The sequence below is a fragment of the Tenrec ecaudatus genome, chromosome 10 (genome assembly GCF_050624435.1).
Source record: "Tenrec ecaudatus isolate mTenEca1 chromosome 10, mTenEca1.hap1, whole genome shotgun sequence".
Lineage (NCBI taxonomy): Eukaryota > Metazoa > Chordata > Mammalia > Afrosoricida > Tenrecidae > Tenrec > Tenrec ecaudatus.
The window spans coordinates 60,677,299-60,749,387 of record NC_134539.1 but is presented as its reverse complement, the minus strand read 5'-3'; the positions used below and the strand labels follow the sequence as shown (position 1 = coordinate 60,749,387).

The 72,089-nt window shown below is 41.5% G+C and overlaps 3 protein-coding genes and 2 pseudogenes across 3 annotated transcripts; all 5 read right to left on the bottom strand.

The window, feature by feature from the left end:
- Positions 1-2,541: 2,541 nt before the first annotated feature.
- OR5C1 (olfactory receptor family 5 subfamily C member 1) lies at positions 2,542-3,504 on the bottom strand. The gene has a single exon (XM_075559054.1). It carries the CDS (start codon positions 3,502-3,504, stop codon positions 2,542-2,544), a length of 963 nt encoding a protein of 320 aa, XP_075415169.1.
- An 18,394-nt stretch (positions 3,505-21,898) lies between these two features.
- Positions 21,899-22,756, bottom strand: LOC142458539 (olfactory receptor 1G1-like; annotated as a pseudogene).
- A 12,757-nt stretch (positions 22,757-35,513) lies between these two features.
- LOC142458538 (olfactory receptor 1N1-like) lies at positions 35,514-36,356 on the bottom strand. Its single transcript, XM_075559538.1, has one exon. It carries the CDS (start codon positions 36,354-36,356, stop codon positions 35,514-35,516), a length of 843 nt encoding a protein of 280 aa, XP_075415653.1.
- An 8,589-nt stretch (positions 36,357-44,945) lies between these two features.
- Positions 44,946-46,220, bottom strand: LOC142458537 (serine incorporator 1 pseudogene; annotated as a pseudogene).
- An 8,978-nt stretch (positions 46,221-55,198) lies between these two features.
- Positions 55,199-56,134, bottom strand: LOC142458536 (olfactory receptor 1L6-like). The gene has a single exon (XM_075559537.1). The coding sequence runs from the start codon at positions 56,132-56,134 to the stop codon at positions 55,199-55,201; it is 936 nt and encodes a 311-aa protein (XP_075415652.1).
- Positions 56,135-72,089: the final 15,955 nt, after the last annotated feature.

The window sequence follows — 72,089 nt, the reverse complement described above, 5'->3', positions numbered from 1 at the left end:
TGGGTGCTGTATGTCAGAAGAGTCAAAGAACACACAAGAATAAGAAAAGACCACAGGGGACATCTTGGGGTATAAACACCATTGAATGAAAGGAGACCAACCTTACATCATAGTCATCGAATTGTCAACTTTTCTAATAATGCTTTTTGTGAGTTGCTATGGTTATAGGAACTAATAGGAGCTGGGGAGCTAGGAAAGATTCTAAAAATTTGTGATGAGAGAAGGTCGATTTCAATGTTTAAGCCTTTGTCAAGATATGCGCTGCTGGGTTGAGTTTGAGATTGCATTACCTGCTTTTTGAGATGCCAGGCCCCCAGAAAATGGGTTTTCTAATAGGATGATCAGTTGATACTGGTTTTTCTTGGAATGTTCTAGCTTTGATGCTGAAAGTACTATCTCCCAAGAATTCCTCCAGTCCTGGGAAAACCAGGAGAGTTCACCATGCTTTCAGGACAATTGTAAAGTTCCCTAAGATGTGAGGAGATGGTTGGTCTTCTTTACATTCTTCTCTCTGTGAGCCTGGTACCACCAAGCAGGTGTCATAGATACTAAGAGGGAAGGTCTGGTTCTGGTAACAAGAGGCATAACCACTCAAGAAACCAGATGACAGTCATCAGTATTGGGCCTTGCCCATGGAGGCAAAGGAAATGATGTGAACTCTGAGTGGGTTACAGCTCCAAGAGCCGTATGGCTAGGAGTCCAGTATGATCCAGGTCTCAGAGCACTGAAATCACTGTGGCCCAAGACGTCAGGACTAGGGCTCTGTTCCTCCTAAGCACAACCCTACCTCTGAATGTTGTAATTGCACTACAAACGAGACATAATATTAGCCCTAACCACCACATGCACATAACTCTAAAGTCAAGCTTAAATCCTCTGATAATTACCTACCATTAAGTTTTAAGAAACATTAATCATTACCCATAACCCTAAGTCTTAAAGTGACTTAGAATGTCAATTTGAAAATTAAAATATTCTTCATATGCCTATTTCTCATCTAGGGTGGTCCTTGCCTACGGGTATTAATGATGAGAGAGTGACTTGAACTTACTGTGACTGTCATCCACACACCAAACTTAACTTAAATCCAACAGTACTCTAATTAAAACCTAACTCTATCTCACCTCCCAAGGGGGATGAACAACAGAAACATGGGTGAAGGGAGACAGCAGCTAGTATAAGACATGAAAATAATAATAATTTATACGCTATGAAGGGGTCACGAGGCTAGGAGGGGAGGAGGGAGGGTAAAAAGACGAACTGATACCAAGGGCTCAAATAGAAAATAAATGTTTAGAAAATGATTATGGCAACACATGTACAAATATGCTTGAAACAATTGATGTATGGAGTGTTATAAGAGCTGTACGAGCCCCCAATAAAATGATTAAAAACAAGAAAAACCCTAACTCTAACTGGAATTTTCTCTTGCAATCAAAATGAAACTTGGACTCTAATATTAATGAACTCTACAGCCTAATAGAGCGCTAAAATATTTAATATTTTTATTGATTTGTTTATAAATTTTATAAAATATGTATACATTCGAATATATCCCTAAATATCTAACTATTTTTTAATAAGAGCCCAGGTTTACACAAATTTTGACTCACATTTAAATTTATTCCAAATTCACTAATTATAACCAATCCAAATCTAAACATTTATTTTATTGAAATTCAATTGTAGATTTGCCCAATTGCTGCTTAATTCTAAACCTAGCCTTGGGTCTAAATGAGCCCGACTCTCATCTCAGTCATAATCTGAGCTCTAACCCTGACTCTATCCTAAGTGAAATCCTGACCCTGTCCTCTAGCCTTTGCCAAAGGGGCTCTGCTCAGTGTGTGGGTTAGGCCTTGGGCTGCTGGCCTCAAGGTCAACATCTCAAAAGCAGTACACACTCTGGAGGAGAAAAACCACACTGCCTGCTATGCCTACGGAGAAGATGTGCAGACACCGACCCCCTTTTGGGAGCCGGTAAGAGTCAGAATCTACTGGATGGCAATGGCTATCCTAGGCCTAACCTTGACCAAGCCCTTAACCAAACTGTTGGGATTTTAGGAAGGAGTGTATCTGTTCTAGTGCTCTTCTGTCATTTCCCCGAGTGTTGGAAGGGTGGGGTGTTTGCTTCATGACAGGCAGACCCATTTTGGGGGCATGAGCAGGTTCTGAAGACTCTCTTCCTGCAGTGAGGGCAGGGAGCGCAGGAGTAGACCCGCTGACCAAGAAGAGCCATCAGAAGACCAGAGTATGGGAACCGGGGACCAATTTGCCTGCTCACGAGTACAGGTGGCCAATAAGCCTGCCATCACTTCACTGGGTAATGTTTAGGAAACATTTATATTTTGAACATTGGGGGACGGAGGCAGCTCAGTAGCACCATTATCCTCATCGCCGCTCTGGTTCTGGGTCTGCCCTTTCCTCCCCCTCGGAAGTTCTGGAAACAACGCCAGTGATAAGCGGCCCGTAGAGAGGAGCACCCATCCTTACCCACGGTGCGGGGGCCTCAAAGAGTGCGCCCCCCCTTCCTGCTCAGCCGGCTCACGAGTGGTCCTGCCCGGGGCCACAGAGTCGGGTCCAGGTCCTCCGGAAGGCCCCCGTCACCTCCTTGTTGCGGAGGCTGTAGATGAGGGGGTTCAGCGCCGGGATGACCAGGGTGTAGAACACAGAGGCCATCTTGTCCGTGTCCAGGGCGTAATGGGTGCTGGGGCGCAGGTACATGAAGATGAGGGTCCCGTAGAGCGTGGCCACCGCGGCCAGGTGGGAGCCGCAGGTCGAGGCTGCTCTTCGGCGGCCCTCGGCCGAGCGCACGCGGATCACGGCCCCGGCAATGAAGCCGTAGGACACCGCGATAGCCAGCAGCGTGGCCGTCTGGATGAGCCCACAGACGGCAAGGAGCAGGAGCTCATTGAGACTGGTGTCGTCGCAGGAGATGGCCAGCAGCGGAGGGATGTCACAGAAGAAGCTGTTGATCTCCCTGGAGCGGCAGAAGCTCAGGCGGAAGGTGAAGGCCGTGTGGACCAGGCCGCTCACCGCTCCGCCCAGGGCCGATGCGCCCAGCAGAGCGACGCACAGTCTCGGTGACATGGCTGCGGTGTAGAGAAGAGGATTCCCGATGGCCACGTAGCGGTCATAGGCCATGGCCGCCAGCAGGCAACACTCGGCATCCGCCAGCCCTGCAAAGACAAACATCTGGAAGGCACAGGCTAGGTAAGGGATGGTGGCACGGGGCAGCAGCAGGTCCACTAACATCTTGGGGCCGATGGCTGAGGAATAGCAGGCGTCCAGCAAGGAGAGGTTGGCCAGGAAGAAGTACATAGGTGTGTGGAGTCGGGCATCCAGGCTAATCAGCAGCACCATGCCCACGTTGCCTAGCAGGCTCACCAGGTAGACAGGAAGGAAGATCAGGAAGAGGGTAATGCGCAGGTCCCAACGATCCGTGATGCCCAGCAGGATGAATTCAGCAGGTACGACCTTAGCCCATGTGAAGTTCTCCGGAGTCATCTTGCTGGACAGAGACTGAAGATGGACAAAGCAGGTGCAGATGAGAGAAAGGTTTTGACTTCATGCTAGCAGTCGGGTAGCTGTGGGCTTCAGTCTTACCTGGGCCAAATAATTACTGAATGTCCTTGGACTAGCACCTGAACCTCTCAAAACCTCAGCACCTAATTTTGCAAAGTGACTAGAATTAATAGGTAAGAGGGCAGCGTCCTTTCTGTATTCTTTACGATTGCATGCTAAGTTTGGAGGACATTGCCCGGCACATAGTAGGTACTCCATAAATGGTGAGTGGGATATTTTGCAATGGCTGAGGATTAAAAACAAGATTCCATATGCTTCCTTCTCTTCAGTTTCCCAAGGAAGAAAAGAGATTCTGCGGAGTGAGCAGAAAGCCTCTTTGATACAAAAGATAACTCGCTGTAGGTCTTGAAGTGTCCTGGGAAGATGTCTTCCCACTGGGAAAGAAGAAAGCCCACACGGTCCGAGGCTTTGAGGAAGGAACAACGAGAGATCAGAGGCCTGGCATGTGTGTCTTCCTGGCTTGGATTCTTTAATTCTCTTGCGATGATTTTTCTCTTTTTCTCATTTGTCCGAGAAGAATAAAAACTGTGCAGAGTTTTTGTTGGCAAGGATGCAGTGATATACTGTGCATAAAACATTTCACACAGGTTGGGGCCCATAGCAGGCATTTAGCAAAGCTCCAATGAATCAAACGCAACGAAATGCCCTACCCCATTTTAAGGGAGCAATGAAGAGTAGAGCAGTTGGCAGGGAACTCAGTATTATGTCATCGTCCCTCAGCCTAGAACCTAGTTCTGCTTTCTGTGTTTGTTGGTGTTATCTCCAGCTTGGAGTATTTCTGACCAAAACTTTCCCTTGTTTGTGCCCTACTGTATTGCTTCATGGATTAATTATGTCATTCTATTGCAAATGTTTTTATGTCTCAGTTTCTTTTGGAAGGAATGCTGGTGGCACAGGGGCTAAAGCACTCGGCTGAGGTTGGCAGTTCAAACCCACCAGCCACTCGGTGGAAGAAAGATGAGGCAGTCTGTTTCCTAAGAGATTGATTATCGCCTTGGAAAAACCCTACTCTGCCCTGCAGGGCTGCTATGGATTGGAATTTGACTCGATACCAATGGGCTTGATTTAGGTGTCCATTTCCTTTGTGGGCTTTGAATTTCTTGATTCAAGAAACACATGTTGAGTATTACTGTGTGTTAAAAATAGTCCTGTATTCATTTTTGTGTTTTCAGGGACTGACATGTAGTCAGTGCTCAAGAAATGTTCATTGAATGTATCAATCTGTTACAAGAGTATAGACTTTAGCCCATAGCACGCCCACTTCCTAGCGTATAACTTGTAGCAAGGCCCTTCACTTGTCTTAAGTTCTGTTTTTCCTCACTGTAATGTAAGGATCCTGATATGCAAACGGGGGCCTTTTAAGAGGCTATGTAGGTGTGCGCTCCAGGGCCTGGAGCTGAGAAAGTACTCTTTCTTCCTCTGGGAGAAGTTTGGATGCTTTGCCACATACCTTTGCCAGCTAAGAATGATGAAGGTCTTCCCACAAAGCAGAGTCTGGACGAAAGAATTTGCGGATATCACAAGTTGGTGAAGTGACACCGATAGTAATGTAGATCAGGATATTTGGAGAACAATTTGGCAGTGAACTACTCAAAACTGCATATCCTGGTAACTCCAGGATACTCTTACAGATGTCCACAAGGAGATGCTCCTGGACTGTTTGTAACACAAAAACATTAGCCCAAGCAAATGTTTAGGAAGAGGCTTTTTAACAGTAACGAATTCAACCAACATGCACTAATATGGGAGAAATCTCAAAAACACTGAGAGAAAAAAAGAAACTGGCAGAAAACATGTAGGTAAATGGAAAAACACCAAACATTGATGTGCATATGTTTTTTATATGTCTGTATATAAAACATATTGCTGGTTGTTCCCATCAGGGGTGAGGGGTCCAGCTAAAGGGTCTGAACACATCTCAGAGGGTCTTCCCTCCTCTGGCTGAGGTCAGGGGCCTTGTCTAATCCATCCATGTAGTCTCAAGAAGAAAGCATTTTGGGACAATGTGTAATATTTCCTTTCCTCGGTAGGGGTCACTTCTGGAGGCCCCAGAGTCTCTGGGGCTACAGGAAGGAGTGGGACCCACTTAACTACATGCTCTCAGGGAACCAGGTCACCTGGCCAGCTGAAGGTCTGGGTCTAGAGCCTAGCTAGTGGCCGGTCTCGTGTGTAGTTTTGTCCTTCCTCGCGGAAAGCAAACACCACTCCCCTTCTCAAAGTGAGGGGCAGAATGGCTTCGATGGCTTCTCCATTTCGCCATCTGCAACATGGGAACAACGAGACTGCAGGGCTTTTAAGACGCTTTGACATTTTGTTTGCAAGGATTCTAAAACTTTAGTGGCTATTATGAACTGTGTGTGAGCAAAACACACAATTCCTTTTCCATTTGCTTCTCTCTCTTGCCTTACTATCCCCAAGGAGTAATCCAGGCACACTGGGGCTTGGGATACATAGTTCACTGCGAGGTTTGTCACCAGGACTTGGAGACCTCGAGTCTTTAGCGCAGCGGTTCTCAGCCTTCCTCACACCACGACCCTTTCACACAGCTCCTCATGTGGTGGTGCCCCAACCATGACATTATTTTCGTTGCTACTTCGTCACTGTAATTTTGCTACTGTTATGAACCATAATGTAAATATCTGACATGCAGGATATATTTTCATTGTTACAAATTGAACATAATTAAAGCATAGTTATTCATCACAAAACAATATGTAATTATATATTGAGAAATATTTATTTCTAATTACAAATACATGAAATTAGCATGGGTAACAGTCTTCACACCAGGTACTCATGTGGACATATCTGTATGTGTGCGGAACCACTTGGAAACAGATTGGGTAGCCGTGTCTCAGTTCCCAAGGCCATCAGAAATATGTTTTCCAACGGTCTTAAGCGACCCCCATGAAAGGGTTGTTTGACCCCCAAAGGGGTCACGACCCACAGGTTGAGAACCACTGCTTTAGAGGCCTAGCTGCTGAGTTCTCCTTCTTGTGCTGATACGCATTAGAAAGGAGCGGGGAGACTGCCATTTCCTGAACTTAGTTCCTGGCCCCATTTAGCGGAAAAAGGACTGTACTGTCTATTCTGATGCTTCCAACCTTCCTGTGTCTGCTTGACACCTACTTTCATCTTTCAGCCTCAGGGTTTTAAGTCTCTAACGTCTGTTTATTGTCTGTCTGTTTGCCTAGATATCATTTATCTATGTAAGAAGGGGATTTTAAAAGTTTTTGGAATATTCCATTACCTTTTATTTTTACATTTTCCCATTACCTTTTAATTTCATTTCTCTGCGAACTTTTTGAAGTTGGATTGAAGCCCCATATCTGCCATCTATCTACCAATCTTTTAATATCGAATCATCGATTCAACAGATATTTATTAACCTGTCTACTTACTGCTAGGCCCCACAGGAGCACAGAGATACAGGTGAGGCTATGACAGATCTGTCTGCTGTTGAGAGCCCGGTGGTGTAATGGTTTATGAGTTGAACTGCCAGCTGCAAGGTCAGTAGTTTGAACCTACCAGGAACTTTGTGGGATAAAGATGAGACTTCTGGCTCTAATGTTCCTGGAAACCCACAGGGCACTTCTATTCTGTCCTCTAGGGTTGGTATGAGTCACAGTCGACTCCAGGGCACCAAATTTATTTACTGTTTTGTTTGGTTCTTGTTCTTGTGGAGTTTTCAAGCTGGTGGAAGCAAAGAACTGCTCATCAAATTGTCACAGCAAAAAAATTAGAAATTGATAAATAGGTGATTTGAAACACCTTACTTCCTCCCTCCCCCAAGCACTTAACAATATATCGTGGTGATAATTTTAGAAGCGTACAAAGAGATTTTAAGGTTGGTAGTATTCCACTAGATGGATGCACCCTATTAGTCTTCTATTGATGGACATTCAAGTTGTTTTAGAGATTTTGCTATTGCAGGCAATTCTACAGAACAATGATCCACACATCATTGTGTAATAAATTGGATACATTCCTGGGAATAGAAATACTAGACCCAAGAGTACTTGTGTTTTATTTGATAGCTATTGGCAGGATATTTAACAGTGATGCTGACCCAGTTTATACTCCCGTTAGCAATGTGTAAGAGCACATTCTCCACAGTATTGCTTTCAGACACTTTGACCTTTGCAAAACTGATATATAAGTGACCTTTGGGGTTATATTTATTTTATTATGAATGGAATGAATATCTCTTATATGTTTAAGTATTATTAACATTTTGTTGTCCATGAACTCTTTGTTCATAGTTTTTTGGTTGAATTTTTAGTCATTGTTTTTATTAATTTAAAGAAGCTGATATTGTGGAAATCAGCCTTGTTGGTATAAAGTGTACATTTATTTTAATTTTGTCATCAGTCTTGACTCTTTATGGTTCTTTTACTTACACACACACACGCACACATGTATTATGTTTGATGTATTCAAATGCATAGGTTTCTTTTTTGTGGATTTTGTTTTATTCATAGGGACTCCTCCCATTTTAAGATGATAAGAGTATATTACAAAAAAGTTTCTCCCTTTTTTAATCTAATGTTTTGTGGTTTCACCTAATCTAGTTGAATATTTGTTCGACTAGAATTTGTTTCGGTTTAAGTTTTTTTTTTTAAACAATTTACTAGGGGCTCATACAACTCTTATCACAGTCCATACATATACATACATCAATTGTATAAAGCACATCTGTACATTCTTTGCCCTCATCATTTTCTTTTTTTACATTTTATTATGGGCTCATACAACTCTTATCACCATCCATACATATACATACATCAATTGTATAAAGCACATCCATACATTCCCTGCCCCAATCATTCTCAAAGTCAGTTTAAGTTTTAAAGAGGGGATCTAGCTTAAGAAAAATTCTCCCCAGAGTGGTATCGATTATTTCAACACAACATGTTGAATAATTACTTTCTAGATAGAGGGAATTTCATCAGGATTTTGTAATTTAATCAAGGTTAATTTTAGTGATGAAAAGTGGAACTGCGACCACATTCAGGTTTGATTTCCGAGCTGTTTTCTGGCTGCCAGGGATAGACAAGGGATATAACTTAGGAAAGCCCTCCCCTCCCTCCGTCTGAACGGGACTTGGGTCTTAGTGAAAGATTTGTATAGACGCACAAAAGTACATGTGTAGCAATGTCCATGACAATATTTCTGGAAGCAAAAATATGGGTACACCCCATCGACATGGGATTCATAAACGATAGCACAGTATGTCATAGGATATTGTACGATAGTTTAAATGAATAACGTAGAGCTATACATGCCAACATGGAAAGATGACTAAGACACAGTTTTAAGTGCAGCCAAGTTAGATTGTGAGGCTAGCATGATTTCATCTTTGTCAAATACGTGTGTGTGTGTGTGTGCGCATGTGTGTGTGTGCGTGTTTCTCTGTGAGAGTGGGATTGAGTGAAACTTTTATTTTCAATGTTGTATTTTCTTATCTTTGCATTTTTTGTAGCCAGCAGGTATCACTTTGATAACAACAAACAAATATGTGAAAGTAGAGGAGAGGGGGTCTTGTTTCTATTTTTTATGTGAATCCATGATTCTTTCGTAATAATAATAATATTTGTAAAACTGATTGAAATCATAATGTTTACAAGATACTTTCGAATATGTATTAGCCCATTTGATGTGCAAGATGGTCAAGTAGAGTAAACACAAATTTTAGTTTTCAAACATGAAGAAATGAAACTTCAGAAGAGGAAACAAATTTGCCCACAGTTTTCAGAAGCTGGGTCGGGTTGAACCCTGTATGTCTGAAACCATTTCCTCTTTCTGCAAACTTCATTATCAAAGATAGGAGATCACACCTCACCGATACATTGTATTCTTTTTTTTCTAACTCTAACCCCAACCTTAACCCATTTTAACAAGTGGCAGCTGCCTCTATTTTCCTCCAAGTTTATCTGGTATCCTTGGCAGGGTTAGCCCCACTGGACTTAACAGTCAACATCTTTCTGAGTACATTTTAAAGTCACAAAATTGTTCTATCAATTCTTTTCTCATAGTACTTTTATGATTTCATTTTTATGGCGGAATATTTCCTCTGTCTGAAAATTATCTTGGTGCAAATTGTGAAAGGAGGATCCCTTAAGTTTTCCTTCCTGTAAAATTAAGCACAATGCAACTCCAAGGGCAACCTCACATTAGAGCAGTGAGGGATGTGCTCTTCTGTGCTGTAACTCCATGAGGGCGGTAACTGTCGCAGTGTGGGACATACTATGTATTGAGTAGGTGCTCAATACACTCATGTAGAATGTTGAAAGCGGCCCTCTTGTTTGCCTTTTGGCTGAAGCCTCATGCATTCCATTCTGCAAGAAATGGACTTCAGGGTGTGCTAGGATTAGAGTGACCAACCATCCCAGTTTGCCTGAGACTGTCCTAATTTTAACCTTGAAAATCTGATGTCCCAGAAAGCTCCTTCACGGACTCACTCATGGACATTGAGTCAATTCAAACTCAATGACCCTATAGAACTGCCCCATTGTGTTTCTGAGACTTTGAATCTTTGGGGGAGCAAAGAGCATCATCTTTCTACCTCAGAGCAGCTGGTGGGTGGGAACTACTGACCTTGTGGTAGAAAGCTTGGTATGTAGCCCACTAGGAAATCGCTCCTTGGGTCCCGTGCAGATTGGGACAGTTGGTTCCTCTTCCTAGGCCGAGTCTACTTTGCTCTAGGGCTAACTTCTTTCTGAAGAAAGATACTGTCTTTATGCGCCTGCCCTTTGCATACAGCTGGACCCAGTCTGTATCTATACACGTTGGCTTCTCACCTTCCTGTCTCCTTCGGCTACTGCTCCTTAAGGGTTGGCGCTGGGCGATACCCACGTTTTCTGACTCCAGCTCCAGCCTCCTCAAGCCCCTTCCTTTCTCTGATATGAATGAGTAAGTACATTTTCTCGAAGCTAAGAACATTCAAGGAGAGGAAAGACTTTCTCAAAATACACAGCTAGGAAGAGTACAGTTAGGGCTTGAATTCAAATCTGACTGTGGGCACAATACCCAGTAAGCAAAGGAAGCACGGGCTTGCAATGTGCTCACCTTGCTGAGTGAGTGTTCAGCTCCTTTTAGGGACTGCAAAATGTCAAAGAGGCGTTGATTCAGTAAGAAGGTGCTGTGGGTTGGGAGAGAGAAAGATGCCAACATACCCGGAAGCAGAAACCTCAATGTGATCACAACATGTGGAATGGTTTACTGCATATTTCTAAGTAAGTACAACTAGCCCATTTAGAGCCAGTCACATCCTGACTCTAAGTCCTGTTCTTGTCTGTAAATGTCAGATCTTACTAGACGACCTAGTTAGAAATCACCATGTCTTTTCTTTAGTCCTCCCTGCTCTCTATAACATGAATAGAGTGGACCAGGTCAGAGATTCCCAAGTCTCTTCTGTGGATTCTTGACACGAGACTTATCCATGGAGCTTTGTATAAAAAAATCCCAAACAACTATAGATTGCTACGCACAGCCCTCAGAAACTCTGATTCAATTGAGCAGGGCTCAGAAATAGGTTGAAAAAAAAAATGGTCCAGGTGATTCCGATATGCCTTGTGATTTGGGCCTCAATGTTTCTGGGGGCTGTTGAGTTGGTTCTGACTCATAGCCACCCCGTGTACCACAGGACAAAATACTGCCTGGTCTGGCACCACCTTCACAATTGTTTTTATGTTTGAGCCCATTGTTGATGCCACTAGCGCTTCTTAAACATTAATGGTCACCCTGAGGATTTCCCAAGTAGAGCAAATGGTTAGCTGCTAGCCTGATAGCTGAAAGTTTGGTGCTTCAAACTCTCCCAACGGTGCCTCAGAGGTAAAGCCTGGTGACCTGCCTCTAAAAAGCCTCTCAGGGGGACGAATAACAGAAAGGTGGGGGACGGGAGACAACGGACAGTGTAAGACATGAAATAACAGCAATACGATATCATTGACCAAGGATTCATGAGGGTGGAAAGATGAGGGAAGAAGGGGAAAAAAATAAGAGGAGCTGATACTAAGGGCTCAAGTAGGAAGAAATTGTTTTGGAAAAGTCGATGGCAACATATGCACGAATGTGCTTAATACTATGGAACTATGGATTGTTACAAGATTTGTAAGCGCTTCCCCAATAAAATAATTAATTTAAAAACAAACGAACTCGCCCACACCAAAGACCCCCCGGTGAACAATTCTATCTGACACATAAGGGGCCACCAAGCCCAGAGGCAGTATCCAGTCCAAAGTAACCCACACAGTGATGTACATATGTGGGGGGTCTGGCTAAACGCAGAGTCTACTTCATTACGATCAGAGAGGGTCCTGAGAGTCTGTATTTCTAACAGATTCCCAGATGACACTCATGCTGCCGGGCTGGGCATGGCCCTTTGAGACAGGCTGTTCAGGACGGCTTTGCTAGCCAGACATCTGAGGATTCTATCTATAGCTTTCGGAAGAGTTCTCTTGGTCTCTGGCCTCTGATGTCTGCAACTCTCTTCCTGCTAGCTCGCTTCTCTGTGCTGTGCACTCTGTTTTTAACTTGCATCCTCATCCCTCTAGCCCCTACTACGCTCACCAGCACACATCAGTCTGGCCAGACTGGCTCCTAGCATTTCTCAATCTGTTGACTTGCATATTTTCAAGGAACCCCAAGTTCTTAGCTCATTTCTTCCCAACCCACAGACATTTAAGCTGCTTGGTCCAGTTAGAGAATCTGTGGCTCTCATGGTGTCTGGTTATTGGGTGGTTAGGACATACCTGGAAGGGTGAGGTGCTGGGGACTGTCCCAGTGGAGTAGCTTCAACCAGCCTTTGGAGTGAGGATGGCAAGGGGGAAGAAGCAGGGACGGGCCCCACCGGCAGGTAGGAGTGGGGGGCCTTATACTCTTCTTGATCCTGAGGGAATGGCTTCTTTCTGTTTTCCTCCTGCCGCTCTCTTCCCTGTCACCACATCCTTTAGGGACTCTCGACAGGTAGTGGCAGGGGAATGCTGGCGATGACTCATGCTCTGGTGCTCCGGGCGGTTGGGAAAGTTTGGCTCAGTGAATCCCCAGACGCTGTGTCTCTTTGGTTCACTTTCCCCACCCACTGTTTACTAACCAATATTTTTAGCATGATGGATGGTTTTGGAAGTCCTTGTACATAAACCCAAATTCTTCTGGTGGTTCTGCTAACACTTCATACTCTTCCTCATACCTGAAAGATACTGCTTCTTTCTGATCCACCTGGTCGATGTCTCCTTTCTGTTATAGAAACAGCTCACATATCATCTTCTCGGGGGAGACTTGCTTCTCTGCAAGAGAAGCACTCTTTCCCTCTGCGTGTCTTGCACATGAATGCACAAGAGCATGAATGGGAGACTGACAATGTGTCTGACTTGGCACAATAGACTGGAAGTATTCTGAGGCCCGGGCCAGGCACACTATAAGTGCTCAGGAGCTTCAATCAACTTTCAGGATTAAAAGCTACTTTGAATGTACATTCAGAATTGTGAACCGCTCTCTCAGATCAGAATGCCGCAGAGCCTGAAGTTAGGGCCAAAGGGCTCCGGCTGTGGGGTGTGGAGGGCTCTGGGTGGGAATCTAAAACCTGGGATCATCTCATTTCTATGATGTGTCAAACAGTTCACCAGTGTTTCCTGTTGGCAGAGTTCATTAGCATACAACTAATATCCGTCAAGGTCGCCTATGTTCTGGGCTGGGGTACAATGATAAAACCGAAGTCACTGTCGCCTTTCTCATGGAGCTTTCAGGAAAAAAGAGTCAGAATTAACTGAACCAAACAATGGATGAGATTATTTCAGGTGAGATTGATGACACCTACTAAGGCCTTGAGATGGACATGCAGATGGCACACTTGGGGAATGAAAAGGCCAGTGGGTTTGGAGCTCAGAGAATGATGGGGAGAGAGGTGGTACTGGGGGTAGAGGGTTCAAAGGGAGCAATGAGTGGAGCCCTGCAGGCTGTGCTGTTTGATTCTTTATCTTGAAAGTAGCGAATTGCTACTGAGAGGTTTCAGGAAGGGTGAGGCCAGATGAGATTGATGTTCTAAAAGATCGCTCGCAGTGCAAGGCTGTGGAGAAATTGGACCCTTCATCCATTTCTTGTGGGATTAAAAATGGTATATATGTTAGACAAGGTTCTCTAGAGATACAAAACTAGGACACTAATGATTATATATATATATATATATGATAAGAAATAAACAATTAATCTATAAAGCAGTACAAATGGTTCAGTGAAACTCATTTCTGTGAGACAGCTAGTACACTGGCAGTCCTTCAAGTCTTGAGGGCCACCAGGTAGTCCTCTGTAGAGAAATTCAGGCTATCTGGCCACAGGCAGCAAACAGCAGGACAGGTCACCAACAGTCAACCAGATGACAGGGTCCAACTATCCCCACCTCAAAAGATGTATAGCATGGCTTAGCAGGTCTTGAGGGACCCTCAAATTACAGCAACACAGTCCACGGGTTAGGTGTCCCACAGGTAGTGTAGCTTCCAAATTGAGGCAAAGAACAAGCTAAGGCAGCAGCACACTGGTCTGATCATCAAAGAGCAAAAGACAAGAAAGGCGAGGCTCACCGAGCCATTTATCTCTCTGCCCTTCAATTAATCCCACATGTGTTCCTGGCCAGGTTGGCACAAAAAATGTACCTATCACAATATACCTCCTGTGGAAACCATTTGGTGGTTCCTTAAAAGGGCAAACAGAATTAACACATGACCCTGCAATTCTGCTTCAAGGCATGTTTCCCAAAGATCTGGAAAGAGCAACTCAGTCAAATACTCATGCACTAATGTTCACCACTCACAGCAGTGTACTTACAATAAGCCAAAAGGTAGACACAATTCATCTTTTTTAGCCAAAGAGTGGATAAAATTCTGGTACATACATACAATCCAATACTATTTAGTCATCAGGAGAAAGTCTAAAATGTGCTCACATTATGTACATGTAAATATTGTAATACAATATGAGGGAAGTAAGCTATTGCTACAAAATCAAAGAAGCCTTTATTTATTTATTTTTAAAAAGTAATTGAAAAAATCATTTTATTGGGGGCTCATACAACTCTTACCACAATCCATACATCCATCCATTGTGTCAAGCACATTTGTACATTCGTTGCCCTCATCATTCTCAAAATATTTGCTCTCCACTTAAGCCCTTGGCATCAGTTCCTGATTTTCCTCTCTCCCTCTCTGCTCCCTCTCCCTCATGAACCCTTGATAAATTATAAATTATTATTATTTTGTCATGTCTTACACTGTCTGACACCTCCCTTCACCCAATTTCCTGTTGTCTGTCCCTCAGGGTGGAGGTTATATGCAGATCCTTGTAATGGGTTCCCCCTTCCTCCCCCACCTTCCCTTCACCCTCCTGGTATCATCACTCTCACCACTGGTCCCGAACGGATCCTCTGTCCTGGATTCCCTGTGTTTCCAGTTCCTATCTGTACCAGTGTACATACTCTGGTCTAGCCAGATTTGTAAGGTAGAATTGGGATCATGATAGTGGGGGGTGGCGGTGGGGGAGGAAACATTTAAGAATTAGAGGAAAGTTGTGTGTTTCATTGTTGCTACATTGCACACTGACTGGCTGGCATCCTCCCTAGGACCTCCTGTAAGGGGATGTCCCGTTACCTACAGATAGGTTTTGCGTCTCCGCTGTGCACTCCCCCTCATTTACAATGATATATTTTTTTCTTTGATACCTGATACCTGATCCCTTGGACACCTTGTGGTCACACAGGCTGGTGTGCTTCTTCCATGTGGGCTTTGTTGCTTCTCAGCTAGATGGCCGCTTGTTTACCTGCAAGCCTTTAAGACCCCAGATGGTATAGATGCGATATCTTTTGATAGCCGGGCACCATCAGCTTTCTTCACCACTTATGCACACATTTGTCTTCAGTGTTCGTGTTGGGAAGGAGTGCATCATGGAATGTCAATTTAATAGAACAACATGTTCTTGGATTGAGGAAGTACTTGAGTGGAGGTCCAATGTCTATTTGCTTCCTTAATACTAAACCTATAAGTATATGCACATAGATCTATTTCCCTATCATTCTATATATATTTACATATGTACTTGCCTGTTTTTAGACCTCTATAAATGTCATTTGCCTCCCAGTTCCTTCCTCTATTTCCTAAAAGTAGTTTTATTGGGGGCTTATACAACTCTTATCACAATCCATCCATCCATCCAGTGTGTCAAGCACATTTGTACATTTGTTGCCATCATCATTTTCAAAACATTTTCTTTCTACTTAAGCCCTTGGTATCAGCTCCTCATTCTCCCCCCTGTCTCCTCCATCCTTCCTCTCTCATGAACCCTTGGTAATTGATAAATTATTATTATTTTTTCATGTCTTACACTAAGCCTTTATTAATCAAAACTACCAATATATGAAGCTACTATTATATCTCTACATATCATCCGCCTAGGGGTATACACTTTTGGAAGTTGTGTTCATTTGCATCTACCTAACCATTCCCAGGAGAATTTTTAGGTTTACAGCTCATCAAAACAACCATTTTCAGCTGTTTGGGCATCCTTGAGGGACTCAACGTGTGTTTCTTTGAAATGTTCTCTGAGTTTGGGGAATAAAAAGAAGCCTAAGAGAGGTTTGTTGGGGTAGAGATTACATGTTGGGCTGCTAACCACCAGCCATCATGAAGGAGAAAGGCAAGGTTTTCTGTCTTGGAGAGATTCACAGTCTCAGAACCCCACAGGGCAGTTCTCCTCTGTATTATAGGGTTGCTGTGAGCTGGTGTCCACTTGATGTCAGTGCTTTTAAAATATTAATTAATTAATTAATTAATTAATTAATTAATGCTGTTTTGATTATTTGTTTTGAACGGGCAAGGACAGTTTTAGGGTGGGTGGGGTAAAGTTTGCCAACAACATTTTTGTAAGCCAGACCTTGCTACCCTTGACAAATAATCAGGTGCATTAAAAAAAATCTTTTATTGGGGCTTGTACAGCTCTTATCACAACCCACACATGGACCTATTGTGTCAAGCACCTTTGTATACCCGTTGCCCTCATCATTCTCAAAACATTTGCTTCCTACTTGAACCTTTGGTATCAGCTCCTCATTTTTTCCCTTTCCCTCCCCGACTCCCTCCCTCATGAACCCTTGATAATTTATAAATTATTATTTTGTCATGTCTTACACTGTCCGACATCTCCCTTCACCCACTTTTCTGTTGTCCATCACCAAGGGAGGGGGCTATATGTAGATCCTACCCAGTTCCACCCTCACAGTATCGCCACTCTAAACCACTGGTCCTGAAGGGATCATCTGTCCTGGATTCCCTGTGTTTCCAGTTCCTGTCTGTACCAGTGTACATCCTCTGGTCCTGCTGGATTTATAAGGTAGAATTGGGATCATGATTGTGGGGGGTGGGGGTGGGGTGGGGGAGGAAGCATTTAAGAAGTAGGGGAAGTTATATGTTTCATTGTTGCTGCACCAGGTGCTTTGTTTTGATGGAAGAAGGAGGAAACTTCTTCAGCACAACTTCCTAGCCCTTTGTTCATCAGCGTAGCTTTCAAGTTCCCAACACTTTCTTACTCACAAGCCCTCATGGTTTTCCCGTGTCAAGAAAATGTAACAAGACCATGCCTGCGGAATCCCCCCAAACAGTCGCATAGTATTCTGAGATGACCACTTTGCCTTGAATTTAGCCCTCCCAGTAGATCCTCTCAGTAACCACTGTGTTTTTTGATTGGAAAACATTTTTGTTTGTTTGTGGTAGCCACCATTTCCATTTGCCTGTTGTTTTAAGACACCCTAAATATATTAAAGCAGGTACATTACTGAGAGAACGTCTCTGCCACCATCCACTGATTACAGAGACATACATAGAAACATATTTTGTATTGAATAAAATCATGCATGTATGAATGCTTGTAGCAATGTTTTTGACTTGCCTTTGTATATCATTCACCTTTAAATAACAAAAAAGGATGCCTGGTAGTGGAATCAAAGATTATCTAAGAGACTGACTTTTATCCTTGAAGAAAAAAAAGATTAATCTGTTGTTGAGAAAAGGGATTGGAAATGAGATGTGCCGAGATGAGTCTGGGGCTATTGTCCGAGCTGCAGTGGATGTATGATGGTGGTCTCTCTTGGGGAACTGGCTGATAGATCAGAGGGAGAGAGTATATGGATTTGAGAAATTGTTTGAGGGATTATCAATAGGCTCTAGTAGGCAATGACATTTGTTTATTCATTTAACAAATATTTATTGATCACTTTCTATAGACTAGGCATCTCAAAAACTCACTGCTGCTGAGTCCATGCCAACTCATAGTGAATCTACAGGACAGGGCAGGACTGGGCCTGTGAATTTCTGAGACTGTAACTCTTTACAGGAGTAGAAAGCCCTGACTTTGTCCCATGGAGTGGCTGGGAGGGGGTGGGGGATGTTCACACTGAAAACCTTGTAGTTAGCAGCCCAGTGCTTAACCACGACACCACTAAGGCTCCTAGACTACGCATAGGAGCTTGAAATACATCACTGACCATCAAAACTTGGCTTCTTGAATCTTACATTCTAGTAGAAGCTGGAAGATAACAATAATAATATGCAGCACAATCCTTTTGACATTGATCCATCTTGGGGAATAAAAAGAAGCCTGAGTATTCTTAGGTATTTGTTGGGTCTCTTTTTGGCTGAGTAGTATTTCATTATATGAGTATGTCAGAATGTGTTTATTCATTTATTGACTTTGATGAACACAGATGTTACAAATATCAGTGTACAGGTCTTTGGGTAGTCATATGATTTTATTACTTTTAATACCTGGGGGTCACAATTCTAGTTCACATGTATGTTTAACTGTATTAGAAACTGCTAAACTGTTTTGGCCACTGGCTGTTCCTTTTGCATTCTTATAAGCCATGTGAAACTTCAGGCATTAAAGCTCCGATGGCTATTGTTGGGATGAACATTAGTGCACACTTCTTTTTTGTCAAGATTGTTTTGACTATCCTGAATCCTTTGCATTTTCATCTATGCTTTAGGATAATTTGACCAATTTCTGCCAGAATGGCATGTGGATGTTGATAAGTGTAGGATTTCATTGAGTCTATATTGTTTCTAGTTCCAATTGGTGGGTGTGTGTGTATTTCTTAGGATTTCAAAAATACAGCATCCATTTTTCTATGAAGAGAGATAATTTTGCTTCTTTCTTTCCAACTAGCATGTCTTTTATTTCCCTTTCTGGCCTCATTTCTCTGGATAATGAGAGACAAGAGCAGCCATCCTTGTAGGTGGGGGGACTGTGACCACCAGATAACAAGCAGGGGGAGATCTCAACAACTATTGGGGAGCTTCCACTAGGAGGGACAGCCTGCACTTCCTGGTAGTGAGAAAACCAACTTGAACGCCTCATAAGTAGACCCAAGTTTCTAAAAGTGGCCATTAAACAATAAAAAACCAAAATAGAAAGAAAAAATATATAAAGATAAAAACAAAGAGAAAGAACTAAAAGACAACCAGCAATATTAAAAAAAAAAAGCAGAGAGAAATTTTTGTCATGGAACGAGCCAGAAATAGTTAAACCTAGAGTAAATTCAGATTGGGTCAAAAGGGAGATTATCTGACCATAGTTCCAAACACCATAATTAAGTTTCTAATACTCTCTATCTGTTAACAAGGCTGTTCTTGTCCCTCAACTGTGCCCAGAGGGGATCTGCCAAAGGCTTAATCTGTAGATACTCTGCAGATGGAATTTGGGCTCCCATGGTCGTTCATAGCCTTCTCAAATTGGGTGTTCACAATTTAAGGTCTGATTTTTTCCCTTCATCATATTTGGATTTAGTTATTGCCATCTTTGGATCAAACAGGCGGGTGTGCTTCTTTCATGTGGACTTAGTTTGACCCCTTACTTAGATGGCTGCTTGTTTGAATGCAAGCCTTTAAGATCTCAGACACCATTCCAATTGATAGCCGGGAACCATCAGCTTTCTTCACCACACTTTGCTGTAGCACCCTTATCTTTAGTAATCTTTTCATGAAAGCCAGTGTAGAGCAGGGCCATGTTATAAGAGCTAACTGTTCTTGCGTTGGGGTTAGAATTAAGTGGGACCAGGCTATAACCTTTCTGGGGGAGCCCTGGTGGTGCAGTGGTTATTCATTGGCAGTTAGCAAACTGCCAAGTCAGAAGTTCCAAACCACCAGTGATCTGGGGGAGAAAGATGGGGCTTTCTATTCCCATAAAGAGCTACACTCTTGAAAGCTTACAGGGGGCAGTTCTAACCTGTCCTACAGGATTGCTTTGAATCAGCATCAACGCAATGGCATTGGGTTTGGTTTGGTTGGAATCTTATGGGAGAAGACTGCCAGGTCTTATTTCCTGTAGGTTTGCACCACTGACTTTTCAGTCAGCAACTGAGTGCCTTAATCCTTGCGTCACCAGGGTTTCTTTGGCTAAAGAGATAGCCCACCACAGTGGGATGATGTAAGAGGGTAGTTTTTGCCAATGATGGGGGACTTAATGGGCATCTGGAGAAGGAAGTGTAGCAAAGGAGGGAAGAAAGGTCCTAGTAGAGAAAGTGTGTGGCTTCTATATGAGTGAAGGATAGTCCAGAGACTGTCAATGTCCAAGTTTGTAAATAATTAATTGACATGAAATAGGCAGGAGACACTGGAGAACACTTGTAGAAAGTAAGGGATGCGAAGTGAGAGAACTATCCCAACTACTTGATATCCTTCTAAACGCAAAGGATTGCTTCGTTAAAAAGTACCACACCCCGTACTAAAACCCACTGAATTTTGCACTTGGTCCTATGTGTATTGCATCTCAATAAAGCTGTTGCTAAAAAAACTAGCACACCATAAGAAAATTCTTCAAGAGACACTGTACACATGAACTCGGCATAGAGAGGGATTTTAAATGCTGTTGGCTTAATCATGAGAACATTGAAAAGTTATTTATGTCAAAAAAGCAAGCTTAGCCTTTTCAAAGAAGTTTTGTTTATTTTTGTTAATAATAAATGAAGAGATAATTGAGATGAAGAGATGATTAGGGAAACATTTTCACTGCAAGTAAGATAGAATCATGTTTAAAATTTTAATATTAAGGATTTATGCAATGGTCATAGGATGTGTAGGAATAAAGCATAGGAGGATCCATAAATTGATTAACAGCCCTAAGAAGCAATCAATTAGTCACTAAATTTAAGAAAGAGGTATCACTTTAAGCTTATGATATAAGCAACAGTTAAAGTAAAACAAATCATTAAAATACTAGTAAGAGTGTAAAGAAAGGAACACTCTCATAGATGATTGGAATGTAAATCATTAATAGTTTCATAAAAATTTTGGCAGCATATATCATGAGTCTTAAAACTCATCCATTCAGCCTCTCCACTTCTGAGAATTTAATTAGTAAAAAATAATTAGAAAAAGCCAAATCATCCAAATGAAAGCACGCATGGCAATTATACACATTCTTTTGATGTAATGTTATTTATGAAAATATTTTGCTGAAATACCAAAAATAGTCATGTTATATGATTAAGGGAAAAGGAATCATCTTAACAATGTAAAATAAATGCAGAGAAAAAGGACCACAGTTTTCTTTTTTAAGGATCATAGAATAAAGTATTCACTTGTTTCTTTGAAAGGAGGGATTCAAGTTGCCACCTTGGTACCACAATCTCCATGCTGAGCACAATTCCTGGGCATGAGCTTCTTCCAAGGTTGCGCTTGGAATTGCTCCTTGAATCCCACTGTATTCAACTAAGTACCTGATGCAGTCCCAGGTTTGATAACATATTTTTTGTCATTGTGTTGAATTTATAGTCCTGCCCTATGCTCCATCAGGATTCCTCCTTGCACCAAGTTTTTTTTAATGGTAGTTTTATATTCTTTAAAAATAATTTTATTGGGGCTCTTACAACTCTTATCACAACCCATCCATCCATCCATTGTGTCAAGCACATTTGTACATATATTGCCATCATCATTCTCGAAACATTCGCTGTCTACCTGAGCCCTTGGTCTCCTTGCACTAGGTTTTATCTGCTGTCATTATTTGACATTTCACCACTGTAGAGTACATGTCTTGGATTCTTCTACCCACAAAAGTAAGTCACCTTGTAAGGATTCCCACCCGACCCCTCTTTCCGGCTGCGGCTCTGTCCTTGGTGAGTTGTTACTATTTCCAACCTGTCAAGCCAGAGCTCCCACACACAATGTTGAACCTGCCTGCGATTCTTAGCATCCATTCCGCTGTGGGTAGGAGGCTTTCAAAATGGTAATAAAAACATCCAAGGAGAAGTGCACATTAAAAATGTTGGGCCCGTAGTTCAGGGGAAGACCCTGTAAAGAGTAGAGCATTTTTCCCAGCCCAGGAGTTTCCACAAAGCATCCTTCATGGTCCTGTTCCTTAGGCTGTAGATAAAAGGATTAAGCATGGGGGTGACCACTGTGTATATCACACATGCTGCTTTTCCAGTGTCTGCTGAATACGAGGAGGATGGCTGAAAGTAGACGAGAAAGAGGGTCCCGTAGAAGAGAGTGACTACTGTTAGGTGAGAGCCGCAGGTAGAAAAGACTTTGTGCTTTCCCTCAGCAGAGGGGACCCGGAGGATCGTGTGGATGATGTGGGCTTAAGAAATGAGGACACAGGTGAGAGGGATCACACCTGAGAGGGCTGCTTCCATGAACATCACAGCCTGAAAAACATGGGTGTTTGAACAGGCCAGCTTGAGGAGCGGGAGAAGGTCACAGAAAAAGTGTGGGATAGAGTGAGAGGCACAGAAGGAGAACTGAGTCATGAGGAGCGTAAGTGAGAAGGCTAAGAGGTGGGAGCAGAACCAGGATGTAGCTACCAGCAGCAGGCAGCGTTGTGGTCGCATGATCGTGTTGTAGTGGAGAGGGAGGCAGATGGCCACGTAGCGGTCATAGGCCATCACAGCCAGCAGGAAGTCATCCAGCAGTGTCAATGCCATGAAGAAGTGCATCTGCACAAGGCAACCAGTGTAGGAGATGGTATGGTGCTGTGTCTTGATGTTCACCAGGACTTTGGGGACAATGGTGCAAGTGAAGCAGGTATCAATGAAGGACAGATTGGCTAAGAAGAAGTACATGGGTGTATGGAGGTGTGCGTCAGAGCTGATGGCCAGGATGATGAGCAGGTTTCCCAACATGGTCATCAAGTACATGCCCAAAAAGACCCCAAACAGAAGAGGCTGCTGTGCTGGCTGCTCCGTGAAGCCCAGAAGAAGGAAGTCGGAAAGGCTTTGATTTGGTTTCTAATGTAGAGAAATCAGTGGAGAATCCTGCTTACATAGAGCCAGTCTCTAAAAATCACCAAGCCCAAGGAAAAGAAAACTTTGCCCCTGAACCCCGAGGAGCTCACTGTGATTTATTAGTAGTTATGTACAAATAAATATATGAGGCATTTTGGTGGGAGTATAGTCTGGGTTTTATAATAAAGAAAGTGGATTCTATAGATTGCCTGAGTGAGTTTAAATTGGGGTTTCCTGGGAATATATTCTCAACTTTTCATTCTTTCTGTCTTTGGCACCTTCTGTTTCAAATCTTGGCACCTTATTGTGGCATACATTTGGGATTATGTAAATGCTAGGACTCATTAGGCAACCCTGGCTCTCTGGTATATGATGTGAGTGTGTGCATGTGTATTAAGGAAGATGAATGACAGAATTTTTGTTTAGAGAAGATCAAGCTGAGACTGTTGTATTTCTAACTGTATCAGGAGTTCTCTGTCATTTTTTCCATTGTAAATCCTTACTGAAGAGTTATTGAGGCAATGAGAACTTTGTACTCTGGAAAACACTTCAATTTTAAAGATCAACTTCACCATCAGTATTTTCAGTTTTGAGATAGTGAGTTTGGTATCTACTGATATAAATCCTGCCATTAGCATGTGAGTAAATAAGTCTACTTTAAACTAGTATTCAGGGATTCTGATTTTTTATAAAAGAGCTAATGTTGACAGTAAGCTAAAAGTAAATATAAAGAAGTCAATTATTAGTATTGACCTAAGATAGTGGCTGAGAGTGAGTCTGAAAACCACCTCTGTCTGAATGGACTGAGGGTGAAATTGTACCATGGTGTTGCACAGGTGTTAGGTCCTGGTCTCTAAAAGGACATGGACATGGAGGAGGGTGGTCTGAGATCAACTCTCCACAATGTTCTCAAGGACCTAATGAACACCAGGTAAGGCATCCCTTAAAAAAATCATTTTATTAGGAGGTCATACAACTCTTATCACATTTGTACATTCATTGCCCTTATCATTCTCAAAACATTTGCTCTCCACTTAAGCCTCTGGCATCAGCTCCTCATTTTTCCCCTTCCCTCCCCGCTCATATTTTGCACTGTCCAACATCTCCCTTCACCCACTTTTCTGTTGTCCGTCCCCCAGGAGGAGGGTAAATGTAGATGGCATCACTTTTAGTAATCAGAAGATCCGGGAAATGACTGAGAGGGAAGAAGGAAGTGTGTGTGTGAGTGTGTGTCTGTGTGTGTGTGTGTGTGTGTGTGTGTCTGAGAGAGGCATTCTACTCAGTGTTCTCTTTATCCCAATACTTCCTTTCTTACCTGGAGATACTGGATAGTTTCAGATCCTGACATCATCACCAAGGAGATTCTATCTGCTCCCTCTCTTGCTCCCTTCAAAGAATTGGCCTTGGAATTGGACTCACACAGACTTCCCCTCTCTGTAGCAGCAGCACAGATCGAAGACTGAGGACTGGCGGTGCCTGACCTCAGGCACAGGAGCCAGGAGAAGCTGCTGGCTTTTGACATGGAGTGTCTCCAGGGACCCAATCCCAGACCTCTTAGTTAGTGACAAGATAGGGCAACTGTCCAATCCGCCATTGTCTCCTGTAAGTTATGGCACCTTGTTTCTAAGCAGAGGTGGGTCAGTGAGGGCACAGCTGCTGATATTTTCCCCTCGTGTAGGTGCCAGTTGAATTCACCTTTCCTATCTCTAACTAAGCATGGTCCTTCCCTGCCATGGAGAGCCCCGTTTTTAATTAGAACTTAGTCCTCATGAATGAAACAGTGTGTTTCAGACAAGAAGTAATAGCAAAAAATATATCAAATGTCACAACCATTGCTTTCAAATGTCACGTAGGATAGAGAGGATTCGGTTTTCTGTGATTTCAGGAAGCAGACATACGACCAATATTACTGAATCTACAGAAGATCCCAGGTAGTGTTTTGGATGCCTTCTAAGTGTTTTGTTGCTAATGTACCAAAATTACAAAAAACTATAAAATAATGCTTACACTTAATAAATAAATATCTAACTTCCAACCCCTCAGATTAGATGTCATATCAAATTAATAGGTCATAGTCCATTTTGCCCCAACTAGAAGAAAACACCATCCTGACTTTTCTCTGCCATTTCTTTATTATGTTATCACTGTGAATCTGTGCCTAAAATATATTTATCCAGAAATTCCTGTTTTTATTCTTTATGTGATCAAAATTAATTTTTGGTGCCCATTTATAATGTGAATATTTCAGTCTGAATTACTTAAACTTTTTTTGTGGAAAAAATATATGTAACAAAAATGGCCAATATAACCATTTTGAAATGTAGAGTCAGTGGCATTTATTACATTTGCCATGTTGCAGTAACACCATAGCCACTCATACCCATTAGCTTTACATTACCCTAAACAGAAACTCAGTACTCTTTCAGAAAGAACTCCCTATTTCCTCTTCTTTTCAGCTTTTCTGGTAAACGCTAATAAACTTTGGTCTCTTTGCCTTTGTATATTCTAGATATTTCATGTAAGTGGATAGTACATATTTTGTCTTTTATGTCTGACTTACTACACTTATATAATGTTTTCAAGGTTCATCTATGCCATATCAACCAATAACTGAATATTTCATTACTCAACTGCCATTGAGTCAATACTGACTCATAGTGAGGCCCTGTGGGTTTCCAAAGCTGTAACTGTCAAGGGGAGTAGCAAGCCCAGTCTTTTTTCTATGGAGCTTCTGGTGGTTTCAAACTTCCAACCATGCAAATGTCAGCACCGGGGCTCCAGACAATATTTCCTTCTATGTATATAATGCATCTTGTTTAATCTATTCATCTGTTAATGAACATGGCTGTTTTAGTTTTAGCTATTGTGAACATTCATGCCCAAGTGTCTATATGTGTCCAAGTCTCTTGGCTATCTACTTAGGAGTGGAACTCCTGGGTCATTCTGTAGTTGAGTTTTTGAAGAAACCACCAAACAACTCTCTTACATTTCCACTGCGATTGGATGAATGTTCCAGTTTTGCTACATGTTAGCCAATACTTTTCATTTCTGTTTTTCTGAATGTTGTCATTCTAGTAAGTTTGAGGTGCTAACTCATTGCAATTTAGACAAATTATCTTAAGCATCTTTTCATGAGCATTTTTGGTCAATTATAGGTCTTCTTTGGAAGAATGTCTCTCCCTGCTATGATAAGATAATATGTACACACATAAGGAAATCCAGTCAATTCAACATTAGTCAAATTTATGCACCAATCATTGAAGCTAGAGATGAAGAAACTAAAGAATTATTTCAACTTCTTCAGACTGAAATTGATCAAACATGCAATCAAGATGCATTGAAAATGATTGGTGTTAGAAATGCAAAAGTTGAAAGCAAAGAGGAAGGAATAGCTGTTGGAAAATAGATACCATTGGTTATAGGAATGAAGCTGGAGAGTGCATGATATCATTTTTCAAGACCAACGATTTCTTCATGGAACATACTCTTCTTTTTTTTTTCCCAACAACATTAACAGTGGCTATAAATGTGGACTTCTCTTGATTGAATACACAGTCATCAAATTGACTACATCAGTGGGAAGAGAGATCACTATCAGCAGTCGAAGCCAGGGGCTGGCGGTGGAGCAGACCATCAATTGATCAGATTGAAGCTGAATAAAGTGAAAATGAGCTCAATATGATCTTGAGTAGATCCCACCTAAAATTTGAGAGTATTTCAAGAACCAACTTGATGCATTGAACACTGACAGAACATCTGATGAGATATCAAATGACATCAAGCCCATCACATATGAAGAAAGCAAAAGATCATTAAAAAGACAGGAAATAGAGAAAAGATCTAACAGGGTGGCAGAAGAGACTCTGAAACTTGCACTAAATCATAGAGTAACTAAGGAAATAGAAAAAATGATGGATTTCCAAGGGCGGAACAAAATTTTTCAAAGGACAAGTGAGAGAAGATAAGGTATTATAATAATATGTCCAAAGACTTGGAATAAGAAAACCAAAAAGGAAGAACATCCTCAGCATGTCAAACCAAAAGCACTGAAGAAAAAAACTCTAACCTCAAGTTGAAATACTAAAAGATTTTATTGGAAAAATATTGATGGATACAGGAAGCATCAAGAAGATGGAAAGAATATACAGAGTCACTGTATAAAAAGACCTAGTTGACATTCAACCATTTCAAGATATAGCATGTGATCAAGGACTAATGGTATTGTAGGAAGACGTACTAGCTGCACTGAAGGTGTTAGCCAAAAACGAAGTCCCAGGAATTGACTGAATATCAACTGAAATGCTTCAGTAAGCTGGTGAAGCACTGGGAGAACTCTATATCAAGAGACTTGGAAGACAGCTACTTGGCCAACTGACTCAAAGAACAAAAGCCCCATTTGTAGCCATTCAAAGAAAGGTGAGCCAACAGAACGCAGAAATTACAGAACAACATCATTGCGAGTAACATTTTGCTGAAGATCATCCAACAAGGGTTGCAGCAGTACATTGACAGGGGACTGTCATGAATTCAGGCCAGATTCAGAAGAAGACGAGCAATCAGAAACACCATCGTTGATGTCAGAATTTGGTTGAAAGCAGAGAACATCATAAAGATGTGTTTCATTGACTATGCAAAAGCATTCGACTGTGTGGAGCACAAGACACTCTGCCAAGCCTGAGAAGATGCGAATTCCAAAAACACTTCATGTGTTTGCATAGAACCTATACATGGGTCAGGGGGCTGTTATGCAAGCAGAAGAAGGGAATAATGTATGGTTTAAAATGAGGAAAGGTGTGCATCGGGGTTGCAGCCTCTCACCACACTTAAGCAATCTGTGTGCTAAGCAAATAATTAGAGGAGTCAGACTAGATGAAGAGGGACATAGGATCAAGACTGGCATCAAGGTTCATTAAGAACCCGTGATATGCAGATAATGCAATCTTGCTCACTGACAGTGGGAACTTGAAGCGCTGGCTGATAAAGATAAAGGGTTGCCGCCTTGTATGTATTACAACTCAGTGTAAAGAAAGCCAAAACTTCCACAGCTGGTCTAATAGATAACATTTTGATAAATGGGAAAAAGGTTGAAGCTGTCAAGGTTTTCGTCTTGCTTGGATGCACACTCAGTACTCAAGGAAGTAGCAATAAAGAGATGCACCAGCACATTGCATTGGGCAAACTTGCTGCACAAGATCTCTTTAAAGTGTGCACAATGTGACCAAGGATGTCACTCTGATGACTAAAGTGTGCCTGCCCCAAGCCGTAGTCTTTCAATGGTCTCATTCATATGTAGGTGAAAGTTGCACATTGAATCAGGAAGACTAAAGAATTGATGCATTTGAATTATGGTGTTAAAGAATACCGGAAGCAGCGTGGGCTGCCAAAAGAACAAACATATGTCTTGGAAGAAGTACAGTCAGAATACTCCTTAGAAGTGAGGGTGGTAAGACTTAGTCTCTTGTACTTTGGACATGTGATCAGAAAAGTAGTCCCGGGAAACACACATCATACTTGATCATGTAGAAGGGCGGCAAACATGAAGCAGACTTTGATACAGTGGCTGCAGCAATGGGCTCAAACAGAACATCCATTGCGACGATGGCACAGGACAGGACATTCTTTCAATCTGTTGTGCATGAGGTAGCTCTGAGTTGGAACCAATCTGAGGGCACCTAACAACAGCAAGAACAACAACAACCAGTTCCCAACTGCCAAACCACTGAAAATCCTGGGGGAGCCGAATCGACACAAAACCTAACCATCCAGCAGTTACCATTGCTTTAGACATGAGGGAGCTGAAGGCAGGGCTGCTAAGCGCCCTCTCAATGACGCAGACAACATGTTGCCAGAACTGGGATCAAAGACAGGCAGTCTGCCGCTAGAACTGCTGCTTCTCACCACTAAGCCATCTTTTCTTCTCAGTCGTGGTGGCAGTTACGCAGTGTTTGCTCTGTCAGATCCTCTTCCATGTATTTAACTTACATCAACTTTGAAAATTCAACAGTTAATAGGAGGGTTTTGAACCAAGTGACTTAAAGAGCCATTGTCAGAGGCAAGTCATGGTTCAAATCTGAAATGAGTTCTTCACCGAGTTTGAACTAGGATCTCCGTATTCCGACATACTCTTATGCGAAATATACCCAACAATCCGCATCATGTTGGGATTCGCAGATGACCACATGAGACGATGTAGCTGAGCACCCAGTGTAGTGCCTGGCCCATGACAAAGACCCTGAAGCACAAATTATTATTAAAATAGTTATATTTTATATAATAAACAGTAGACATATTGAAGAAGATCAAATAGCCAGCCCAGGCACCTACCAGAGTAATCTGATTGTGACTTTATGTTTCTTTTCAAATATAACCAACTTATCCTTTCTTCCACACCTTCCCTGTGTTGGAATGCCCATCCTACTTCTATCTTTGCCTGCTGAAATCTTCCCTTTAAAAAACGTTTTATTATGAATTGGGCAAACATTTAAAGAGAAAAGAATTTCTCTTTATTCAATAATCCACACAATTTTGTGACATTATAGCTTTCCTGTCTTTTCACAATGCTAAACAGCTTTCCTTGAGCGGTAATTCCATTTCAAATAATTGACTTGTCTAAATGTAAACACCAAAGACTTTTGGATATTTACAAAGTTATAGCACCATTATCACGATCTCATTTTCATTACCTCAGACAGAGAGCTGTTACTCCATCATTTTTACCCCTTCAGCAGAAGGCAACCTTTAATCTACTTGTCTCTCAATGGGAGAAAGACGAGGCTTTCTACTTCCATAAAGAGTTTTCCAGTCTCAGAAGCCCACAGGGGCAGTTCTACCCTGCCCTTCTGGGTTGCTTTGAGTCAGAATCAAGTTGACAGTGAGTTTGATTTTGCTTTATGTTTCTCTCTATGTTTTCTTATTGTGGATATTTCATATAAAAGGGATATGTTAATATATGGTCCTGGCTGCTTTCAACTAGCAAGTTTTCAAGGCGTAGGCACTCTGGTGGTGGTGTGGTTATGTGTTGGGATGCAATCTGCATGGTTGGCAGTTCAAGATCACCTGCAGCTCTTTAGGAGAAAGACTGGGCTTTCTACTCCCATCAACAGTTAGCCTCGGAAACCCACAGGGGGTCACTATGAGTCAGCATTGACTCGATGGTAGTGAGTGGGACCCATGTGATAGCATGTATCAATACTACTTTTTTTCATTGAACGCTAAAAATTAACTATGAATACATAATTTGCATATCCATTCATCAGTTGATGGATATTTGAATTGCTTCTCTTGGAATTCTATTTCGCATTTGACATTTCATGCCAATTCTTCCTCTTCATGAAACCTTTCTGAGCATCCATTCCGCTTGCTCCTCTATACATATGTGCAATGCTTTCCTACGAATCATAGATGTGCTATCTACCTTTCTGTGCTTCAGAGAAATACAGGATTTGCTAAAGGTACCTAGTGCATCTTATCTCACATTATGGTTGTTCGCATGAAGTCTTCTCTTCTACTTAAAAAAATTATTGTAACTCTTGTTACAATCCATACATCAATTGTATTGGACATATTTGTCCATATGTTCCATCATTCTTTTCTAGACATTTACTTTCCATGGAACCCTTCTTTCTTTCCCTCCCTCCTCCCTTCACCCCAACCCTCGTGGCTCCTTGATAGATTGTAGATTGTTAATTATTTCCAAATATTGTTAATTATTTTCAAATCTCACATCAACCATTGTCTCCCTTCCCTTCTGGTTTCTGTTGTTCTTCCCCCTGGATGGGGGTGTGTGGTTCTGTGCCATTCATTGCGATTGGTGCCTGCACCTTCCCCCCTATTCCTGCACTTCCCCTACCCTTTTGGCATCTCTATTCCCATTCCTATTCCTGGGTTCCATGTGTTGTGAGTTTTATCTCTTGCCTATTCCTATGTCCATGCTCTCATCTAGTCTAGATTGGGAAGCGGCACTTGGGTCACGATAGTGGGGGGTGAGGAGGCCTCAAGGGATCAGAGGTATATTGCATGATCCATTAGTGCTCTACTGCACCCTGATTGACTCATCCCCTCCTGGGGACCTCTCTGTGGGGGGATGTTCTGTCGTCCATAGATAGGCTTTTGGTCTCTGCTCCAACCCCTCTCCATTCTCACCAATGCATTTTTGTTTGTTTACTGTTTGTTGAGAATCTTCTGACGCTCATTGCCTGGTCTCAATGACACCTCATGATTGCACTGGCTCGTGTGCTTCTTCCAGGTGGGCTTGTTGCTTCAATGTTGGATGGATGGCTGCTTGTTTAACTTCAAATCCTTAAGGCTCCAGATAATATATCCTTTAATAGCCGGGCACCATCCTCTGTCTTCACCACATCTGCTTATGCACCCATTTTGTCTTCAGCAATGGTTTATGTGTGAGGGTGAGCGTCACAGAATGCCAATTTATTAGAACAAAGTGTTCTTGTATTGAGGAGAGGTATGAACGGAGGCCCAAGGCCCGTGTGCAGCTTCAGGGTATTGCCTTATAAATATGTGTACATAGGCCAACACCACTATTATTAAGGATTGATGTATTTCTATAAATACTCACCTCTGTTAATCTCCCTATCTATGTCTTTGCTCACTAGAGCTTGCCTCTGTTTCCTTTTGCTCTTCCACTTTTTGATCTCCATTCTCTTTATTAAAAAATCTGTTACACTTGTAGGTTGTACCCAATTGGATTATTTGGACAATTCAAATTTGCTCAAGATATTAGAAAATTCTACTGAAGACAAGACTTTTGATGTCCTTTCTTTCTGGAACATAATATTATTTACTATTTTCTCGATAAGTGGTCCTCATAGAATTTCTGGACCCAAGAATGATCATCTCCTTTTGGAGTATGCCAACCGTGTTTTGCTCTTCTAGCAAAAGGAACACAGCAATGGACTCTCGCTTTTGTTAGGGTTACATGTTAGTGGGACATCAGACAGTTCATAAGCAAACAGGCAAACTATATGTACCATCATCTGTCGATAAGTGCTATGGAGAAAAGTATGGGAGGGAAGGAAGATAGAGTGCACAGAGGCAGGAGGGGTTTTGCAAGTTGATATAGGACAGTGAAGGGTGGTGACATGCAGTGAAAGAATTGAGGAGTGAGAACCAACAAAATTGTTTCATCTGGAGCAAACAGAATATTGAAATACCTTGGATTGAAAGTATTATTTTTTAAGTGTTACATGTCTCAAAGAATCTTGAGCCTATCAGAACCACGAAAACCTATAAGGTAAACTATTTGGGCATACTGAGGGGGAAGTGTTACCATAATTAGTTTATAAAGGTAAAGAATATGACCTTGCATTGAATTTAATAGGCTACACAATTGCAGATAATTCAGTTCTGCATAGTTTACTGAATTAGAATATTAAATTTCTATCATTTTGATAGGTCTGATCTGTAGCCAATCATGGGAATGGTGTGGGACCTGGCAGGATTTTGATCCATTTCGCATGGGGCTGCCATGAGTCTGGGCAAACTCCGCAGCAACTAGCAACAGCAGGGCTTTGACTGATGGGTGGCTTATTGAGCAAAGACAGGTGAAGAGCTAGTGGTCCCTCCACTTGGTGGGACCTCATGGGGCCAGGTGCTGAGCGGAGTCTCTCTGGGCGCAGGGCTACCCACAAATACCTCGGGGGGGATTACGACAATTCTGTTTAATTGGATCTGGAAGAGAGGTCATGTCCTTCCCAGAAAGGGGCGTGGGGACACCCCAACTTGCACTCCTGAACTGGTGGCTGCCGCCACAGGGTCAGGAGAGAGTTCAGATCCCTGAAGCGTAGTAATCCATTCAGGTTAGTGTTACACCGAAGATCTCCCAAGTCATAGAAAGCAGTCTCTGACCTTTGAAGTGTGCAGTCTTAATATACAGTGATGAACACTTTTATGATCTTTTCATTAAAAGCTTGATTGAAAATGAAAAAGCGAGAGAGCGCTAGTGGTTCTGATTATTCTGTGTAGTGTAGGACTGATCCAGGCTGTCAAGGAGGGTGTCTTAATTGAGCCTGAGGAGGAGCAGGTACCACAGACAAGGAACAGTTGAGTAAAAAGGCTAGGGAGATGGAATGGTCATGTGGTACATATGAGGGAATACAGTTCAGCAATAGTTAGTCAGCATTTCTATCTAGTAAAGACTTGGTGTCACAAAAAACAGGAGGAAAGACCTGCAGAAAGTGAGAGGGGCTTGTTGGGAGAAAACCACTTCAACTATTTGTTTTTCCCCCGTAACATAATAAATTATTTAATTACCGTGTGCATCATGAAAATGTGAAAAATCATAAACTGTTCATATGGAATCTGTATAGGGAAGACTTTTTTCATTGTGACACTATAAGAAGGGGACTTTGAGAGGGAGATCTGTGGATATGATAAAATACAAGTTGAAAATGTCCTGACACAGAAAAGATCACCAAGTTAAAAGGTAAAGAATTAACTGAGATGCCTGTAAAACAAAGCAGACAAGGATATAATATCTGTGGTAGTTACACAGTTTCATGTCAACTTGATAAAAGAATGAAGGGGTGGAGTCTAGCCTGTCAATCAGGTTACAGTCTGATGATCCTTCCTTGTGGGTGTGGTCTTCTCATGAGGGTTCTGGGAACTCTCTCTCTCTCTTGATTCTGCCATTAGAAGAGGCAGGTCTCTCTCTTTCTCTCTGCTTGACCTTCCTGTTAAAGAGCCACATGGAGCCACGCTAATGGCAGCCAGAGCCCTGAAGACGTGTTTACTGCCATTGGATCCACAAGATTTTCCACCTATTGACTGGTGATCTTCCTGCATTCAACATCATTGTGTGTGCTGCATGAGTCTGAAGAGGAATCCGTGGGATAATATTGGACTTATGGGCTAATATTGAGCTCATGAACTTGATCTGGACTGGGCTGAGATGCTTTATGCTGCATAATTACTTTCTGATAGGTTTTCTATTACAACAATATGCGTGTCTGGATTTATTTCTCTAGTCTTCCCAGATTAACATAATATCTTTAACTTAAAAAAAGCTTATGCAAATCAATGGAAAAAACCCCAATAGATAATGGGCACATAACCTGAATAATGGAACAAAATTTTGGTTAACAGCGTGAAGGACAAGGTGTCTTTTCGAGTAAGCAAAGCAAAGAAAACGGAAGCAAAGAGATACATTTTGATTGTAATATTAGCTCAGTTTAAGGGAAAACATGAGCATAAAATTCTAAAGAGGACGTCGGACAGGGCAATATATGACAAAATAATAATTTATAAACTATCAAGGGCTCATGAGGGAGGAGGGAGCGGGGAGGAAGGGGATAAATGAGAACCTGATGCCAGGGGCTTAAGTGGAGAGCAAATGTTTTGAGAATGATGAGGGCAATGTACAGATGTGCTTTACACAATTGACGTGTGTATGGATTATGATAAGAGTTTTATGAGCCCCCAATAAAATGATTTAAAAAATAAAATAATAAAACAAAACACTATTAAAAAATGATTAAAAAATTCTAAAGAGGTTTGGGTACTCTGGCAATGTCATAAAGAACTCTAAACAATTTCTTAGACACTCTAGAAAACATATGTCAGGAAGCAATGTAAAATATAAAATTCACGTGTTTTGGCATTTTTCAATCACTTTCATCTATAACAGTAGTTTAGAAATAATCCAATCATCCAATAATAAACCTTACATTTGATGTAATCTTTTAAAAAAGTTCAGAATAGTCTAGTAATATAAAGAAAACTCATGTTATAAGATTAAGGAAATCAATGATAAAATAGAACTTTCTCAATAAAGTAAAAGACAAGAGGAATTAGAAAAATACAGAGGAAATCATGTAAAATATTAAAGTAGTGATCATTAAAAGAAGTTACATTTGAGAATGACGAGGACAATAAATGTACAAATGTGTTTGACACAATGGATGGATGTATGGATTATGATAAGAGCTTTATGAGCCCCCAATAAAATGATTAAAAAAGGAGTTACAGTATTATTTCCCCCCTTTTCCTATATGTTTATTGTTTACAAATTTACTATTACACACATTTTGTTTGTTCATTTGTTTAAAAACTAAAAAATAAAATATGAGAAATAACAAGCACTCACTGCCAGATTCTGGCTCTAATCCCAGTTATGTTATACTGGACCAGTCCCTGGATCAATCGGTGCCTGTTTCCCTGCTCTATCATTATTCCTGCTTTCTAATGCCAGCAAATAATGGTTCTTCTTTGTTAAGCCTTCCCCGTGTGGAAGTCAGTCCCAAGGAGTTTCTTCCGAAGGAGCTTTAGAAATGGTCCCTGAAATGTTAAGTTCTTGAGCACTGTCAGCATTTCTTGTGGTTGAGTGGCCATGTGAGTCATTGAATGAGTTGATGATTGGAGTTCTTTTGAAATCCAAATTTTTTTCTGATGTCACGCTTTGGTGGTCTTCACTCTCTATATTACAGCTTGGAAAGCTATATCTAAGTCACCTTGTAGGGGCTGATGACGCCTCACTTTTCCCAACTTTGTCTTCCAAGTCCTATTCTGCTAGGTAAAGTATCCTCTTTTTGTTAAATCTACTTGTGATTCCCAACATCCATCCTACCATGAATTTGAGTTTTTTCATAATTAAAATGGAGAAGTCCATGGAGGAAAGTATTACAGAATTTGGGTTTCTTGTCTGGTGAAGGACTCTTTACAGATTAGAGCATTTTCTACAGCCAAGGAGTCTCCATAAAGCCTTCTTCATATCCTTGTTTCTCAGGCTGTAGATAAAGGGGTTCAACATGGGGGTGACCATTGTGTATATCACAGATGCCACTATGCCAGTGTTCGGTGAGTAAGAGGACGATGGCTGAAAATAGACCACAAAGACAGTTCCATAGAAGAGAGTGACCACTGTCAGGTGGGAGCCACAAGTAGAGAAGACTTTTTGCTTCCCCCCAGCAGAAGGGATCCTGAGAATGCTATGGATGATGTGGGCATAAGATGTCAGGACACAGGTAAGTGGGACCACACCTGAGAGAGCTGCTTCCATGAACATCATAACCTGGAAGATATGGGTATCAGAACAAACAAGCTTGAGGAGCGGGAGAAGATCACAGAAAAAGTGTGAGATGGAATGGGAGGCACAGAAGGAGAACTGAGACATCAGGAGAATAAGTGAGAAGGCTAAGAGGTGGGAGCAGAACCAGGATGCAGCCACCAGCAGCAGGCAGCGTTGTGGTCGCATGATTGTGTTGTAGTGGAGAGGGAGGCAGATGGCCACGTAGCGATCATAGGCCATCACAGCCAGCAGGAAGTCATCCAACAGGGCAAATGTCATGAAGAAGTACATCTGCATCAGGCACCCATTGTAGGAGATGGTGTAATGCTGTGTCTGGATGTTCACTAGCACCTTGGGAACAATGGTACAGGTGAAGCAGGTATCAATGAAGGACAGGTTGGCCAAGAAGAAGTACATGGGGGTGTGGAGGTGAGGGTCAGAACTGATGGCCAAGATGATGAGCAGATTCCCCAACATGGTGACCAGGTACATGCCCAGGAAGATCCCAAACAGGAGAGATCGATGCTCCGGCTGCTCAGAGAACCCCAGAAGGAGGAAGTCAGAGATGCTGGTTTGGTTTTTAGTTTCCTGCTTAAATAAAACCAGGCTCTAAAAATTAGAGATTAAGCACTTTGTTCTGTTTTTCTCTATTCCCTGAGATTGCTATGTAATGTGGCTATAACTCTCAGTGGGCAAATATGTACAAATAAATGTGTGGATTAAGATCATGCAATATTCTGATGAGAGTGTATAGTTTGGATTCTTGTAACAGAAAAGCTATCCCCATAGATTGTCTAAATGGGACTGAATTGGTATTCACATTGGAAATAATTAGGCAAGATTTGATTCTTTAAAACAGCCGTTCTCAACCTGTGGATTGCCACCCCTTTGGAGATCAAATGACTTCACAGGGGTCGCCCAATTCATAACAATAGCAAAATTACAAGTATGAAGTAGCAACGAAAGCAATTTTATGGTTCCACAACATGAGGAACTGGAATAGAAGGTCGCGGCTATGGAAGGTCGAGAACTGCTCTAAAATATCTTCAGAATTACTGTTTCAGCTTCTGTATCTTGCTGAGGAGCTCATTTTGGGCTCATTTATATACTTGGATTTAGTGGGTAATACTGGATCCTTTGTTGGTGTGTGTGTTCCTGGTCTGTGTGCCTATTGAAGGGATGTAGAAGGAAACAGGGAGGAACTAGCTGACAATCGGGGGTCTCTGAATATGCTGGAGTGCTCGGGTTTCCTTTACTTTAAAAACCATTTCAAAGAGTTAATATGAATACAAGCAGTCTGAAAACTCAAAAACCCTTTATGAATTAGGGGACATCATTTTCATTTCCGTCGTCAAGCTCAGCACCAGCCCCCTCATCTTAGAGCAGGGCTTTCACCATCAATGCTCCTTGCTCCACCCAGTTCACTATCTGACTGTAGTCAATGATTTAGCTTATCTTGAAAACTGCTTCCTACCTTGTACCCTGTGCACTTACTTTAGAGAGTCGTGAAGGTATAATTGAACTAGGCATATACAAGACAGTTGTTCCATAAGTGTTAAAATATTAATGATATAATATTAGTAGTAGTTGAAAATGTGAATCTGAAATCTAAAATTCAATATATATGTTTTTAGATATATGTAAATATCTATCTAAATATTTATATATATCTAATATAGCTATGTTTACTTTGGGGAAGGTTTACCTCTTCTGAGTCTTATTTTTCTTATCTGTCTGTTGAGAGATTCCAACTTACCTGTCTGATGGTGTGAAGGAACACACGCAGTGAATAGACAGTGGCTACATGTGTTAACGTCACACTTACTCTATATAATGGTTAAAAAATCCTCTCTGGGGTCAGACTATGTATTGCTTAGAGAAAACACATGTAATATTTCTGGGCTTAATATTCCAATCTGTTTAAATGTAATAATCATGCTTATTTGTATCGAGTGGCTATGAGAATCAAGTTAGACAATTATTAATTATTTTTAAACAGTTTAGACATGGCTGGTATACAGTAAGTACTCAATATTGTTATTGTTGTCACTAAGATATGGAGCATTGTTCTGTATCATTGTATCCTCCTGGTCACTATTTGAGGTTTATGCTTTTAAACTATGTGGTATAATAAGTCATAATAATCACAATTGTCACTACCATGTTTAAATGTATGACTGTATTAAAATCTACTAGTGGAAAAACACTTATTTTGTCACCTGGAAACCAAATGAATACATGTTCAAATAAGGTAATAATTATAGTCAAGTATTAGTAACTGTATAATGTGAATAAATATATCTATCTTATATAGTTATTCACTGGCTCAAGTTTTTAAAGTAGTCAAAGACATGAATGGATTTAGTAAATTATGTATAGATGAAGATGAAATGGTTGGTTGCTGAGCTGGTGTGGTGCCTGAGAGTGATTCTGAGATCCACCCATGTCCTGGTGGACCAAGGGCGGTCTGTGCTATGTTACCACACGCTTATTAGGTCCTGGTTCCTGAAGAGAATTGGAGGAAGTTGGCCTGAGACCTGCTCTCCACAATAACCTCAGACTGGGCTATTAGAGACATGAAGAACAACAGAAATCAGTATCCCTTATGGTAATGAGAAGATCCTGGAAGAAATTGGCAAAGAGAGAGGAAGAAAAGGGAATGGGAAAAGGAGGACAAAGGATCATTTCTTGGGTTGCCGTCTCTCTGTATACGTGTGTAGGTAGACTCTAATTTCCATCTCATCCCCATTCCTAAATTCTTACCTGGAGAAGCTGCTCAGACTCACAGCCGACCATTACTACCATGGAGGTAGGGTGCACTGTCCCTGGGACACCTGGAGCGGACATGGCTGGAGGGGCACAGCTGTCGCAGCACACACTGTGCACTCAGGACGGAGCTACATCTCAGACATGGGAATCACAATGGGCTGTTGACTTTTCACATGGAGTGTCTCCTGAGACTCAATCCCAGACCTCTTAGTTAGAGAGAAAAGGAAGCAATTGTCCAACCTCCCAGCTGCCTCTTCTTGAGAGTGACTCACGGAGGCACAGCAGGGTCAGAGACACCTGCACCCCGAGTGACCAGGTGGGATCCATGGAGGCTAGTGTTGCTATTTCTTCCCTGGGATGAAGTATAAGTTAGATTTGTCATTTGCAGGCATAACTTCGAGCATGACCCTGCCTAGTTATGAAGTCTACAAGTTCAATTTTGAGCTCAGCTTTCTTTCTTTTTTTAAAAAAAAAACTGGTATATTTTATTAAACATTAAAAATTGTTTATACTAATGTTCAAAACTTCTCCCAAAATGCAACCAAAGACAACACTTCTCAACTCAGTGTGAGGCAAATATTATTGCTACAGACATTTAATTTTAATCAATAAAGACACAAAATCTCCATCAAAATACTAGAAAACATAATTCAGTATCAAGTATAAAGCATCATGGGCTAGCTGAGATTGATGCAGAGAATAAATTGGCATCAAATGGCAGATATCATTTTAAGCAGGCATTTCAGATGATTTACGATGAAAGACATTGCCTACTGCATAGAGCCATAGAGGTTATCCTAAATTGATGACCATGCACTGGGTTTCTGAGGCTTTGTAAATCTTTTTTTTTTTTTTAAATTAAACACTTCTTTTAGGCGCTCTTACATCTCTTATCACAATCCACACAACCATCCATTGTGTCAAGAACATTTGTACATATGCTGCCATCATCATTTCAGAGCATTTTCTTTCCACTTGGGCCCTTGATATCAGCTCCTCATTCCCCCCTCCCTCCCCCATGAACCCTTGATAAGTTATAGATTGCTATTTTCATATCTTACATCATCCTCTGTCATCCTTCACCCACTTTTCTGTTGTTCGTCCCCCAGGGAGAGGGTTCTAGGTTGATACTTGTGATGGATTCCTCCCCCACCCCTTCCCCTTTCCTCCTGGTATCTCTATCCTCTTTGTTGGCCCTGAGGGCTTTATCTATCCTGGATTCCCTGTGTTTCGGGCTGTTATCTGTAGCAGTGTGCATGTTGTGGTCTAATCCGATTCGTAAGGGAGAATTGAGGTCATGCTCAGCTCAGCTTTCATGAAAGAAACAATATTTTCTATAAAATAAACTTTTTGACAAAAGCACAAAATAGACCAGTGATAACCATTATTGCTTCCAATTGGCACATTGTTTATGACTCCAGAAAGTGAGAGAGGACCAATATGTTGTGTCTATCAGGGTAACAACTGTGGTTAAGCCTTATTTCCTTATTTTTATTGTAAATATATCTCATACAAAATGGTGTATTAAAGCATATATGCTGTTTAGCAAATGTAATAAAGTGAATTTTGCATTCGCACCCGCCCACCATTTAGCTTAAATAGTGTATGACTCCATCTTTTCGAAATCCCCTGTGTGCCCTGTCTGATCATTTCTTTTCACTACCCACAGGGGCAGTTCTACTTTGTCCTATAGAGTTGCCATGGAGTGTCATGAGGCTTTTTGTTTTGTTTTTACTTACTACTGTGTAGCATTCATTTCTTCTTCTGCTTTTTAAAAAACAATTTAAAATTGTGAATTATGTGGGAGTTAGTTTTAGACCCTCAATTTTGTATTCAACAGTTTAAATTATGTATCAAACACCCCCAGTGTACCCTACTACCCCTTGCCGCCTTGAGTTTTGTTCTTCCCTGTGGTTTACTATCTTCCCCTTCAACCAAGTTCTGCCTGGCCACCGCTGGTCTACTGCTTCATCTCCCCTTACCGCCCTTCCCCACAGGGTAATTCCAAAGTCAGTTCCCTTTGGGATGAAAGTCTTTGTCTTGTTTTTTTTTCTTTTTAACGGTGGTCTCATACAATATTTGTGACTGAATAATTTTCACTTGACCTAATATTTTCCAGTTTGATCCATGCCTTCAGGTGCTTTGTGGTTTCTTTATTGGTTTGTAGCGATGCATAGTAATCCATTGCGTATATGTATCAAGGTTCCTTCTAATGAAGAGCATTTAGGTAGTTTCTATCTTCTGGCCACTGTGAACAGTGCTGCTGTGTACACAGGTGTCATATATCTGTGCTACGGCTCTCACTCAATTCGGAGGGATTGCTGGATTGTGTGGAATTTCTATTTCCAGTTGTCTGACGCAGTGCATATTGCTTTCCACAGTGGGTTTCCATATTTACATTCCCACTAGCAGCGTATGAGGCTGCAAATCTCTCTAGCAAGTTGAGAGCAAAGAAAAGAGAAAGGCACTTTACTGTTTTATGAGGGATGGCTTGGGCGTTAGTAGCTAGACCATTCCCACTCTGCAGTCTAGTAGGGAGCGTGGTGGTGTAGTGGGTTACTCTTTGGGCTACTAACCGAATGTCAGCAGTTTGAAACTGCCTGTGTGGTGCGGGGAGGGGGCAGACGAGTCTCGCTACTCCCACAAAGATTTACAGGCGCAGAAAACTCACAGGGGCAGGATCTTCACAGCTTTAAGAATTGTAGCCATCTCCTTTGAAAAATCAGGTTGAAAGATAGCTTACTTTCCAGAAAAGACCAGCGATGACATAACACTGACTGACATGATAAGATGACTCATCCGAGGATATGTTTATGAGTAATATTGCAAAAACAGACAAACAAAAAACCTACGTTATCAAGGGAATCAGAAAGGGATTGGATCTGAGAACCGGATCCTTTCTTTAGCTTTATTCCCACACAAGAGAACACTGATCAACTACATGCAGAAGGAAAAAAAAGCAACAACAATCAGTTCAATGCTATCCAGTTCTCTAGTTGAGAGACAACATTCAATGATTGAGAACCAGAAACCTGAGCTTATGTTATACTGTAACAGCATTTGAAACAACAGTGCGGTCTGGAGGAAGGATCCTGGTAGCACAGTTGGTTAAGCACTTAGCTAACCTAAAGTCTGGCAGTTAAAACCTATGAGCGACCCCTGGACAGTCTGCTTCCATAAAGATTGATAGCCTCAGAAATATGGGGCAGCTTCACCCTGCCCTTTAGGGTCACTATGGGGTGGTTTGGCTTTGATAGTCAAGCATTTAGAATCTCCTCAAAGCAGAGAAATCGGGATGGTACAAACCAAAACCAAGAGAAATAATGAACTTTGTGACTTTTTTTAATGTTCATTCTTGCCTAGAATTAGATTTTAATTAAGCTTGCCTGTTTATTTCTACCATAGTGCAAAATAATCCTTCAGATTTGAGAGTAGGGGCAGGAACTTGGTGGTACAGGTTTTTGGTTTCTGGAGATTTTGACTGGTTAAATATCATTCACTAAGTCTCTGTGATTGAAAGGATCATGTAGGGAACTTAGAGTCTCTGACCAAAACTTATCAGGGAAAAGTTGTGAAGTCAAATATAAAATCGAAGTGGATTGTTCCTCTGTTTCCATGTTGCATTCTGTAGAAGATGTGAGACAGGCTTCTTCTATCCTCTCTCACAAGAAACACAGTCAAGCCTCTCACTGGCAGTGCCGTGCAGGCGAGACTCCAAAGGAAGAGCGACTGTGTTTGAGGTTTCCGGTTGATGCTAGGAAAACGGCAAATGACTTTCACTGAGCACCTGCATAGTTTTATTATCCAACCCTAGAGAGAGTGTCACCATTTAAAAACACCCTTCAATGACTGTTGTTTTAATTGGTGTGTAAAGCCTTTTCTTAATGAGTTGAAATTCTGAGTTCAGAGTTCTCCTGAGGCCAGATGAGAAATGGACTCCCTGAAGCTGGTCCAGGACCAGGTTTCCTGTTTAACACCAGTGTTAGCACAAAAGTTGGCACCACGCTACAATCCCACATACAATCCCACTCAGTGTTCATGTACCTTCTCAATTTCCAGGGTCACGTGTCTGTTGCACAGAGCTCCGTGGAGGACCGCTGCAGGACATCTTGAGCAATTTTCCAGGTCACCTTCTCAGGGACAAGGACCTTTGAGCAAGCAAGTTTGGTAATGAAGATTTAGAATTATGCTTTCTACTTTATACTGTATTGTTTTAGGGGTTGATCCACTTTAATTCTTCTTCTTTATTAACTTTGAATTCACGTATTTATGGGAAGAACACAGTCATTCAAAACCAGGGAGCATATATCAGCCTACAGAACCAGGTTAGGTTGAATTGTTGTATTCCACTTATTTTAATAAGTATTTTAGAAGGCTTTCAAATGCTTCAGTAAGACTAATGACACATCCCTAAATAGGTTTCTCTAAGTTAATCACCATACTGTGTGAGTTTCAGGCTGAAAGATTACAATAACCTCTACATTTCAGTTACATGGCAGCATATACAAGAGCATTCTGAATAACTCATGAAGTGTAAAGTGTACTAGAAGTAGAAGCTTATTCAACTGGTTTGCCTCCAAGTAGTAGATTTGCTGACCACACAGTTCAACACGAATTACATAAATTACTCACCACTAATGAAGTATAAAATCTAGTATGCATGCATTTTGAATGGAAATGATTTTTGAATGCCTGAAAGAAGGCTAGCTATTTTTAGTAGACTTGGGATTTCCCAGCTGAGTCACTAATTAGCTATATGAGCTACTTAAATCTGTGCTTCAGTTAAATTTTTTTTCATGGTTAAAATGAGAACTGGGTTCAATTTTACATAAACACCTAACGAAGTCCAGTATTTTAGTTTCGTCCTGCTCAGTGAAGAGTGTATCACATCTTTGTTTTTCAAAACTAACTTCCAGTCTTTGGAAGTAACTTCTTTTTTCCCTACCCATGATTCTCAAAACCTCTATTTAATCCTTCAGCATTTCTTTTTTTTCTTAAAAAACATCATTTTATTGGTGGCTCGTACAACTCTTACCACTATCTATACATACATTCATCGCATCAAGCACATTTGTATATTTGTTGCCATCATCGTTCTCGAAACATTTTCTTCCTACTTAAGCCAATTTCCCCTCTTCCTCCCACCCTGTCTCCCTCATGAACCCTTGATAATTTATAAATTATTATTATTTTTTCATGTCTTACACTGATGATGTTCCCTTCATTGACTTTTCTGTTGTCTGTCCCCCAGTGAGGGGATTATGTGTCCATCATTGCCATCAGTTCATCCTTTCTCCCCCCACCTTCCCTCTCCCCTCCTGGTATCGCTACTCTCATTATTGGTCCTGAGGGGTTTATCTGTCCTGGATTCCCTGTGTTTCCACCTCTTATCTGTACCAGTGTACATGCTCTGGTTTAGCCAGATTTGTAAGGTAGAATTGGGGCATGATAGTGGGGGGAGGAAGCATTAAAGAACTAGAGGAAAGTTGTATGTTTTGTCCGTGCTATACCGCACCCTGACTGGCTTGTCTAATTCTTTAGCATTTCTAACATTGCCCGTGAACCCATTCTTGTGTTTATAATGAATAAAACAAAACTCACTATGTAGGCATGGAAGAAGGCCATGGAAGGAAGATTACAATCTAATTGCATATTCATTTATTATCAACCAGTGTCACTCTTTCTTTGAAAGCTGTGCTTCAACCTTTACACATAACTTACCTTATTCTCCACCAAAAACTCCCTACCTATATAAGTTTCTTATCTTCTACCAAGGGAAAACCTGACAATTTTTTTTTTTCACAAAGCTGGTCTTGAAGTGATTTTGTTATACAATTTGAGAACAGCCAAGTTATTTGCAGTCTCATGTAAGGAAAAGCATTAAAAATTGAAAAGGCAGTCTTATACTTCCTCTTTCTAAAACAGCTTAAATTCTAAATTTTCAAATCAACCTGTCAAACAAATAATTTTGCTTTAAATCTAAATTCACAGATACTTAGAGCACCAACCTAAATATGTTTCTTTCCTAACTCATCGCTACAATCATAGAACTCTCACCTGAAATCATTCAAACAGATATGTCAATGAGCTTGGCAAGAAAATAATGAATAAAATGGTAAGTTATAAAACTTCTCCAAAAGTGGAGAGGTTAAATGGGAAATGAGTGCACACATGTATACACACACAAATTTTAAAGTTTGGAATACTGTTACTTTCAAATAAGCAACGACCATTGTGAGATTTTCATGCTAGAAGTCCCATTCAGTCAAAACCGTGATTTGTAAGAACTAATGGTGCCGAAGAGATTTTTGCCTAGGTAGCTCTCGACTGACTTCTCATCTGATGAGAAGGCTCATCTGCACTACGTGGTAAGGTCATCATGATTACAAGGGAAGCAGGAAAAGCATGAAGTGAGAGAAAGAGTAACTGCGACACCATTCATTTCACTGTCAACAGCCCCAGGAAGATCATAGCCATTCTCCAGTTGTCCATCGGGTCTGGCTCTACCATCTTCTATTAATGTTGCTCCATCACTTGGTAGAGTCAATTTATTAACCCGACTATTGTTTGAAATGCAGATGCTTAAATAAAACAAACACAGCAAGAAGATGATTGGTCCTATGTTTCTTTGGGCATGCCACCACTGTACAGATTGCCCCTTCTTTGGAATATAGCCAATTGTGTGTACTAGACTTGGTTGGGTTGCACTTTGTTTCTGGTTGGTCGGCCATAGCCGATGATGTCTAAGATATTTTGTAGACTGTAATTACTGAAGACTGCAACAAGCTGGCTCTTGATTGTGATTCTTGGACTTGGGGCAATTAGAGTCATTAAAGAAGTGCCAATGCAGAGGAGGATGTTCACATGATGAATGTCTCGGTGAATATAGTCCACAAACATCAGCACTAGAGCAACTACAGACAGCAGCTAGTTTGAGCTGTACCTGATCATAAGGCTGAATACCTACACCTCAAGTTCCTTTCTCTCACTTTCTCAACCCAGAATTCACTCCAGGAGTGGGCAACGGCACTAAGCCAGACTAGTATGAGGATGAAGCAAAAGGCACCTGCCACGCTGAATTAAAACCACACAGTTGAAAAAAAAAAAAAAGAAAATGATTAGGGCAAAAAACCCCACACAGTTGTAGGATTTCCTTCTTGAATAAAAAAATGTCCAATAGCAATTTCTATTGCGGCAGCAAATTAAAAAAGCCAGAATCCACTATGCACTGAAGCTCTAGGATCACTACTGCTCTTCGCTTTGATTATTAGTAAAGAGGGGAGAAGGTGGAACGTAGCTAAGCCAAAGCAACAGTGGTAACTAGCTAATCAGAATAGTACAAGGGATAATGCCTTTCTTATTCTCACAAAATCCAGGAATCTCATTCAGTTGTCCTTCCATTCCTGGTATCAACCTTACATGAGCCCGAGCTACACACATGTCAACAGGCACGGAAAGTGCATAGACTAATCTAGTTACAATGGAGTTGTTTCCACCAGGCCAGCATTGGCACAGAAAACACCAGGCGCTGCCACACAGACATGGTACCCAGCTTGCCATGGAGCATAGCTCCTGGATGCTTCCCATCTCTGCAATGTTGTAACAACAGCAGGCCCTGACAAGATGGAGACGACCTCTTGCCTTTTGCCTGAATTATTTTTTGGATGTGTGGTGAAGTAGGGATGCTTCATACTTTTGCAAATAGATAATCAGCTGTCACAATACTATTTGTTGAAAAGACTCTTTCTTTTCTCATTAAGTGGCTATGTCATCATTATCAAAATCAATTTACTTTAGATGTATGTGTTTATTTTTGGACTCTTAATTCTATTCCAAAACATTAGCAAGTCAAATCAAACTATGTATTCACCACACTGTGTGGTATTTTTCACACATGCCAACTGTTTGAATATGAAAATCAATAAAAGCAGTTCACCACATCAACAAGATATAGAAGGAAAAAATATGATTATATCATCCGTGTTTCATTCTATTGTGCATAGGGTTGCAATGGGTCAGAATCAACAACAGCATCAGAAGATGCCAAAAATCATTTGATAATGTTTGATACCTACACATGATAAATACTCTCAGCAATCCAGTATTAGAAGTGAACTTCCTCAACTTCTCAAAGATCAACGACCAAACAGCTATAACTAAGCTTACTTTTAGTGGTGACAAACTAGATGATTTTGCCAATCACCGAGAAAAAGATACAAATGTTGTCTTTCATCACTCTATGAGGTTCAGCATCATATTGAAAGTCTTACCTAATAAAACAATAGGAAAAGAAAAGGAAATAAAATATATAAAAGTTAGCCAGGAAGAAGTAAAACTGTTTTTATTTACAGGTTCTATGATTATTTATGTATCCACTATTGGCTAACAGCATTGGTTAGAAAAAGAGAAAACTAAAGTTTTAGGAAGGAGAGCCAATTTTAAAATGTTGCTACCCATCAGGGTTTCACAGAAGGAGGTATGCAGGTATCAGCACTATCTCAAGAATTAAAAAAATTTATTTTATTCAAGTAATAATATAAAATAATTCATAAAATGTATTCTTACTTGTATATGTTGTTGTGAGGTGTCATCAAGTCAGTTTTGTTCCAAATCATATTGACACTCAATGCAGCAGAAGGAAACACTGCCCATTCCTGAGCCATCCTCACAATTGTTCCTATACTAGAGACCTGTTGCAACCATTGTGTCTCCCCGTGGGACTTCCTCTCCAATGGAAATTGTGTCTTCAAATTTGTGTATTTTATTTATCATGGGAACTGCAACAAAGAGTTACATAATAATGAGACTACTTCATTTTAATGTGTTGCTGTGTTAGGCTAGGTAGACTAGAGGAACCAATTCAGGAAGTGATTGTATATCAAATTTAGGAAGTGATTGTATATCAAGAAAACAACCTAGCCCAGTCCAGATCAAGTCCATAAGTCCGGCACTACTCCATAAGTCTGATACTAGTCCATGAACTCCTCTTCAGACTCACACAGCCACACAAAATGATGCAGAATGCAGGAAGAACACAAGCTGGTGGGTGCAAAGGCTTGTGGATCCAAAGGCACTGGAAGCATCACAGGCCTCTGGCAGGTCTCTGAGTGACTCAACAGCAGGAAGGTGAAGGCAGAGAGAGACTGTGTGACCCACCTCCAGGAAGAAAGTGAGGAAGCTCTTAGAATCCTCATGAGAAGGCCACACCCACAAGGAGGCATCATCAGGCTGTGACCTAATTGACAGGATAGACTCCACCCCCGCACCTATTTATCAAACTGGTATGAAATTGTGTCACTACCACAGTTGCTGAGGAAATCTAATCACCATTAAAATGACTAGCCCTAAAGTCAGCAAGAAACAATTGTTCAATATTCTTCACTGTTAACGTCTTTTTACCTGAGTGAATTGTAAACATATCTCCATGAAAAAGCATGCATACAAATAGCAGAGTTGCGGGTGGCTTCAGTATTGAGGCTTAAAATTCAAGCCTAGTTCTGAACTCAATCTTTGTTAGTTTATAAAACATAATATATATGAGGCTAAATTAAAAAAGTATTGCTAGTAGGGTTCCAGTTCATATAGATGCCCCTTTATCGCAAACAAAAGGTATTTCAACATGTTTCTGAGATTAGTAGATGGATGTATATAAATTCTCTCAGTCACACACTTGTTTTAGTTTAGTTAGAAAGCCTTCACAGAATAAATAAATTAAAATGAAAGGTCCAATCCAAACAGTGGTTTCTGAGAGCATCTGCTGGTCCGGTTCCATTTAAGGCAGGACTTAGGGCATCGAGGTCAGCAAGCACTTGGTCAAGATGCTGTGTCATTTCATCGCCTGTTCACTATGCTACCCACTTATGATATTACACACTGATTATGCTACATGTCTGCTGTGTGACATGCATACCTATTGAAAGACCTGTAAGCTCCATTTTATGTACCCACTGGAAAATTCTTTATAAAAATTTAAAAAATCATTTTATTGGGGGCTCATACAATTCTTATCACAATCCATACATACATCGATTGTGTCAAGAACATATGTACATTTGTTGCCATCATCATTCTCAAAACACTTGCCTTCTACTTGAGCCCTTAATATCTGCTGCTCTCCCTCCCCACTCCCCCCACCACGTGAACCCTTCATCATTCATATATTAGTATTATTTTGTCATATATTACACTATCTGATGTCTCCCCCTGCCCTCTTCTCTGCTGTCCCTCCCCCAGGGATGAGGCTATGTGTAGATTCCTGTAATCAATTCCCCCTTTCTACCCCACATTCTCTCCACCCTCCAGGCATCGCCGCTCTCATCACTGGTTCTGGAGGAGTCATCTGTCCTGGATTCCCTGTGTTTCCAGTTGCTATCTATACCAATGTACATCCTCTGGGCTAGCCAGATTTGCAAGGTAGAATTGGGATCATGATAGTGGGGGGGGGGGGAGGAAGTATTTAAGAACTAAAGGAAAGTTATATGTTTCATCGTTGCTACCCTGCACCTTGCCTGGTTCATCTCCTCCCCATAGCCCCACAGTAAGGGGTGTCCGGTTGGCTACTTTTGGGCTTTGATTCTCCACTCTGCACTCACCCACCTTTTCAATGATATGATTTTATGTTCCTTGATGCTTAATGCCTGATCCCTTCGACAGCTCGTGGTCACACAGGCTGGGGTGTTTCTTCCATGTGGGCTTTGTTGCTTCTGAGCTATATGGCCACTTGTTTATCTTCAAGCCTTTAAGACTCCAGACATTATACCTTTTGATAGCTGGGCACCATCTGCTTTCTTCACCACATTTGCTTATGCACACGTTTGGCTTCATTGATCGTATCAGGGAGGTGGGCACCCACTGATATGGTTTTTAGGTCTTTGCTGTCTGATAACTGGTCCCTTCTGCACCCTGTGGTCAGACAGGCTCATTTGCTTCTTCCATGTGGGCTTTGATGCTTCTCAGGTAGATGACCACTTGTTTATCTTCAAGCTTTTAAGACCCTAGATGCTATATCTTTTAACAGCCAGGCACCATTAGCTTTCTTCACCACATTTGCTTATGCACACGTTTGTCTTCAGTGGTTGTGTCAGGAAGGTGAGCACCCACTGACATGGTTTTTAGCTCTTCGATGTCTGACAATTGGTCTTTTCTACACCTCGTGGTCAGCCAAGCTGGTGTGCTTCCTCCATGTGGCCTTTGATGCTTCTCAGCTAGATGGCCTCTTGTTTATCTTCAAGCCTTTAAGATGCTATATCTTTTGGTAGCCAGGCACTGTCAGCTTTCTTTACCACATTTGCTTATGCACACATTTTTCTTCAGCAATCGTGTCAGGAAGGTGTGCATCATAGAATGCCAATTTATTGGAACAAAGTGTTCTTGCATTGAGTAAGTGCTCGAGTGGAGGCCCAATGCTCATCTGCTGCCTTAATACTAATCCTCTAAATATATGTGCATAGATCTGTTTCCCCACACTCATATAAGTATATTTACATATGTACATTCCAGTCTTTGGACCTCTATAAATACCCTTTGTCACTCAGTTCTTTCCTCTATTTCCTCTTACTTTTCTCTTGTCCCACTATCATGCTCAGCCTTCATTTGGGTTTCAGTAATTTCTCTCAGTTAGGTTGCCCTTGCTGACTCCCTCCCAGGCCACTCACACCCTCCTTGCTACTGATTTTGGATCACTTAATTCTCCCCTGTCCCTTGGTTGGTCAGCACCACCTCCCTGACCTCTCCTCCCCGTCTCCCGTGACCCCCCGGAACCATTGGTCCCATTGTTTTCTCCTCCAGACTATCTGTACAGTCCATCTTATCTAGAGAGATCTGTAGAGATAATAATATACACCAAAAATCAAGTCATTGCAAGATAGGCAATGAGTGAGAACCTAGTTATGACAATAAAAAGGGAACCAATTACCCATAGAAGAATAAATTAATTAAAAGAAAAAAATTTAAACAAAAGAAAAACCTGTAAATAAAGGTCTGATATTTGATCTCTAGGTGTGTCCTTCAGTCAGGTCCAGTGGGGTACCATGCTCTGGCCCCAGAGTCTGTCCTTTGTACTCCCTCGGGGGCTCCCTGCTCTGCTCCCACGGTTGCTGTGTTGCACACTTTTAGTGTGCTGCCTCAGTGTCACAGGGTCAGTCTGGGCCAGTCCCAGCCCTGAGTCTCCAGTGTTGTCCCCCTTAGGGCCCTGGGCCATCAAGGGATGATGCGGCTCCGAGTGGGATCAGCCATATTGTCCACTCTGTTCATTGGCTCTTCAGAGCGGGGATATTGTCCTCCAGGCCTGATGGGCCAGGATGTGCTCCACGCTCTCTTCTTCTTCCTTCTTTTGCTCCCTTTAGTGCTGATCTGAGATACCCCTTTTCCCTAGCTGGAGCTTCAGTGCCGTCCTCTCAAGTAAATTCTTCTGGGGTGAGGGGCAATTGTCCACATAGCTGGTATGGGGGCCGAGCCCTGAGGCCCCTCCACTGGCTCCCCACTCCTTGTCGGCACACTGCAGTCGTCTGGCACTGGCTTTATATCTGGCCCCTATTTCCCTGTGGAGACACAAAAAATGTCCTCCCCTTGGGTGGGTCAGTGCCCTATTCCCATATCACACATCATTTTTTTCCCCTTTCTCCTTTCCTCCCTCCACCCCCGTTTTAGTTGGCTACCATATGTAACCCTGGATTTGGTCTGGCTCCTGCCATACTACCTGGACCTCACCTCTGGAGTGTTTGTATACAGTAGTTTTTCCCCTGTGCCCCTTTTGCACTTGCCTTTCTGTTCTCTCTTTTAAATATATAAATAAATAAACTCACCTCAGTGGACTTGTTGTACTTGTCCTTTTGTGCTTGACTCACATCACTTAACATAATTTCTTCCAGTTCTTCCCATGCATCGATATGCTTCATGCGTTCATCACTGCTTTTTAGGGATGTATAGTACTCCATTGTATGTATGTACCACAGTTTTTTAATCCATTCGTCTGTTGAGGGAAATTTGGGTTGTTTCCAACTCCTTGCAATTAACTGTGCTGCAATGAATATTGGAGCACAGATGTCTGGCTGTGGTTTGTTTCTTGCCTCTTCTGGGTATATGCCCAGTAGGGGGATTGCTGGGTCATATGGTAGCTCAATTTCCATCTGTTTGAGAAATCGCCAAATCGATTTCCATAGTGGCTGTACATAACTACAGGTCCACCACCGATGGATGAGAGTTCCTATATCACCACAGCCCCTCCAATACTTGTTGCTTTCTGGTGTTTTGAATTGGGCTATCCTTGAGGATGTTAGGTGATATCTCATAGTTGTTTTGATTTGCATTTCTCTTATGGCCAATGAACGGGAACATTTTCTCATATGTTTATTGGCCATTCAGATTTCTGCCCCTGTGAAACTTCTGCTCAGGTCCTTTGCCCACCTCCTCAGTGGGAAATTGGTTTTTCTCTTATTGAAAGCTTGCAAAGTATTGTAGATTTTAGTAATAATGCCTTTGTCTGATGTATCATTGCTAAAGATGTTTTCCCAGTTGGTGGACTCTCTTATTACTCTCTTGGTGAATTCTTTCGATGTGCACAGGTGTCTTATCTCCAGTCTATCCCACTTGTCTATTTGTGGCTCCTCTGTATTTGTATCCTTCTCTTTTTCTTGTAGCCTATGTAATCCCCGTGCCAACGTTCTCAGATTTCCCCCCAAATTTCCTCATTAATGGCCCTAATTGTTTGGGGTTTTATCTCCAGGTCTGTGATCCACCTTGAGTTTATTCTTGTGCATGGAGTGAGGTAAGGGTCTTGCTTCATTTTTCTGCAGGTAGATATCCATTTTTGCCAGCACCATTTACTGAAGATGGCGTCTGCTTCCCATTTAATATTTTTTGGCCCTTATCAAAGATCAGTTGCCTATATCCTGATGTTTTTATTTCTGGGTCTTCAGCTCTTTTCCATTGGTCTGAATATCTGTCATTATGCTAGTGCCACACTGTTTTGACTACTGTGGCCGTATAATACGTGCTGAAATCAGGTAGAGCAAGCCCTCCCACTTTGTCCTTTTCTTGAGGAGTTCTTTGCTAATTCTGGGCTTCTTCCCTCTCCATATGAAGTTGGTAATCTGTTTTTCCAATTCTTTGAAGAAGGATGGTGGTATTTGTATCGGGATAGCATTGAACTTATATAGTGCCTTGGGCAGAACTGACATCTTTACTATATTCAGTCTGCCAATCCAGGAGCATGGGATATTCTTCCATTTGTTGAGGTCACACTTGATTTCTTGAAGTAGTGTTTTATAATTTTCCTCATACAAATCTTTTGCTTTTTTAGTCAGGTATATCCCTAGGTATTTCAATTTGTGCTTGACTATTGTAAAGGGTACTACCTTTTTAATCGTCTGTGCTGTGGTCTTGTCTGATGTGTAGAGTAGTCTAATATATTTCTGTTTGTTGATTTTTTTATCCTGCCACTCTGTCACATTCCTCTATTGCTTCCAACACTCCGTTTGTGGAGTTTAAGGGATCTTCAATATATGGAATCATATCATCTGCAAATAATGATAATTTCGCCTCTTCCTTCCCACTGGAAAATTCTTTCACTCCCTCAAGAGAACAGAATCCCCACTACCCACCCCCAATACAACTGCTTTGCCACTCCATAAAGATTGATGAGAATTGGGGAATTATTTTGAAGTGAGAATTTAGTGGGTATGCACACACATACACACACACATATATGGGTTATGGAGCAAAGTAAAAGTAAGTCTAAGTAAAAAACTTACTGTATTGTGCTCACCCATTTGTTGAAATATCAGAGAGTAGCAATAATGAAAAGAAAAACGAAAGGCTTTTTACAAGTAGTAACAGGACAATCCATGGTTCCCCAAGGAAGGAACTTCAGATCTAGGGACCTGGGAAAAAGTCATTACAAAATTAAATTCATCGGAAAATACTCTACTCCCAAATAAGGTCACATTCACAGCAACAGGGGATAGGATTTCACGTATCTTTTGGGGTGAAATGAAGCACACATACACCATTTAAAAAGTTTTTCATTGGGTCACATGTCATACAATACTGGTCATCTATGTAACACTTAAAGGAGTCTTGGTGGCTGTGCTGAAGTGTTTGACTTCTTTATTTTAATCATTTTATTGTAGGCTCATACAACTCTTATCACAATGCATACATACATCTATTGTGTCAAGCACATTTGTACATTTGTTGCCCTCATCATACTCAAAACATTTGTTTTCCACTTAAGCCCTTGGCATCAGTTCCTCATTTTTCTGCCTCCATCCCCACTCACCCCTCCCTCATGAAACCTTGATAATTTATAAATTATTATTATTTTGTCATGTCTTACACTGTCAGATGTCTCCTTTCACACACTTTTCTGTTGTGGAGGTTATATGTAGACCCTTGTAATCGGTTCTCCCTTTCTACCCCACCCTCCCTTCACCCTCCTGGTATCGCCACTTTCAGCATTGGTCCTGAAGGGATCCTCTGTCCTGAATTCCCTGTTTCCAGTTCCTTTCTGTACCAGTGTACATCCTCTGGTCTAGCCATATTTGTAAGGTAGAATTGGGATCATGATAGAGGAGAGAGGGGCGGAGGGAAGAATTTAGGAACCAGAGGAAAGTTGTATGATTCATTGTTGCTACTCTGCACCCTGACTGACTAATCTCCTCCCCGAGACCTTTCTGTAAGGGGATGTACAATTGACTGGACATGTGGACCCAGTGCGGACTGTGGACCCAGATGGACTTGGGTCCACAGTCCGCACTTCCCCTCATTCACAATGATATGATTTTTTGTTCTTTGATGCTTCATACCTGATCCATTTGACACCTCGTGATCACACAGGCTGGTGGGCTTCTTCCATGTGGACTTTATTGCTTCTGAGCTAGAGGGCTGCTTGTTTACCTTCAAGTCTTTAAGACCCCAGATGCTGTATCTTTTGATAGCTGGGCTCCTTCAGCTTTCTTCACCACATTTGCTTATGCACCCATTTGTCTTCAGTGCTTGTATCGTGGAGGTGAGCACACAATAATGTGATTTTATGTTCTTTGATGCCTGATAACTGATCCCTTTGGCACCTCATGATCACACAGGCTGGTGTGCTTCTTCCATGTGGTCTTTGTTGCTTCTGAGCTAGATGACCTTTCTTTTTTTGTTGTTGAAGTGTTTGACTCCTAAACAAAAGGTTGCCAGTTTAAACTTGCTAGCTGTTCTGCAGAAGAATAACTCCGTATGTTTCTACTCCGTCCTACAGGTTTGTTAGGAGTGAAAATCAACTAAACAGCAGTGGTTTTTAATGCAACATGAATGGGTTGGAAATTGCAAAAGAAAAGGAAGGAAACGATATATGTATTTATAAATCAGTGGGATATCAATACCATATTAATAATTTTATTTATCCTTACCAAATGTACCACAAACTTCTATTGTACCTGTCACTTACTAATGTAAAATTAATTTTGAAGATAAGCACAATGACTGATACACTTTTGCGTTCTTCTCATAATTCAGTGCTGTTCTTGACCCAGCATGTATTTTGTGGATTCTTGCTAAATTATTGAATGTTGAGAATGTGATTATGTTATTCTGACCCTTCCTGTCAGCTTTCTCAAGGCCTGCTTCATGTCCTTGTTCCTAAGGCTATAGATGAAAGGGTTCAGCATGGGAGTAGCGACTGTATAGATGACAGTGACCACACGGTCCTTTGTCACTGAGTAGGTGGATGAGGGGCGAATGTACACAGATATGATGGTTCCATAGAATAATGCCACCACGGTTAGGTGGGACCCACAGGTGGAGAAGACCTTGTACCTGCCTCCTCCTGAAGGGACCCTCAGAACAGCACGGGCGATGTAGACATAAGATACAATAATGAAGATGAGAGAACTCATGAGCACAAACGAGCCCTCTGTGAAGGTCACCAACTCATTGACAGAGGTATCAGAGCAGGAGAGCGTTAGCAGGGGCTGGACGTCACAGAAAAAGTGGTGGATGATGTTGGATCCACAGAAGGAGAGGCGGGCCATGAGAACCGTGTGGGTGAGTGAGTGGAGGTGGGACACCACCCAGGACACCACCACCAGCAGGAGGCAGCGCCTGGGGCTCATGGTTGTGGTGTAATGCAGTGGGTTACAGATGGCCACATAGCGGTCAATGGCCATGGCAGCCAGGAGGAAACTGTCAGTGGTACCAAATGCCACAAAGAAATACATCTGAGTGAGGCACTGCCCAAATGTAATGGTCTTCCTTTGAGTTATCATATTAACTAACATGGCTGGCACGATAACAGTTGTGAAACAGATATCAGCCAGAGACAGGTTGGAGAGGAAGAAGTACATGGGAGTGTGGAGGCAGACATCTCCTCGGATGGCTGCGATGATGACTGAGTTACCAACCACGTTGATCAGGTACATGGCCAGGAAAATGGCAAAGAGCCACATCTGCTGTTTGGGATCAGTTGTTAGGCCCAGGAGGAGGAATTCAGTGAGGTGGCTCTGGTTTCCCGTCAACATTGCTGTCCTGTAAGTAGAAAATGTGAAAATTGCTAGATGTCTGCTATGTTAGGGGTTGTTTGTTGTTACAATTCATATGAATGGCTGGCATAGTTGACAAGAGTGTGGATTTTATGTCATACAAATGTGACTTTCTATTTTGGCTCCATCACTGGTTTACACTGAGCACATAATTAAGATACTTTAGCTCTTGAACTTTGATGTTCCCAATTTACACATACATAGAAAATATAAAATTCAGCTTCTCACACGATTCTGTTTTGGCCATGATCTCTTCCTTGGGGTCCTAGTTAAGGACATGAATATGTCTTAAGTTCTCCCTCAAGAAGACACATATAATTTAGAGATGGTTTTCTTAACTCTATAACAATTTGTTTAGTGGATTTTGGAGTTTGACTAACAGTCAGATCAAGATGTTGAAAGCTACAATACCCTCCAGAACATAGAATTATGCAGTAAAAATATGGAATCGCCTTCTGGAACCATGTGGCATGGGGAATGAACCACCTTCAGACAGAAAGAGGCAGATATCTGCTTTGATTGAAGCTATTGTTGAATACAACTTCTGAAAGACTCACGAGAAATAACAAGGACATGCCCTGGCAGCAGATTAGAGTCCAGTAGAGTGCCCGTGTGATTGTCTCAGTACAAAAAGGATATAAGATGGAGCTATGCTGACTGTTTACACTAACAGGACGGGGTTTGGCTTCAGGAAATGGCTATTTGTCCTAGAAATTGTCACAGAAAAACGGTATTCAGAGATAAAAATCAGAGTCCCAGGCAGGATGGAATTATATTTTGCATATAAGGCAATCAAGGCAGAGGTTCGTTACAAGAGAGTAAGATCTGAAATCAATTACCTGCCCTCAGACCCAGGGTCAGATTCTGACTATGAGTTGGAATGACTTGTTGCTGAGCCCACTGTCTTGCCTGATGGGATCTCTTAACATCAATTTTGTCTGTGGGAAGGATTTTCCCCACAGATATCTGTTTAGAGCCCAGAGACGAGGTGAAGATGTATTAGAAAGTTACTGAGAAGAAGTCAGTTTCCTAGAGGAAAGAACTAGGAGGCAAAGGACATTTATAGCGGTCTAAATACAGTCATGTACATATGTATATATATTTATATATAATGATAGGGAAATAAATCTATGTACATATATTTATATGTTAAGTATTAAGGCAGCAGACAGACATTGGACCTCTACTTAAGTACTCACTCAATGCAAGAATACTTTGTTCTAATAACCTGGCATTCTGTGATGCTCACCTTCCCGACATGATTGCTGAAGACAAAATGGGTGCATAAGCAAATGTGGTGAAGAAAGCTGATGGTGCCCGGCTATCAAAAGATATAGCATCTGGGGTCTTAAAGGCTTGAAGTTAAACAAGTTGACAACTAGCTGAGAAGCAACCAAGCCCCCATGGAAGAAGCACACCAGCCTGTGTGATCATCAGGTGTCAATGGGATCAGGTATCAGACATCAAGGGGCCAGAACAAAAAAATCATATCAATGTGAATGACGGGGAATGTGGAGTGGAGACTCAATGCCCATCTGTAGTCAATTGGACATCCCCTTTCAGAAGAGTCACAAGGAAAAGATGAGCCAGTCAGGGTGTATAGTATAGCACAGATGAAATATATAAATTTCCTCTAGTTCTTTAATGCTTCCTCCTCTCCATCATCATGACCCCCATTCTACTTACAAATCTGGCTAGACCAGAGCATGTACACTGGTACAGATACGAGCTGGAAACATAGTGAATTCAGGACAGATAAACCCCTCAGTACCAATAATGAGAGTAGTGATACAAGGAGGGTAAGGGGAAGGTGAGGGAGAAAGGGGGAACCGATCACAATGATCTACATATACCCCCCTCCCAGGGAGATGAACAACAGAAAAGTGGATGAAGAGAGACAGTGGTCAGTGTAAGGCATGAAAAATACTATAATAATTTATAAATTATTAAGGGTTCATGAGGGAGGGAGGGAGGAAGGAAGGGGGAGAAATGTGCTGATAGCAAGGGCTCAAGTAGAAAGAAAATGTTTTGAAAATGATGATGGTAACAAATGTAAAAATGTGCTTGACAAAATGGATGTATATATGGATTGTGATAAAAGCTGTAAGAACCCCCAATAAAATGATTAAAAAGAATAGAAAAAAACAACACCCCCCAATTATTTTTGACATCCAATATTACTTTAATGGAATTCTTCACATTGCTGGGGAGAATGCACGCTGTCAGTATGTCTCCAGGCACTTTTCTAAGATGCAGCTACATATGTTGCTTCTCTATTTCTTTTCAAATTAAAGTTTTAGGAGCTTTGGACCAAACCGGTTTCTCACTTTGGGAAGGACACACGAATCGTGATTGCCCTGGAAGAGGCTCAGGTTATTAGTTCTGTAAGTGTAGGGACCTGTCTTGCTAGTCAACACCAAAAACTCAGTTCACCATTTTATCCTCGTAGGAGATGTCTAATGAAAACACCAAACAGTAAATAATTACCATGCACTAGACATCCGATGAGCCTGCTAGTGCTGCATTGGACGGATAACCACAAGGACAGCAGTTCAAACTCACCAAGAGCTTTATAAGAGACAGATTAAGTTATGTGTTCCTATAAAGATTTTTTAGCCTCAGAACTTTCAGATAGGGTTGCTATTAATTGGAATCAACTCGGTGGCAATGGGTTATGGGTGGAGGCACTGTAATGATTCAATCCACATAATCACTGCCACTACTCACTTTAATCCTCCAAGTAACAGCCTTGCTCTTCAACACTTTAAAGAAGTTTTGTGCAATAGATTTACCCAATGCAAGGCGTTGGCCTTTGAACTCTTCATTGTTACTTGTATGGATCCATTGATTTTGGATCCAAGCAAGATGAAATCCGTGACAATTTTAGTCTTTTGTTTATCATGATGTTGCCTATTGGTCCAGCTAAGAGGACTTTACATTAAGTTGTGATCCATATGGAAGGTGGAAGGAGCCAATCTTTGAGGTTTATTATCAATTGCTTCAAGTCCTCCTTACTTTCAACAAGGTTGTATCAGCTGCCTACAGAAAATTGTTAATAAGCCTTTCTCCAATTCAGATGTCCTGTCCTTCCTCATATAGTCCAGCTTCCTTGATTATTTGTTCAGCATACAGATTGAATAAGTATGGTGAGAAGATCCAACCCAGTACCTTGGCTGTCAGTTTGTCAATACTGTGGTGAGGTGTGGTGAAGCTGGAATCTATGGCACTGGTATTTCAAATACCAGGAGGGTAGCCCTAGGAGAACAGGTTTTAATAGAGCTCCCAAACTAAGAAAAGACTGTGAAGAAGGAATAGTTGTCTACTTCTAAGGAATTAGCCACTGAAAACCTCATGAAGAAACGGCAATGGGACATTCTGAGATTCTGAAAACTCCCTGAACAGCTCCAGAACATTGTCAGAAACAGTGCTGGAAAGGGAACCTACCAGGTCATCACAAGGTCCTCTTAACATGACCCAGGAAGAGTGGTACCTGATTTAGCTGAAAGGCAAGGTCATAAATGAACTTTTGCGAAAGTAAGGAATGATATATGAAAATGTGTGTGTGTGTGTGTGTGTGTGTAAAATAGTGAAGATTGTTTCTGGATTGAAAGCAAAGCCTAAACTGGAGAGGATCGAAAGGTGCAACATAGGGGTGTTGGATTTTCCTGGGTGGAGAGGAGGAGGAGCGTGGACCTCCGGTGCATTTGTTGCTTTGTAGTTCAGGGTAAGAAATCTATAGCTTCTCTGAAAGTGGCTATTCAGTTTTCATATTTTAGTGCTGGGGACTCACTTACTGCCTTCTAATTTCTACCCATCAGTAACAACAAGATAAGTCTATGTTTAGTTATTAAAGAGTCAATAATACTGAATCCAGCAGTTCCAACATCCTTTCATAGCTGACCCGACTCATGGTAAGTGACTATAATTTTGCTTTGCTCTTATGTGTGAAGGTGTTGCTTTTAAAGCATTCAGACTGTGTCTACTCAGTGCCAGTAGTCATTCTAGTACTAGAGACACCATGCACGGAGATGCCAAGTCACCCTTTCAATGTTTAAAGAAAGGGACCTTATACCCCTGCACCTTCACTTTTCCATGTTCACTACCCCAACTCCCCCAGCCCTTCCCCAGACCATGGTTCAAGTGCTTTTTCATTTTAGTCACCCTCTTCGTCAAGTCCCACAGGGTTACCACTCCCCAACGGCAGCAGACAGTATGCCCATTGAGAATGTGAAATCTTGGGTAATAGCCCAAACCCATAAGATTTTGGAAAATGGACATGGTCTGAGGAACCACCTAATTCAGAGGTTTCCCAACTCCAATCCAAAGCATCCCAGGATTTGGGGCAAGTCAGGGGTCTTTTTGCCGAGAACTTCTACTTTCATGTGTTTTTCAGATAACAAAAATATAGGATCATTTTGAAGACAAACCTCTAGTACTAAAGCAAAGTTTTAAAACTGAATTCAATCTATATTATCAATTTGCAGAAGGCCAATTGAGGCCTCAAGAAGGAAGTTGACTACTTAATATCACTGTGAGTTAACAGAGTTCTGGTGGTGGAAGCGTCTAAGCACTTGACTTCTACCAAAAGGCTTGAATCAAGGGCACTCCACGGAGAAAGATGTGGCAGACAGCTTCAGGGAGATTTACAGCAGCCTTGGATACCCTATGGGCAGTTCTACTCTGTCCTGTAGTGTTTGCATGAGTTGGAATGGACTCAGTGGCTATAGGTGTGGTTTTGAATGTATTTATGTTTGTATGCGTGACTTAACAACAGAACTTGTGTGGCATCTCAGGTCTTATGAATTTTCTATCCTTTCAACTCTTATGTCCTAGTCCCATGCAGCTTTGAAGATGTGGTGAGATCATTAATGTAGCTTCTCTTTAGCAGGAGTGATTGGGGCAACTTCTAAAACCAGACTGGACGAAGGAAAGCTGGGCTTTTACCCTTCAGCATCTCAATAGCTAAATGCTTTCTTCAAAAAAGTGATTTCATTTGCTCAGTTACAGCCATTAACAGCAAAACCGATTGTGAATGGGGAGCCCTGGTGGTATAGCTGGTCTGTGAGTCACATGGTGGGCAGTTCCAAACTAGCAGCAGCTCTGTGGGAGGAAGACTGGGCTTTCTACTCCCGCAAACAGCTACAGTCTCAGAAAGGCAGAGTGGGTTGCTATGAGTCAGCATGGACTCGATAGCAGTGAGTTTGGTTTTGGTATGAAGTTGTGAATGGATAAAGGAAACAGGAGTGTGGAGGAGTCGGAGCCACAGGGAAAGCAACAAAAACAACAACAAAGATACAAAAGATTTAAGGTGGTAAAATCAAATGGCCTGGCTTACAGTTCCAGTTATGAGACTAACTTATTAAGTATTATTTGGAAACTAGTTCTCATTCTCTAGGCTCATGCCTAACTTTCTGACATTCCAAGTGAGAGGAACTCTAGGTTGGGTATGGTCAAAGAGACCAGCTACTTACTCAGATAAAGGACAGTGACCTCCTGGTGGTCTTTGGAGGATCTAAGCACCTTCCCCTTGGTCTTGTTAACTGATGCCTAGAGGAGGAATAGAAGGTTTGAGGGAAAGGAGGAAATAGTCTCATTAGACCATGAAAAGGAAAATATCTAAGATTCTGGTGGACGAAGTCAGGACCTGCAATGCTGGGTGTGTGGAGCCTGGGTGTTATTGCCTGATCCTAGAAGTGGGCTTGTCAGCTCCTGAGGTGGACACTTTTCTTCCTCCTCCAGAGAGTGACCTCTCAATGTTGTCCCAGGCACTGGAATCATGAGCGTTTCTTCCATCCCTAACTGTTCACCACCTGACTCTCTCAGGTTCCAATAGATGATAAGAGATAAGATGGGCCTTGGAAGTATTTGTCTGTCCTGCACAGACCACTCCCCAATGAGGGATGCAACCTCCACAGGCAAGGACTCTAGGGAGCTCATTAAACAGAGTGGTTGGAAGGAGTAGAGACCATGGAAACACAGGGTACTAAAGCAGCATTTTGTTAGATGCCGTGTCAGCCTCCAGGGGTGGCCCTATGTAGGCCACCGGACCCTGAGAGCTGTTGGCGCCCTGCCATGTACCCATGAACCTTGGGTCCATGTGACTCTGTACTCACCAGTCTGTTACCTCCCTGCTTCCCGCTGCACCTTTCAACGCCATCAACCTGCAGCCATGTGAGTCTCAAAAGGACCCCAGTTAGCAATGGGCCTATGGACTTGAGTTGAACTGGGCTGGGGAGCTTCTTGCTATAAACTTGCTTCTGGATCTACGGTTGTTTCTCGTACATAGATAACTGTCACTGGTTTGTTTCTCTAGCCCACCGAGCCCAACACAATGGGGACAATATGAGGCAAGTACTGATGAAGGGCAGGTTGGTCAGGAAGAAGCACATGGGGATGTGGAGGCAAGGATCAGAGCTGCTGGTCAGAATGATGAGCAGGATTGCCAACACAATGACCAGGCACAAAGGCAGCGGAAGCTGCCTCTTGGTCTGTTCAGAGAAATCCAGGAAGAGGATGTCAGAGACACTGTTTGGATTTTTTAATTTCTTTCTAGTGACGATAAATTAGCAGAGAATCCTGCTTACATGAAACCAGACTAACAAATACAGAGTCTGTTTTCTTCTATGTCCTGAGGTAGCCACTGATGTCTACTAATGACTGTCTGTGCATGGATATGTACAGATAGGAAGGTGTGAACTACTATACTGGGGCATTTTGATGGGTGTGCATTTTGGGTCTTAGACTTCTGTAATTCAGGAAACAATCCTTGTAAATTGCCGGAATGAGCCTGACCTGGAGCTCAATTAGCAAAACCACCCCTGCAAATTTGAACTCTCACTGGTTTGATCATCACAAAACCCTTTTCAACCTCATCATTTTACTGTGGAGTCACGAGTATATTAGGATTTAGTGGGCACATTATATGTGATCTGTTTCGTATGCCTGCAGGTGCGTGTACGTATTGAAGGATATTAGAAAGGAATCATTTTCTCAGACAGGAAATCAGGTGATCTACATGTTCTGGGCATGCTAAAGCCCTCTTCACCTCTGAAAACCATTTCAATAAATTACTGTGCATATGAGAACATTGACGAGCTCTTCATCCATTAAAGCTGCATCTTTTTACTTTCTTTCTTTCAGTTTTGTGCTCACACTCACCACCAACATGTTCATCTCTAGGTCTTGAGTTTTGACATCCTAATGAGAATCCATCTTCTACTCCAAATTTGCCTCCAACATCAGTCAATGACATAACCTACCTGGTTATCTCCCTCCTAGTTTTTATACAGTACATATTACTTCCTAGAGTCATGCAGTTATAATCGAGAAACGCACTTGTATATGTGGAGGACAGGTCTTTAATATGTGTGAGAATAGTCATCATCATAATAAGCGATGGATGGAAATGTGAACGTGGAGTCTAAGATGCAGTAGGAAACATTAACCATATTTCTCTTTTTATTGTAAAAAATGTTTGCCCCCTTTGGGCCTGGTTTCTTTTATCAAAAAAAAATAAAGTTAATAACCCCAACTCATGAGTGTGCTGAAGGGACTGTGGCAGTTACATAATCTCTTGTTAACTTGCAAAGGGGTGGAGTCTAGCCTGTCAATCAGGTTGCAGCTTGATGACCTCATTTGGAAGTGCTAAGGAGATAAATAGCTGACTGGAGGCCAGACACACACACTTTCCCTGTGGGACATTCCTGTTGACAAGCCATATAGAGCTATGCTGATAGAGCCAGAGCCCTGCAGATGGAGGAGACCAATGGAGACCCACACCAGGGCTGAGATGCTTCCATCACCACTGGATCCACAAGACTTTCTACCCACTGGCTTGTGATCTTCCTGCATTCTGCATCATTGTATGTGTTACGTGAGTCTGGAGAGAAATTTACAGACTGGTATTAGACATATGGGCTAATATTGGACTTGATCTGGACTGGGATGGGATGTTTTCTTAATATACAATTACTCTTTGCTATAAATTTCTTATTTATACACATACGAGTGCCCTGGATTTGTTTCTCTAGTCCACCCAGGCGAACACAGAGACAAATGGTATAACCAGTTGAAGTTTCTTCATGAATCATGATGGGCAATAAAGTGAGACACCAACTTGCCTGTTTAATGATGTGAAGGAACAGATGCAATCAAGACTTAGTGGCAACAAGGACTATTGTCACGCTTGCTGAGTGTAGTAATTAAAAAGATCTCTTCTGGAGCCAGGCAGACTTTCCTTACAATTTGCTTTCTATATTACTTTGAAAATTTTACTTAGGACTTCTGGGTTTCGGTATTCACATTTTTACGATGGAATACTAATATGGTTTACTATACAGAGTGATTATAAAGATTTAAGTTGACAATGACTATAAAACATTTAGAGACAGGCTGTCCAATAGTAAATGCTCAATATTGTCATCATAATTGTGGTTAATAAGAATGTGGTGCCCTGTCTTGTTTGCCACGTCTCAAAGGCTGCGATTGCACATCATGTGCTGTTGTATTGAGAGCCTTGTCATCTTCATCTTCGTCATCACCACCACTTTTGAATGGCTATGACTCTACTCAAATCTACCCGTTGCAAAATAGATGTGTCAGAACCTGGAAACCACACCGCAACTTGCTCAGATAACCTAATTATCAGAACCACGTATTTTTCAATATGTAGCACAAATAAGTATGAGGTATTCACTGACTTAAGTTTTTTAAACAAGAAAGGATATAATTGGAGTTATAAATTATAAATAAATAAATAAATTACTGGTACTAATCGGGTATAGTGCCTGAGAGGGACTTTGTGAAATACTCTTGTTTGAGGAGAGTGAGGGTGTATTTTGATATATTACTACACAGATGCTAGGTTCGGGTCACTGATGGGGCTTAGAGGTCATAGTGACTTCAGCCTGGACTATTAGAGACCTTACAACCACCAAAACGAAGTGCCCTCGTGATGACCAGAAGAGCCATCACGCGAGGAATGAAAGGACCAGTGAAAAGGAGGACACAGAGACCCTCTGTGTTGGATGTGTTGGTGTGCCCATGTGTGCCGTAGCCTGATTGTACTCTACATCTGCATCCTGTGCCTTGATTTTTAACCCCCAATACTGGCCAGCCTCACTCCTTGCCACAACTTCGAAGAAGATTTGATTTGTCCCCCAGGTTCCCCTTGCAGAATGGTTGGATCCATAGACTCCCCGCCTCTTTTCATTAGTAGCACAGATGGAAGACTCGCGGCAGAGGCAGTATTTCAGGCACAGGAGCAGGAGCTTTCCACCTTTCATGTGGAGTTGTGTTAGTCTGGGTGGACAACAGAAACAGATCCAGGAGACTCATATGTGTATAGGAAAGAGGTTTATACACAAGAGCAGCTGAATATTGAGAAAGCATCCCGGCCCAGTCCAGATCAAGCCCATAAGCCCGATATTAACCCACATCTCCAATACCAATCTATAAAGTCCTTTTCTGACTCATGAAACACATGCAAAGATGCCAAATGAAGGAAGATCATAGGCCAGTGGGTGGGAAGTCTTGGGGATCCAGTGGCATTGCAAACATTTCAGCATGGGTAGAGGTCTCCTCATGGCTTCTCCGGCTCCAGAGGTGACGGACTATATCAGCGTAGTGCCATGTGTCTTTTCAGTACAGCATCTCTCAGGGAGTGAGCAGAGAGAGAGTGTCTCCCACCTCCAAGGAGAAAAATACAGGAGTTTCTAGATTCCTCAGGAGAAGGCCATACCCACACAAGACCTCATTGGCTATGACCAGATTGACAGACTAGATTCCACCCTTTCACTCTTCATCCTTTCAAGTCCCAAATTGACACCAGATTATGTAGCTACCACAGGTGTGTCTCCTGGGGTCTAATCCCACAGCACTTTGTTAGAGTCAAGATGGGGCAATTGTCCAACCTACAGCTTTTCCCTACAGGTTATGACTCAGTTAGTAGTGTCACAGATACCTCCATTCAGTTGTCCAGGACTGACATCCATGGGCACATAGCTCCTGTGATCTTTTCTATGAATGAGGAACAGACTGGTCATGTCATTGCCAATGCTTACTGTGAGATGGTGCTTGTCTGACGGAGTTCACACTTTCTAATAAAAGCCCCTTTCTCATGGATGAAACAGTATCTTCCCCAAATTTATAAACATCAAAGAAAAAAACCCTGTCAAATGTAACACTCATTGCCTTCAAATGTCATGTAGAAAGGAAAATATTTTTGTTCTCTGATATTCCACAGAGCAGACTAATATGTAAAACCTGTGGTAATGCTCTAAGTCAGTGGTTCTCAACCTTTCTAATGCTGTGACCCTTTAATACAGTTCTTCATGTTGTGGTGATGCCCAATCATAAAATTATTTTTGTTGCTACTTCATAACTGTCATTTTGATTCTGTTATGAGTCAGACGACCCTTGTGAAAGGGTTGTTTGCCCCTCAAAGGGGTCGCGACCCACAGGTTGAGAATCGCTGCTCTAAGTCTTTCTGAATTTATTTATTTTTGTTGTAGATATGTTACATACAAATGAGTGTATAAAACATATATTTGGTGTTTAAAGAATGAAATAAAATTAATGCCCCAAAGCCTGCTGTTAAGCTTAAATAGCATATAGACCAGTCTTTTGGCAGTTTAGGGTGTGTGCCTGTTTTTAATCATTATTTCTTTTCAGAAGAAACCAATATTTCAAATATTATGGGTTATGTGTTGAAAAAGTTTATATTTAGCATTAGACAGCAGGACTCAGTTTAGATGATTCCAATTTTGTTGACAACATCTAAAGTGTCTTAGTCAGGAGCCAGTCCAACTTATGCCTTCTTCTCACCATCAGGTCTGATCAAGGTGCTAACCTTGGCTACGTGACTGTCATGGAGTTTCTTCAGAACCTGTTTGCTCTTGACAACCACTGTGAACCCAGTGTGCTGTTGTCTTTGATCTTCTTCATAGAGGCCTCCATGGGCAGGGGGAACGTGATGATGGCAGAACGGTCCAGCTTGTTTCTCCTGGGGGTGCTCCTCCAAGGGTACGGGGGCTGCCTTCTTAGCCTCAGGGTGGACATTTGGGAGGGAAAGGATTTTCTTTTTTGCCTACCTGAGCCATTAAAAGGGGCCCCATTTTTCTTTATATTACTTATACATGCCTTTGTACCTGAACTATATATTCTCTGTATTTGCCTGCTATTTTCTTTTCATATAAAAGGAATTATTCTTTTTAATGTTCTTCTATAACTTGCTTATTTTGCTCAGCGCTCTTTCGATTATGTTAAGGTGCGTATCTGCGGGCCATGAAATTTCCACTGCTTCAAAGAGGTCAACAACTCTCATGATGTTGCCAACCCTTTTTCAAATGCAGAATTTTGGGATTTGACATAGTTTGTGCTTCATATAAGACTCTCCCAGAAGGTTCTGGGGCAGCACTCTGTAATAAAACACACAGCATTTCCACCACAGAATTAGTGATTATGTATATTAAAACAGAGAAAGAGAGAAAGAAAAGAAAGAGAAATCTGTTGCTGTTGAGTCAGTTACAACTCAAGGCAACCCAATGTCTCAAATACAGTTAATACAAAATTTCCACTTCTCAGAACTTTGTGGATATTTGCAATGTAGATCGATATTGTGGCAGGTGTGTGACGGAATCCCATTGCATGCACAGACAAAATTAAATAGTGACTATAACCATAAAATGACATAAAATATAAATATATCAATCAAGAAATTATTACTACTCAATTCACTTGTTAATCTCATTTCCAAAATCAAGGAGTAGAACAGCATTAGCACCTCTTAAGATTTCTTTGTGTCTCATGTCCACCTTTATTCTTCTCTGCTTCTTCTTACAACTCTTATCACAATCCATACACACATCCATTGTGTCAAGCATATTTGTACATTTGTTGCCATCATCATTCTCAAAACATTTGCTTTCTACTTGAGCCCTTGGTATCAGCTCCTCATTTTCCCCCTTCCTCCCTGTCCCCCTCCCTCATGAACCCTTGATAATTTATAAATTATTATTATTTTGTTATATCTTACACTGTCTGACGTCTACCTTCACCCACTTTTTTGTTGCCCATCCCTCAGGGAGGAGGTTATATGTAGATCCTTGTAATTGGTTCCCCCTTTCCACCCCACCTTCCCTCTACCCTCCTGGTATCACCACTCTCAGCACTGGTCCTGAAGGGATCATCTGTCTTGGATTCCCTATGTTTCCAGTTCCTGTCTGTACCAGTGTATATCCTCTGGTCTAGCTGGATTTGTAAGGTAGAATTGGGAATCATGAAAGTGGGGGGTGGGGAGGAAGCATTTAGGAACTAGAGGAAAGTTGTACCTTGACTGGCTTGTTTCCTCCCCACGACCCTTCTGTAAGGGGATGTCTAGTTGCCTACAGATGGGTTTTGGGTCCCCATTCTGCTCTCCCCCTCATTCACAATAATATGATTTTTTTGTTCTTTGATGCCTGATACCTGATCCCATTGACACCTCATGATCACACAAGCTGGTCTACTTCTTCCACGTGGGCTTTGTTGCTTCTCAGCTAGATGGTCACTTGTTTATCTTCAAGCCTTTAAGACCCACAGACACTATCTCTTTTGATAGCCGGGCACCATCAGCTTTCTTCACCATAAACCCTCTTAATCTTCAGCGATCCTGTTGGGAAGGTGAATATCATGAAATGCCAGTTTAATAGAACAAAGTGTTCTTGCATTGAGGGAGTGGAGTACTTGTCTGCTCTGCTTCTTGAAGGAAATTAATTACTCTTCTCTCCCTGACATTTGCTTTACTTTTGCCTAATTTTTAGTTATATGGACATTGAATAGTATATTATATATTATTTTTATGTGGTTTCTTCATTTTTTTACATTTTGGAAATTGATCTATATTGTTATACATAATGATGGCTTATCATTTTCATTCCTGTGAGTCAATTTATTATATGTTGCTAACACCTTTTAGTATTGTTTGGACATTAGGAATAATGACATGATGATATTTCCTGGATATAACTCATTTGACTATCTGTAGGGTTGACATTTCTGGAATATAGAATACACGTATGCTCAGCTTTAGTAGATACTGCCATACAATTTTGGTGTTACTGTAACGTAGAGTCCCACTAGCAGTATGTAATCATTCCCGTGGTTCCGTGTCCTTTTCAGGAGTAACTATAGTTTGTTTTTTCATATTTTCAATTTTATTGGGTGCTTACTGGTATGGTATTTTTTGATGTGCATTTTCCTGATCAAATATAAGGTTGAGAAGCTGTTTATGTGTTTACTTATGCTTGTGGAGGGTTTCTCTTGAAGTGTGACTGTTCAAGTCTTTTGTACTTTTTAATATGGGTTATTTTTCTTTTAAAATAAATAGTTGTAAAGGTCATTTTTGTGGTCTGCTCTTCATTGTTAGGTGCCATCAAATTGATTCTTACTCAGATCAGCCTTGTGTACAAGGGAACAAAACATAGCTTGGTCCTGCACGATCCTTCTCAACTTGTTATATTTGAGCCCATTCTTCTTTTTTTAAATCATTTTATTGGGGCCTCATACAACTCTTATCACAATCCATACATGCATCAGTTGTGTAAAGCACATTTGTACATTCGTTACCGTCATCATTCTCAAAACATTTGCTCTCCACTTAAGCCCCTGGCATCAGCTCCTCATTTTCCCCCTCCCCGCTCCACCCCTTCATGAACCCTTGATAATTTATAAATTATTATTATTTTGTTATATCTTATACTGTCTGACATCTACCTTCACCCACTTTTCTGTTGTCCATCCCCCAGGGAGGAGGCTATATGTAGATCCTTGTAATCAGTTCCCCCTTTCCACCCCACCCTCCTGGTATGGCCACTCTCACCATTGGTCCTGAAGGGATCATCTGCCCTAGATTCCCTGTGTTTCCAGTTCCCATCTGTATCAGGACACATCCTCTGTTCTAGCCAGATTTGTAAGGTAGAATTGGGATCATGATAGTGGGGGGAGGGCAAGCATTTAGGAGCTAGAGGAAAGGTGAATGTTTCATTATTGCTACACTGTTGAGCTCCTTGTAGCCACTGTGTCAATCAATTTTGTTAAGAGTCTTCCACTTTATTGCTGTCCTTCTACTTGACCAGGCATGATGGATACAGATATGGATCTCTTCTAGTTGGCCAAGTATCTGTCGTCTACATTTCTAGGCACAGTTGAGTGAGTGCTTCTAATGCTTCATAAGCTTGTTGAAACATGCTACTTGGTGTTGTGTCTATTCCTGGAGCCTTGTTTTTGGCTAACGCTTTCAGGGCAGCTTGGACTTCTTCCTTTAGTACCATTGGTTCTTGCTCATCTCTTGACTCTTGAAGTGGTGGAATGTCAGCTAGTTCTTTTGGGCACAGTTACTCTATGCGTTTTGTCCTTAGAATCCTTCAGTATTTCAACTTGAGGCTTGAAATCGTCTTCAGTTCCTTTAGCTTAAGATGTGCTTAATGTGCTCTTCCTTTTGGTTTTCTGACTCCAATTTTTTCAGATCATTATAATATTCTACTTTTCTTCAACTGTCTCTTTGAAATTTCCTATCCAGCTTTTCCTTCTTCATTTCTTCCATTTGCTTCAGCTACTCTCCATTCAAGAGCAAGTTTCAGTCTCTTTTGACATAATCTTTGATGTTTTCTGTCTTTTTAGTGCCTTTTTGCTTTCTTCATATATGCTGTCCTCGATGTCACGCCACAGTTCGTCAGGTCTTCTGTCACTAGTGTTCAATGTGTTAAATTTCTTCTTGATATGTTCTTGAGATGTAGGGGAGGAAATACCTGCATTTTGGCTCTTATACTTGTTTTAATTCCAACTTCAATCTGATGTTACGTGTGAGCAATTGATAGTTTGTTCCCAGTCTTTCTTTGTTTCCCTTTGCCTGCTTCTGTTGAGCTTCTCCATGGTCTTTTCCCACAGATGGAGTCGATTGGATTCCTGTGTATTCCATCTGACAAGGTCCCCATGTATAGTTGCCATTTTGTTGTTACAAAAAGGTATCTGTAATGAAGAACTCATTGGCTTTGGAAAATTCTATTATTTGATTTCTAGCTTTATTCCGATCACATCTTCTGTTCCTTGCTCTTTCTTTCCAGCTTTTGCATTCCAGTCCCAATATTATTAATGGATGTTGATTCCATGCTTCATCCTTTTCAGAAATGGTCTGTCTCCATCACTAGCTTTAGTGGTTAGTGCATAAATTTGGATAATGGTAATAACTAGATATCCTTGTATGCCTATAGATATTATCCTAACACAGACAGCATTGTACTTCAAGATAGACCTTGAAGTGTTAATCTTGAGGATGAATGTAGCCCCATTCCTCTAGAATTTGTCATTCTTGGCATAGTAAACCACTTGATTATTTCCATCAAAATAGCCAATGCAAATCCATTTCAACTCATTAATAAGATGTTGTGCTTTTTATTCCATTTAATATTTGATGAATTCCAATTTTCTGGGTTGATACTTGGCACAATCCAAATATCCTTTCTAAAAAAGGTGTTAGGGTTGCTTCTTCTCCATTTTGAGTCATTCCCCGTCAACAAAAGAAGGTCTCAAAAGCTTTCCTCCATCCATGCTACTTTGGTTGACTTTACTTTGAGAAAGCAGCTCTTCTTCAGCTGGGATTTGAATGTCTTCCAACCTAACAAACTCATCTTCCAACACTGTATCTGACACGGTTCCATTGCTGTTCATAAGGTTTTTGGTGGCATAGGCCTTAGAAGTGGATAGTCTATTCTTTCTTTATAGTTATAGTCTGGAAGCTCCCTGGAAACCTTTTCACCTTGGTGACCCCGCTGTTATTTGAAATACCAGTGATCTAGCTTCCAGCAGCACAGCAACATGCAAATCAGCACAGTATGGCAGACTGATGAACCTGTGGTGGATATTCTGATATATGTTTGCAAATAGCTTTTGCCACTCA

Excerpts from the sequence above, each read along its gene's own strand:
- LOC142458536 (XM_075559537.1), bottom strand. The coding sequence starts at position 56,134 with ATGTTGACGGGAAACCAGAGCCACCTCACTGAATTCCTCCTCCTGGGC.
- LOC142458538 (XM_075559538.1), bottom strand. The coding sequence starts at position 36,356 with ATGTACCTGGTCACCATGTTGGGGAATCTGCTCATCATCTTGGCCATC.
- OR5C1 (XM_075559054.1), bottom strand. The coding sequence starts at position 3,504 with ATGACTCCGGAGAACTTCACATGGGCTAAGGTCGTACCTGCTGAATTC.